The sequence below is a fragment of the Onychostoma macrolepis genome, chromosome 03, assembly GCF_012432095.1.
Source record: "Onychostoma macrolepis isolate SWU-2019 chromosome 03, ASM1243209v1, whole genome shotgun sequence".
Taxonomy (NCBI): Eukaryota; Metazoa; Chordata; class Actinopteri; order Cypriniformes; family Cyprinidae; genus Onychostoma; species Onychostoma macrolepis.
This window is the reverse complement of record NC_081157.1, coordinates 12,334,627-12,406,715: the sequence shown is the minus strand read 5'-3', so window position 1 is coordinate 12,406,715 and position 72,089 is coordinate 12,334,627. Positions and strand designations below refer to the sequence as shown.

The 72,089-nt window shown below is 37.4% G+C and overlaps 1 long non-coding RNA gene and 1 pseudogene across 1 annotated transcript; one reads left to right on the top strand and one right to left on the bottom strand.

Annotated features, from left to right (window-relative positions):
• The first annotated feature begins 27,598 nt into the window (after positions 1-27,598).
• LOC131534518 (uncharacterized) lies at positions 27,599-52,126 on the top strand (annotated as a pseudogene).
• Positions 52,127-61,768: 9,642 nt separating this feature from the next.
• LOC131537278 (uncharacterized) lies at positions 61,769-67,817 on the bottom strand. Its single transcript, XR_009270239.1, has 3 exons — positions 65,104-67,817; positions 62,483-62,797; positions 61,769-62,393 (listed from the first exon to the last, which is right to left on the bottom strand). It is a non-coding gene; the product is annotated as an uncharacterized LOC131537278 (long non-coding RNA).
• Positions 67,818-72,089: the final 4,272 nt, after the last annotated feature.

Genomic DNA, 72,089 nt, shown 5'->3' with positions numbered 1-72,089 from the left:
CAATTTCAATCATCCCATCAATCCAATCTTTCAAATCAGGGGTTTTGGGGCATTTCCAATTGCGCAAGATCATCCTGGCAGCTGTGATACAACCTATCTTAATAAGGGTAAAAGCATTTTTTGCTATATTAGGTACAACTGATTTATCTCCAAGGAGGCAAAATTGATTTGTAACACATAGAAGCAGTTTGAGTTTCACACGGTAACTTAAGATAGGCATACACAGGGTTATCACTTGCATTGAATTTGTTCTTAATACAGTGTCTGATCTGCAGATATTTCCAAAATTTTCCTTGGCCCACAATATTATATTTTTCCACCAGTTCCACCAGAAATATTCCATTCTCATATAGATCGCCAATTACGGTTACCCCTTTAAGATGCCATTGTTTCCAAAACACCCGTTTTGCTTATACAAATTTCAGGATTCTTCCACAATGAAGTGTATGACTGTTTATGATGTGATGTCTTGCACAGTTTATGAATTTTGCTCCAGACATGTCTTGAGTGTGTTATTACTGGATTCGAGTCCCATTTAGCTCCAGAGCTTTGCGAGAGAATACTAATGGGATGAAATGGTGAGGCCAGTTTCTGTTCTATTTTGATCCAGTCCAACTCAGGGTCTGTCCCACTCCAATGCTTAGCCAGTTTGGCCATTTCAAAAGAGAAATTATACATCCGGCAATCCAAGGCCCCCCGTGTCCCTTGGAGAAATCAATTTACTCATTTTAATCTGAGGTCTTTTTCCTTCCAACAGAAAATCCTTGACAATTTTATCATATCTTTTAAAGATGGGGTCTGGAATGTTCACAGGTATCATCATGGATATATAATTGAACTGTGGAGCAATAACCATCTTGACAACATTCACTTTACCCCATAGAGAAAGTTTCAGCTGTTCCCATTTGTCCACATTATTCTTTATCTTTGACAGCAGTGGGTCATAATTCAACATCATTATATCTTCCAAATTCTGAGTTAGTTTAACCCCAAGGTCCCCTAGATATTGGCATAGCCTCAGATTTCTCCCAGTTTAAAGATTTGAGAGGGTCGCGAGATAACAATAAAATATCATCCGCATATAGCATTAATTTGTGTTCCATCTCCTCCCCTACCCCCCTTACTCCCATAATGTTTGGGTCTGCCCTAATCATAATGGCCAAAGGCTCTAAAACCATTGTGAATAATAAAGGGGACAATGGGCATCCCTGACGTGTGCCCCTTGAAACAGTAAAAAATGTGGAAGTCATGCCATTTGTCATCACTGCTGCTCTAGGATTTTTATATAATAAACTAACCCATGTCCTAAAAATATGACCAAACCTGAAATTCAACAGGACTGCGGTCAAAAAGCCCCACTCCACCCTGTCAAAAGCCTTTTCGGCATCTAAGGATACAGCTGTAATCGGGGTGTTCTCTGAAGCGTTTAGCCACATCAGATGAATTAACCTTCTCACATTATCGGCTGATGACCTTCCCTTGATGAAGCCCACTTGGTCCTTGTGAATTATACCTGGTAGAACCTTCTCCAGCCGTGTAGCCAAAATTTTTGCTAACACCTTACAGTCCACATTAATAAGGCTTACTGGTCTAAAATTAGCAGGATCAGATAAATACAGCCGACAAAAAAGCCTGCCGTGGAACAGAGCGCCATTCACATAGTTTTCTATTAAATTACATTTATATTTGTCCCAAATCATCGTGAATGTACATAATGACTTCACCCTAGGCTATAAATTATGTATTTAGCATTTTTCAGTAAAATGTTTGTGCTCCTGTGGCTCTAATGAAGTCTATGCTTCATATAGAGAGCTGTAGATCGCGTGTTCTCTTTCCTCTTGCTCTGTTTTTTTAAACACTGAACTTCAAACTCATTTATGCCACATTGTTCATTCTTGAAGCAAAGTTATGTCTGTTTGGTGATTAAATAAATTGTTTTAGACCACCACTTGATTTGAACGCAAAGCGTCTGGTGTGTGTGTGATACCTCTGAGTTCTCCTAGACGCAGCGCTGCGCTTTTGCCCGGTGTGTGACTTAACGTTTTTTTTTTTTTTTTTTGGATTAGATAATTACCAAGTGTTAAAAAATAAAAGCAAATAAAGTGTGAGTACACATACAATATCCATATGTATGTAATTTTAATGCTATGGCCTTGTGTAGATATTTAAAGATGACCATCTTTAAGCATGACTGTTGAAATTAAATGGTAATGCTTAACAATAAGAGTCCATTCGTAGCATTAATGAAAACTGTAGCAGATTTGTTCCTTGTTAGAGTGTGTTCAACATTCACTGTCAACATTCACTGTCAACATTCACTGTTAGCTACTAATAGGCTACATTTTTACATTTTAAAAGTTTCTTCTTTTAACATTAGCAAACTATGAAATAACTTCAATGATCAATATAGTAAATAATATTAATATTTGATTTTTATTAATTTACAAAGTATGGTTCAGTACTGTTACTGCTTTAAAAAAAATAAATAGTAAAGCACTAGCTTTCTTTCAGTATCCATTTTGAAAACTATCGGTTGATTAATCGGTATCAGCCAGTGTGGTCCAACCTAGCTATCAGTATCGGTAAAATCCACTATCGGTCGATCTCTAGTCCTTTACTGTCCTTACCAATGCCTGAATTCATGTAAACAATATACTGCTTGGGAGCTAGGGAACTGAGATGTACCCAGCGTGTCAAAAAAGAGAATTCTTGTTCATCTCAATCAGCTCCCTAGCTCATTCACAAGCGACTTCAATACTGGTTTTGTTGCAAGTTTTTGTAAATGTGAAAATGTGCTTATCCCTAATATCCATACCCACTGTCTTTCATGGATTTGTTTTTGTTTTTTGTTTTGTTTTTTTTTTCCCTCCAGGAAATAATGGTTAGATCCCAGCAGGAAGCTAGAAGGCCAGGTGGTGGCAATGATGGTAAGAAAATTCCTTTAAAAAATATCACAGAAAGGAACTAAGTATTTTAAAATGTTCCAGGCAGAATAATAATGTGCATTTTTGCAATCTTTATTTTTTTTTTTTATTTGGACTTGTTTTTAGAAGTCAGAATCTACCAAATAAGGCTGTCACAATATTACATTTTTCATATCACCGTTATTGTGGCCAAAAGAGGGGGGATGGGGGGGAGATATCAGTCAAATTATTTTTAACTTTGTTTGAGTTTTTCTTTTTCACCCAACGAACATAAGTATACTGATAAACGCAGGGCACAAGACTCTGGCTTTCACTGTCTTCTTTGAAGCTACTATGAAATAACAAGAGATAAAATACTGTCAAGTTCAGTATGATGAATCCTATACTGGTCTGGCAACCAGCCCAGAGAGGACAGAATAGGGGAAATATGATCCCACTTGCGAGTCTCCGTCAAAAGCCTAAAGTATCAGCGTATCATTCTTTTTTTTATTATTAATATTGAAAGTAGAAAAATTAGAAAACGGCTTTTTTTTTCGTTGTTGTTTTTTCCCCCCAAGAAACGAAAAACACAAATTCAGCTTAAATTTTAGTTTTTCGTTCAGGGGTAGAAAATTAATAAACAGCTTGAATATTCAATTTCTACAGTTGGGCGGGAATTAAACGCCCCGATATGGTAGGTGTAATATCAGTTCCTAATTCATCTGATATGCGATTCCCTGATCAATCCTCTAGCAGACACGTGAAGAAGAGGTCAGATAAAATAGAAGTTGATTTTGATGATTTTTTAGTTCAAGGAATACAAACTCTCCTCAACCACCACCAGTGTGCAGGATGATGTGGATGATGCGATGGCAGCCACAGGACAACGGCGCCAGTGCGCTCACCACACACCAGCTACAGGTGGAGAGGAGAGAGAGATAGAGCCAATCAAATGGATGGGGATTATTAGGATGCCATGATAGACAGGGCCCAGTGGAGAGAATTGGGCCAGGACACCGGGGTTACACCCCTACTCTTTACGATGAGTGTCATGGGATTTTTAATGACCACAGAGAGTCAGGACCTCGGTTTAACGTCTCATCCGAAAGACGGTGCTCTTTTGACAGTATAGTGTCCCCTTCACTATACTGGGGTGTTAGGACCCACACAGACCACAGGCTGAGCACCCCCTGCTGGTCTCACTAACACCTCTACCAACAGCTACCTAGTTTTCCCAGGAGGTCTCCAATCCAGGTACTGACCAGGCTCAGCCCTGCTTAGCTTCCATGGGCAACCGGTCTTGGGCTGCAGGGTTATCACTTTGAGAACCGCTGGTCTACACAGAAGAAAGCCCTGTCTAGACTCTGCCCTGGTACGAGTTGTGTCGAGCTATACATTAGTCTGTTTGTTTGATGAAAAAAGATGAAATGTAGTTAAGTAGTACAATAAACACGTTAAGATTCCATACACGTGCAGCAGCAGAGGACTATTATTCTGCTGCGTGAAACTGCGGAAGAACTGGTGACGGCACAGTTCGATTTTCAGCTGAGTAATTAGCAGAAAGGGGCGTTTAATTCCCGCCTAATTGTAGAAATCAAATATTCAAGCTGTTTATTAATTTTTCTACCTCTGAACAAAAACTGTCATCTCTAGACATGACCGGTCTGCAGTCTTGATATCGACCTTATACCTCTCGCAAATGAATAACAACTGAGTAAGACGATGACACCAACATGTGTGTATTACTCATTACCACAATCTTACCACAATTGTTTTCTCTTTCATTATAATGTTTAATCTATTGAAAAAGAGAGAGGAAGGAAGAGGAAGAGGGGAGAGAGACATCTAGAGGTAAAAATCAACTGAACCAATTAAAACAGTTGTGTTCTGTCTTGCTTTAAAGGGGTCATGATGCTGTTTTAAAAGTTCATTATTATGTTTATTGGGTGTAACAGAATAGGTTAAAATTCTTTAATGTTCACATATTGTTTATTATTGTAACGTTCCTATTCACAGTATGGCCAGCTGACCAAGTGCATTTTGATTGCCTGAACACCTCAAGTGTGTCAGAAATGTAATGCCCCTTAAGCCAGGCATGCTCTGTGTAATTTTTGTCTGGTTTTGAGTCAATTTCTGATTCATCACTAAAATCATTAAATTGTGCTAGCAGCATGCAAGTCTTTTTGATGTACAGGTGCTGGTCATATAATTAGAATATCATCAAAAAGTTTATTTATTTCACTAATTCCATTCAAAAAGTGAAACTTGTATATTATTTTCATTCATTACACACAGACTGATATATTTCAAATGTTTTTTTTTTTTTTTAATTTTGATGATTAGAGCTTACAGCTCATGAAAGTCAAAAATCAGTATCTCAAAATATTAGAATATTACTTAAGACCAATACAAAGAAAGGATTTTTAGAAATCTTGGCCAACTGAAAAGTATGAAAATGAAAAGTATGAGCATGTACAGCACTCAATACTTAGTTGGGGCTCCTTTTGCCTGAATTACTGCAGCAATGCGGCGTGGCATGGAGTCGATCAGTCTGTGGCACTGCTCAGGTGTTATGAGAGCCCAGGTTGCTCTGATAGTGGCCTTCAGCTCATCTGCATTGTTGGGTCTGGTCTCTCATCTTCCTCTTGACAATACCCCATAGATTCTCTGTGGGGTTCAGGTCAGCGAGTTTGCTGGCCAATCAAGCACAGTAACACTATGGTCATTGAACCAGCTTTTGGTACCTTTGGCAGTGTGGGCAGGTGCCAAGTCCTGCTGGAAAATGAAATCAGCATCTCCATAAAGCTTGTCAACAGAAGGAAGCATGAAGTGCTCTAAAATTTCCTGGTAGATGGCTGCGTTGACTGTGGACATCAGAAAACACAGTGGACCAACACCAGCAGATGACATGGCAGCCCAAATCATCACTGACTGTGGAAACTTCACACTGGACTTCAAGCAACATGGATTCTGTGCCTCCACTCTTCCTTCAGACTCTGGGACCTTGATTTCCAAATGAAATGTAAATTTTACTTTCATCTGAAAAGAGGACTTTGGACCACTGAGCAACAGTCCAGTTCTTTTTCTCCACAGCCCAGGTAAGATGCTTCTGGCGTTGTCTCTGGTTCAGAAGTGGCTTGGTAGCCCTTTTCCTGAAGGCGTCTGAGCGTGGTGACTCTTGATGCACTGACTCCAGCTTCAGTTCTCTCCTTGTGAAGCTCTCCCAAGTGTTTGAATCGGCTTTGCTTGACTGTATTCTCAAGCTTGCTGTCATCCCTGTTGCTTGTGCACCTTTTCCTACCCAAATTCTTCCTTCCAGTCAACTTTGCATTTAATATGCTTTGATACAGCACTCTGTAAACAGCCACACCTTTCAGTAATGACCTTCTGTGACTTACCCTCTTTGTGGAGGGTGTCAGTGTTCGTATTCTGGATCATTGCCAAGTCAGCAGTCTTCCCCATTATTGTGGTTTCAAAGAACAAGAGATACCCAGAATTTATACTGTAGGGATGGTCATTTATTCAAACTCAAATGTAAATATTCTAATATTTTGAGATACTGATTTTTGACTTTCATGAGCTGTAAGCTCTAATCATCAAAATTAAAAGAAATAAACATTTGAAATATATCAGTCTGTGTGTAATGAATGAATATAATATACAAGTTTCACTTTTTGAATGGAATTAGTGAAATAAATCAACGTTTTGATGATATTCTAATTATATGACCAGCACCTGCAGGGCTCGACATTAACGCTTGTCCGGGACAAGTGAATGTTTTGGACGGGCAAGTGAAAGAGAAATTTACTTGCCTAATCGGACAATTAACTTGAAAAAGTCAATACCCAAAACAATAATAACTGCCTTTATTTGTGATATAGCCTTTGTTATAGGGGTGTGCGATTATATATCGTTTGCGATAATTTCGTAATTGTTGTTTTAACAAGTATATTGCAAGAATCAAACACAGAGTGCACGCATAATTACGTAAAGTCGTCTAGGTTAGACTAGCTCACGTGCATTCTTTCACTGCATGATTCAGTATTACAATTACAATGCATGAATAATGATCAGAAAATTCAAGACATGGGGGAAGAAAATGTATGCATTTATATCATTTCATATAGTTAATATCACACGAAGATCGAACGCGGTTTTTATTTATTTTTTGCTTCAAAAATCATGATTACAAATGTGATAACAGTTCAATAAACAAGAAGTTAACATTAAGAGACTTACGTTTTAGAGACCATATTGCCTGTTTTTGGTCTATTCACCAACAAAAATAACTCCAAACACAGCCACAGCGCTGTTTTGCGTCTCTGAGCAACGTGATGGTGTTTTGTGCCTGAATGAATCAACCGTTTAAATGATTCGGTTCAGTCGCGATGACTCACTTATTAACAGTGACTTGATGCCACCTACTGGTGTTTTTAATTTCACATTTACAGTATTTAAAAAATAATAATAATAATAATAATTTCAAATATCAGTATTCAATGTTTTATGTATCAAAACATTATTTATTCATTTGTAACTGCAGGTTAAAACATTCCATGTCCCTCAGAGCTGCATTAAACAGTGGGTAAATATATCCCACTTCAGATGCAGCTTCTGTTTCTTCTGCATTGCAAAGATGAATTTTGTTGATACTGATTTCATTTGTTTGGTAACAGCCCAAATGTCTTATTATACTAATTGACTGATTAAATTTAACTAATTAAAACTTTTTAAATTTAAGTTTGAAAATGATGAAAATTATATACATATAATTTGTAAATATTAGCATTTTATTTTTAAGTTTACTATAAAATAATTGTATTTGTATTTAATTCTAACTTTTATTTTCAAATATAATAGTATTATCACACTTTATTATTTTGTTCATTATTTCATTTAAAAGAAAAATCTAAATAAACTAAATGTGTTTTGTATAACTACAATAAATAATTATATTTATAACTCAATTTAACTTAATTTTTTCTCTCCGGCAAGTAACTTTTATACTCAGACAAGTAAATGACAAATTTACTTGTCCAAAGGACAACCACATGAGAATGCTTAATGTCAAGCCCTGACCTGTATATCCTAAAATAAACCTAACATAGGCTTTAAACTAGTCATTAGGGGTGTGGCAAGATCTCATGCCATGAAATCTTTAGGAAGGTATGAATGAATGTCCTCTGTTATATTGAATAAATATATTTGTGGGAGACTATAAGCTTTTATAACTTTGCAGATGACATACAGGTGCATCTCAATTAATTATAATGTCGTGGAAAAGTTAATTTATTTCAGTAATTCAACTCAAATTGTGAAACTCGTGTATTAAATAAATTCAATGCACACAGACTGAAGTAGTTTAAGTCTTTGGTTCTTTTAATTGTGAAGATTTAGGCTCACATTTAAAAAAAAAAAATCTCAACAAATTAGAATACTTCATAAGACCAATAAAAAAACATTTTTAGTGAATTGTTGGCCTTCTGGAAAGTATGTTCATTTACTGTATATGTACTCAATACTTGGTAGGGGCTCCTTTTCCTTTAATTACTGCCTCAATTCGGCGTGGCATGGAGGTGATCAGTTTGTGGTACTGCTGTGGTGGTATGGAAGCCCAGGTTTCTTTGACAGTGGCCTTCAGCACATCTGCATTGTTGGGTCTGGTGTCTCTCATCTTCCTCTTGACAATACCCCATAGATTCTCTGTGGGGTTCAGGTCAGGCGAGTTTGCTGGCCAATCAAGCACAGTAACACTATGGTCATTGAACCAGCTTTTGGTACCTTTGGAAGTGTGGGCAGGTGCCAAGTCCTGCTGGAAAATGAAGTCAGCATCTCCATAAAGCTTGTCAACAGAAGGAAGCATGAAGTGCTCTAAAATTTCCTGGTAGATGGCTGCATTGACTGTGGACATCAGAAAACACAGTGGACCAACACCAGCAGATGACATGGCAGCCCAAATCATCACTGACTGTGGAAACTTCACACTGGACTTCAAGCAACATGGATTCTGTGCCTCTCCACTCTTCCTTCAGACTCTGGGACCTTGATTTCCAAATGAAATGTAAAATTTACTTTCATCTGAAAAGAGGACTTTGGACCACTGAGCAACAGTCCAGTTCTTTTCTCCACAGCCCAGGTAAGATGCTTCTGACGTTGTCTCTGGTTCAGAAGTGGCTTGGTAGCCCTTTTCCTGAAGACGTCTGAGCGTGGTGACTCTTGATGCACTGACTCCAGCTTCAGTTCTCTCCTTGTGAAGCTCTCCCAAGTGTTTGAATCGGCTTTGCTTGACTGTATTCTCAAGCTTGCGGTCATCCCTGTTGCTTGTGCACCTTTTCCTACCCAAATTCTTCCTTCCAGTCAACTTTGCATTTAATATGCTTTGATACAGCACTCTGTAAACAGCCACACCTTTCAGTAATGACCCTCTGTGACTTATCCTCTTTGTGAAGGGCATCAATGTTCGTCTTCTGGATAATTGCCAAGTCAGCAGCACAATAAGTCCATTATTGTGGTTTCAAAGAACAAGAGATACCCGGAATTTTTACTATAGGGATGGTCATTAATTGAAACTCAAATGTAAATATTCTAATATTTTGAAATACTGATTTTTGACTTTTATAAGCTCTAATCATCAAAATTAAAACCAAAAAACTTTTGAAATGTTTTACTTTACATGCAATGAATCTAAAATATATGCAAGTTTCACTTTTTGAAATAACTTACAAGAAAAAAAATTTTTCATGACATTCTAATGTATTGATATGCACCTGTACATGCACAAACAACTATAGTACACACTGAAGTAAAAGAAAGACATGAAAAGCATCATATGTCCTCTTTACCATTAAAGGGTTAATCGTAGTCCACATGGTATTAGACTCAGCATGCCCCTACTGCATTGCAGTATTTCCATTGAATAGTTTCTATAGTTGCTATAAAGTATAATTATAATATTATCGAAAAAGGGTTCCAGCTAGCCTCCCAAAGTCAGCCTACATTTATCTTTCTCATAAATTGAGAAGTATGTAATTGGCAGTGTTTTGAGTGGCGTTAATGCTTCGATATTCATTTGTTAAAACTCATGCCCAAACAAATCTAGCTATGGTTGTATTATTGTAGCAATTATTTGTAAGTGTAGAGTTATGAATCTGTAAATCAATCCATGTGTCCATATTAAGATATGTGAATGTGTAAAAGATCTTAGATTTGTGAACATTTGCATATTCCTGTAAACATTAAGAATCTGTGTGTATAATCGATTTAAAATCTCAAATTTTATCATTCAAATTTGCTATTATTTTGATATCTGCAAATGTGAAGCCCAGAGTATCCTTCACTTTTCCACATTCCGATCAGTGTGTGCAAGCCTTTCTAAGTATTATTCTTGGCAGTGAGTGTTCACACTAGTGGACCTTTTGTTTTGTGCTGAAATAGTTTGTCATTTTCATCTTATTGGTTGTTTATTGGCAAATAAAGAAATGTGAACATTTTATTTTAAATTAGATTTCAGATTAATTCAATGTGCATTTTCTTAAGGTTGTAAGATGCATCAAATTAGTAAAGAGGAGATGACTTCGCTTGAGAAATGTTCAGTTTGCTACGGATCTTTTTCACCACTGAAGTGGTTGGGGCTGAGATGTAAAGGTTAGTATAAAAATTATCATGAGATTCAGTGAATATATTTAATGTTGTGCCATATACTGTGTGGTGCGGCAAATTTTTTTTCCTATTTTTGTGACTTTGTTTTGGCTAGTAGATGTTCTGAATGGCCGGTAACCTAAAATTTTGAAGCCAAATTGGTTTGAATTTCAAACCCTGGTAACCACGTTTTACTTAAGTTGCATTATAAATGCTTTGATTAATCAGTATGTTTACATTTTAATACGATTAATACAATACTCTGATTAAGAGTCTACCATGTAAACAGAGATTTTTGATTACCTTAATCCAGCTAAAGTAATAATCGAAGTAAACACAAATCAAATTAAGACATGTGGAGTACTCCTATTTTAGTCGCATTATTGAAGTGCAGTACAGACATGTAAACACCTTAATTACACTATAACCGTCGTGTAGGACGTTTCGCCACATTTTGCGACAGGATACACACACGGTAGTGATCAACCGTTTGACAGCAAATAAAAGAGCTTCAACACCGCCGTTGTCTGTTTGCACGTACAAATAATTAACTGCACTTGACGCGTTCATAAAATTAAAAATGAAACACCCAAAACTGTATATGGCATCATCACGAAGACTGTATATGTTTATACGTGAAATTCTGGAGGAGACGTTGGATGACGTCACGTGGTGACGCATGCCATTAATCGATCTATGTACTCTAACATGTAAAATGGGAACATGAAAGGATTATTCTAAAAGCTACTCTTGTAAACACCTTAATCATAATGTTGTCTTATTCAGGATAAGGTAAATAATTGGATTACTGATGTAAACGTAGTCAATGTTAGAAATGTATTGTCTAGACTCTAGACATATTACAAAGATAGTCTGGCAAGTGAACTAAAAAATCATGTGACTTACCCTTTTAATGGAGAGTGTCAATGATTGTCTTCTGGACCATTGCCAAGTCATCAGTCTTCCCCATTATAGTGGTTTCAAAGAACGAGATACCCGGAATTTATACTGTAGGGATGGTCATTTAATGAAACTCAAATAGAAATATTTCAGCTCATGAAAAATGGGGGCAAAAACAAAAGTGTTGAGTTTATAATTTTGTTCAGTGTGTGTATATGTATGTATATATATGTATGTGTTTATATTTGTAGTGTTTTAAAACTGATTTTAGTGTTACCGAAGTAAATAGATCTACAAATACAGTTCTGGGTTACCCAGCAGAGCACAGATCAACTAAATCATGTATTTTGCCAGCATTTGGGCTAATTTTTTGGCCAGTTATTACACAAATACAATATTGTACCAATTATTATTCATTATTATGTTACTGTTTTTTTATTTAAATGGCTGTGTGGAGAATTGTGAATTTTTCTCATCACAATTTATTTATTTTTTTAACAGTGTGCAGTACTGCATGGCACATGTACTGTTTCCATACAGAAGATAAAAAACAAAAGAGTTGGGTAAGTGTTATATTTTTGCAATATACTGGAAGGGGAGATAAATGTGTGTATATGTATGTATAGATGTTTTTTATGCTCATCAAGGCTGTGTTTATTTGATAAAAAATGCAGTACTATTGTGAAATATTATTACAATTTAAATAATGATTTTCTATTTTAATTTACTTTTAAAATATAATTTTCATTAGCCATTATTCCAGTCTTTTGTTATATGATCCTTCACAAGTTATTCTGAGATTCTGAGTTTTTGTGCTTTTGCCTTTATACACCACTACAATGGATTTGAAATAAAACAATCAAGATGTGATTGAAGTGCAGACTTTTAGCTTTATTTTAAGAGGTTCCATTTAAAATGACATTTACCATTTAGGAGTTACAGCCATTTTAAGCAAAGTACCTCCATTTTCAGGGGCTCAGTACTATTTGGACAAAGTGACATAATTGTAAATATAATTGGCAATTCCGCAATGATAAGCCATGTTTTACAGCAAAACTCAGACATCTTCGTCAGGCCAAAGAGGATGCCTACAGAAATGGGGACAGAGTCTTGTACAATCAGGCCGTTAACACACTGAATAAGGAGATTAGAGTGGCTAAAAGGAATTATGCTAAAAAGCTGGAAGATTAGTTCACTTCTAATGACTCGGCTTTAGTGTGGAAAGGTCTGAAAGCATCACTAACTACAAGACACCATCCCCCAGCACTGAGGCGAATCAACAACTCGCTGAAGACCTGAATGAATTTTATTGTAGATTTGAAACCCCCCCCCCCCCCCCCGTTCTGACCATCTCTTTACACAACCATCAACCCTCTGGGGTCTGAGGTCATTTTGGGGCCCTTGAGATGTTTTGACGTGCTTATTTCAGCTACTTAAAACATACTATTGACCAACATGTAATTTTTTTTGTATTCAGCACAAACTGTGCTACAATAATATGTGACCAAGATGGATGTACATGTTTGCATTTTTTAGAAAAAAAATATTATGCGTGGTTTGTAAGTTTTGGGGGAAAAAATGTAGCTGAAATAAGGCCATAAAACCCACACTAAATAGTCCTGAACAAGACTTCTGAGTAATCAGTCTTGTAGGCTAGAATATTTACTTCAAAATTATGTGAAAATCATTCTGCTTATTCATTCACAGAAAACAATATATTGATTTAAAATTTTCAAGACATGTTTTGTGATCGAGGGTCTATATGCGAGGGAGTGGCAATGGCCATGAATATTAAGTGAGTCTCACCTGAGAGACAAAGGGCCCTCCCCTATGGGCCCCTAATGGCCCATCAGTGTGACTGTGACTGTGAGGCAGGTAAGAGAGAATGTGAGGAGATTGAAAAAAGGTTTTTAAATTATTTGTATTTTATTTACAACACAGTATAATCAAAACATACATAATGAAGGTCAAAGACACATTATTGTGCACACTGATCTAACCACAGAGATGTGAACAGACTTTGAGTCATTCCTGCAACAAATTCTGTTCAACAAGTGAAACAAGTAAATTATACCTGATATTTACGTGTGTTATTTAAGTGATTCTACTTCTTTCCATGGATTCAAGAAGAAAAAAAACATAATCAGTAGAAAAGGAGCTTGTTTTGACATAGAATATCAGTGTAGTTAAACATCTGATGTTGGTGTAGCGTTCTCAGAGGAAAACAGTTTGAAGAGACATCAGGATACATCTGGTGCTGGTATCTGATTCAATAAAATACAAACAAAAAAACATTTGTGAGCATGTTAATATCAGGAACATCTGTATATATATCATAAATATCATATATATCACTATCATAAAAAAGAGAAAGAAATCTTATATCTGAGAAACGAATTATTATTGTTTAGCACGTTATTAAAATCTATTTCTGAACAGAGTAGGCTATTAATAAACGTACTAAACATACTTAGACTCGTAGCATTCATCATGTTACAGTGTACACTTATATTACTTTTATTGTTTTATATAGAGCATGAAAACATCATAGCGCTGTAAGAAATTTAAATACAATGAATTGCCTATCATATTCAAAATGTTTTACACGATTTCAAACATTGTAGTCAGGAATTATAGTTTGGGAAAAACCCAACTATGATTTTGTAGTCATATAGTCTAGTATGTATGATTTTATAGTAGCCTATGATATGATTCTGTAGCCACAGACTCAAGCATGCTTTGTACTATAAAAAATGATATTTTATATCTCAGAAACTAATTATTATTGTTTAGCACGCTATTAAAATCTATTTGTGAACAGTATTAATAATAAACATGGTCTAAACATTCTTAGACCCTAGCATTCATCATGTTGTCGTTTGGGGGAAAACCCAGCTAACTGTTAGTAAATCTGTTCAAGTTTACGTCACAATAAAACGGTAACTAATGCAAAAAAGAAACATTACTTACTCATCTCCTCTGCTGGATGAAATCGTGTTCTTCTTTGGAGGGAAATCCTGCTTTTACTCAGCGCGTCTTCCAGAAACGAACAGAAGCCGCAATCAGGATCTCCTCTTTGTTTGTGTTGTTGGGCGTTTGCACGCGCGCACTTACCACGCGGCTATTTACATATGAACAGCGCGAGCCACGCGAGGGCGGGGTCACATTAGAGATAATGAGTCAGACGGGAAAGATTGAACATCGTGTTGGTTTCATACGGATTACTTCATCACAGAATGTTTGTTTGTCGATAAGACAAAGTAGACACTTCAAGCTTTCTATAGATATATGTCTCATGTCTCTGTGTGAAGTATTTGCTGAGTTACAGTTCATTTTAGTGACGCGTTTCTAAAAACAGTTTGCGGAGACGGAGAAGACAGAGAGCACACCCTGTTTGTTTTCTTTATTCTTCAGAAGCACAAAGTTTAGTTGTTATTATGAGTGTATACAAATAAAAGTAGACCCCTTACAGATTCGAATGGTGTATTGCTCTTATCTGTACGATCAAAAATGGCAGAGTAATTCAAGCTTATTTCGGCCTTATCAGGAAAATCTGCCTCAAAACGCGTATACGCGTTTGTCGACCCCAGAGGGTTAACACCTCCTGCAACCCCCTTCACCTCCCCCTCCTGCACTTCAGATCAGTGAAGATGATGTGTGCCAGTTCTTCAGAAAGAACAATAGAAGAAAAGCATAAGGCCCAGATGGTGTGATACCAGCCTGTCTGAAACCCTGTGCTGTCAAGCTGGCCCCCATCTTTTCACAGATCTTCAATAGATCTCTGGAGTTGTGTGGAGTCCCTTCCTACTTCAAATGCTCCACCATCATCCCCGTTCCAAAGAAACCCAAGATAATAGGACTTAACAACTACAGACCTGTGGTTCTAACGTCTGTCGTCATGAAGTAATTCGATAAACTTGACTGTGCAGCTGTATACATAAGAGGTGCACGACTTTATATATGCACAGCTCGCAAATTTATAGAGAAAACATGCTGGACTTAATATCTGTGCAGCCTTCGTTTGTGAAGACGCACGTGACTTAATATCTGCGCAGTACACGTATATACAAAAGAGTCTGACATTGTAACTGCGCGCGCTACCCAATATCATCGACCATCATGATGTTTCACTGTAGACATCGTCCGATGCCAGTTTTGGTACACATCACCCAACCCTATCCAAAATGCTTGTTTATCATGCCATTATAGATTATCAGTGGGATAAATTGCTGACTCAAGAGTTTCCAAAGGAAATTTTGTACATTGCAATGCTTCAATATGGTGTCATTGTCATTGTAATGTTATATGTATGTGTTATGTATGCCTTACTATTTGTTTTGTTATCTTTGAATCCGAATTAGAATGCAACTGAAACAAGCGAAGAGGGCATATCAGATAATGATCCAGAATATGTTCCAGATTCAGAAACCGATTCAGAAGAACCACCAAGCAACTTGGCAAAATCTACATTTGTGGCAGACAAAGAATCATCAATGATGGATATAAGTCACATCAGTGGAATAACTGAAAATGAAACATCCGGAACACAACAGATTCAACATCTATAGCAAAGAAGGGGTTAAACGTTTGCTTTGTTTGCAAAAAAGCTCATTTTAAAATAGCTCAACATTTTAAAGTTCATGTTAAGGAAAATGCAGACATCGCCAAAGCTCTGAGTTTCCCTGCAGGCTCAAAAAGTAGAAAGGAGTGGCTAGAGAAACTTCGAAACAAAGGAAACTTCATGCATAACTGTGAGGTGCTAAAAGACGGACCTGGTTCGCTTAAAGTCAAAAGAACAGCCAAGGGTGACTATAAAAAATATGAATATTGTTTCCATTGTAAGGGCATGTTTTTGAGAGCAGAGCTGTGGAGACACATGAGAAGGTGCCCTTCCAAACCGACAGACCATGACCACCAAGGCAGGAAGAGAGTTTTTTGGCTTAGCAGCAGTGGTCAAATCAACATGTTCAAGTGCTGTTGAAGAAGGGGTGCATAAGATGTTAAGCCGTTGTGGCGGGAGGAAGAATCACATGACAGAGTGAATCAATGAGTGCCCCGAAGGGTGCGTTTATTGAGAGTGATTGTCGTGCCCAAGTGCTCTGGTGAGATTTCCTCGTGCTCCAGGATCCGCTTGTGCTCTTCCTCTCCCGTGAGTGCGCAAGTCGTGGGGTAGTGTCTCGGAGCTGGCCGGGGCTGGCCGGTCAAACGCTGCTTTCTGTGGGCAGATAAGAGGAAGGTTAGCGGTTGCATCTAGCCGAGTCGTCTCTCACCAGTCTGTGCGTGTTGGCTGTTTATGTATGTGGTTGGTGATTGGCATCAGGTGTGGCCGGCCAGCCCGCGGTGATGAGGTGCAGGTGTTTCTCCTCTGTTTCCAGGGCGACGCTGATGAGGCCTCGGGACACGCGTCACACTGTATGCACGATGATGAAATTGCAAGTGTCGTTCGCAATGACTTTTGTCTTTTAAGATTTGCGGAGTCCCTTTACAGTAAACACGGACATGACCCCTCAAAACATGACTACATTCGGCAAAAAATCCGCCAGCTTGGCAGATTTCTACAGACCATGCGCAAGAGGTCTCCAGTCCTAACTTTAGAGGATGCGGTAAAACCATCAAATTTCCTGAATGTGATTGAGGCTGTAAAAGAGACTGCAGGGTTTGATAAGAATCAGAACAGCTACAAGACTCCAAGTCTTGCATTAAAAATTGGCCACTCACTGTTGAAAGTAAGTGACATTATTCATTGCCATGCCCTCATGGCTGGAGATGAAAACCTAATTAAGTCCTCAGATGCTTTCCAGAAGCTTTATCGAGCCAAGTGGTCTGAGTACATTTCTCACAGTGCCTTAAACACCATCAGTGATTTAAAATATAACAAGCCAACTAAACTACCACTCACCGAAGACATCATGAAGCTTAACAAGCATCTTGATGAAACAGCAAAGTCAGCAACTGCAGCACTGGAGGAGGCGGCAACACCACAGAACTATTCCAGTGTTGCAAGAACAACACTGACCAAGATTGTGCTTTTCAATAGAAGACGTGTTGGAGAAGTTTAAAAAATGAAACTGAAAAATTTCCTGGAACGAGATTGTTCATTCACACAAAAAGAAATGAATTTGTCGGAGTATGAACAGAAATTGTGCATGTATTTTGAGCGGGTTGAGCTCAAAGGAAAAAGGGGAAGAAAAGTGGCAGTACTGCTAACTCCTGAAATGACAAAGTCCCTAAATCTGATGATTATGAAGAGAGAGGAGTGTGGTGTGCCAAACAAGAATGAGTATTTATTTGCTGTTCCTCACTGCATCACTTACTACAGGGGACATCAGTCTCTCAGGAAGTTTGCAGATGAATGTGATGCCAAAAAAACAGATTTTTTACGATCTACTCAGCTGCGGAAAGAAATGGCAACAACTTCTCAAATGTTGGATTTAAAGAACAACGAAATGGATCAGCTTGCTGACTTTTTGGGTCACGACATAACAGTGCACAGACAGTTTTACCGTCTTTCTGAGGCCACCATACAGAGTGCAAAAATTTCCAAGCTGCTTCTTGCCCTTGAAAAGGGAAAGCTGCATGAGCTACGAGGAAAAACGCTTGATGAAATTGGAGGTATGTAAGTTTGATAAGATTTTACAGTAAGGATCCATCTCTTAACATGAGTTAACATCCACATTTCATCCACTTAACATCCACAATTAGCTAACATGAAAAAAATGTATTTGTATTAACTAACAAAAAATTAACAAAAGCTGTAAAAATAAATTGCTTATTGTTAAGATTGCAATTCCATTGATTTAGTTTTAGCAGCGCTGTACTAGCGTCCTCAGCAAGCCTCATTTTCTCCAGTACCTCCTGAATCTGCTCCATTAGTCATTGTTATCCTCGCCAGCTCTCCCTAAGCCATACTAGCTCTGTAATATCTCCTGGTCCACCAGTGTTCCTTTTAGCCCTACCAAATGGCTCCTTCAAGGTCCCTTGTTTTGTCAGCCTATCTTGGGTCTTTAACTGTAAACACTTTAACCGTGTTTACACTGATTTTTCTTTCTAGGACTTCTGCCCTTTTCAAATGTAACTTCTCTCGGGCTAGCACTTTTGGGGTCTCTCTCTTTACTGGCTCTGGCTAAACCCCAAGTTAAAGTTATTAGGCTATCCTGTAGTCATCTGCTTCACTGCGGTGATCTCCTTATACACTAACTCTGCTGTAAATGGTCTCCTGCTTTGTGGAGGTCATCACCAAGGTTGATCGGTCCCGATATTCCATGGTTGTAGTCCTCCACTCCCCTGGTTTCATCATGGTTTCCAGTTCCTTCAACTCAACCAAGACCAACCACTGTAACCCCTGCCTCATATTGGGTCTTTTGTTCCCTTTGTAGTCCCTTTGTTCCCCCTGGCTCCCTCACTTTTTGACTCTTATCATTGTGTGGAGTTTCTTACCTATATTTGTGTTTTATCTTTGTATTCTGTTCCCTATTCTCTTTTTTGTTGTTTTCCTGTGGTTCACCTCCAGGCTACCCTGCAACAAATCACACTTTTACCTGCAAGTTCCTGCTACATGGACTTTCTGTTGATTTCTTTTGGCAGCTGGGTTCATTTTTGGTCTGGACATCACACTCATGCCTCTCTCTCATTGTAAGGTCTTGTTGTTGCTAAGCTCAATTTCATGACTCTGTTTGATTCTTTGTTACCTGTGCATGAACTTACCCGTTACCCTTTGGATTATACTTACCTGTGCATGTACTTGCCTGTTATCCATTTCCCTTTGGAATACACTTACCCGTTACCCATTTCCCTTTGGATTATACTTACCTGTGCATGTACTTGCCTGTTATCCATTTCCCTTTGAAATACACTTACCCGTTACCCATTTCCCTTTGGATTATACTTACCTGTGCATGTACTTGCCTGTTATCCATTTCCCTTTGGATTATACTTACCTGTGCATGAACTTACCCGTTACCCGTTTCCCTTTGGATTATACTTACCTGTGCATGTACTTGCCTGTTACCCGTTTCCCTTTGGAATACACTTGCCTGTTACCCGTTTCCCTTTGGAATACACTTGCCTGTTACCCGTTTCCCTTTGGAATACACTTACCTGTTGCCTGTTTCCCTTTGGAAGATTGAAGAATGAATTGGTACTTTTCCATTGATTGTCCAGATTTTACAGATGATGACGATGATGATGAGAGTGAGGAAGACGCAACCCTGGACACAGATACTGCAGATGAAATTAATGGTATGTATTTTAAATGCCAACAAAATGCTTCAGCATACTAGAGTGAAGATTTCCTTAATATTTGTGTACTAACATGGTCGGCAATAGGGGATTTTTTTATAGGGGAGCACCTCTCTTCTCCCACACCAACAACCAGTGCACACACCCATAGCTAGTCGAGTTTTTATTTTATAACTGTGGTTAAAAAGTCAGTGTCCTGCTATACTTTCACTCAGTGTAAGCATGTGGACATGCACTTAATTTCAGTACGTTACATATGATGGTTTAAACCCTGGGTATTCAATTGACAGACCGCAGCCCAGATCCAGAATTGCATCTGTTCTGTTTTTACATATTTTTCAGGCAATAATTTGGACATAGGTGAACAACCTATGGCTGACATATGTATTCCTGGACACATTGGTATGGTTAAGTTTAAATTTACATTTAATTTGTATTTAGTGGAAAATATATTTTAACAAAATTGAATCTCAATTTCTAGTTGTCACTACTATGAATCAGATTTAATGAAGTTTCATTAAACAATTAAAAAACAAAGCAGAGAGAATGAAAGAAAGCTGCACATTGGCTTTTTGATAAGAAACATGATACTCTATCCCAAGGTGTACTGCAAGGCACAAAACATACAACTGTAGTTAGGGATTTTAACAAACATTTGTGTAGCATATTTGCTTTATGAGATGAACATAATTAATCATAACGGGTTATCATTTATATATCCATCTTCAGGAATTAGCTGTAGTATTAATAGTACAATAAAATGATTAGTTCGTCCTCAGTACGGACCCTTTAATTGAGACTAAGGAAAATTATTCCTCTGGTCACGACAAATAATTTCCTTACTGAAGCATTGCTCCGAGCATTGTAGCAAGACCGGACGTTAAAGTGACTTCGTTCTGAGAGCAGCAGACACAGACAACCAAGTGTGAATACATATGGATGTTTATTAAACTACACTACAGGGGAACATGTAACATAGAACTAGACACAGACATACACACATTAAACATGGATGCCAACGCAAGGAAGGCATGGAGAGAGAGAGAGAGAAGGAGCGTCACAAGAAGAGAGAGTATGGCAGGATTTTAACATCAGCTGACTACAACCTGTTATGAACCATCAGATAATCACATCACCTTAATTAAAAGGGGTCAAGCCTAGAAGCGCATATAGATAGTTAACAAGCGGTTACTTGCATGGGTTTTGTGGGTGCTGAGTAAAGCATCCTGGTGCGTAGATTCCTGATGAATTCCTTTAGGAGTGAAAGCTTCGTCATTCCAGTCATGGGTGATTAGTCCGAAGTGAGTTGACAAAGTTACTGAGTTTAAAACTTCCAGAAGATCGGACTCCCCCGGAAGGGGAGCCGTGAGGTTTCCAAGGTGATAAGTGTGTCTCCGGGGCACCGACAGTTAAGAGAAAAAAAAGCGTTGGCTTTTGGTGTGGGAGAAGTTTTATCTGTTTCCCTGTAACACCCATTTTGGTTAGTTTGACCAATAACAAGGCTCATAGTTTCAGCGGAAAATGTTTCTTTGTCCCACTTGACACCTCGTTTGCATGTTTTACGACTGATCTGGAGACTGTGTAATTTTCCCCACAGTACAGTAAAAATAGTGTGATGCATTTCATGATCACATAGTGTACATCATTGTGTGAGGAATAAAGAGCAGATCATTTTGATATCAAGAAAGAGACATCTGAAAGGTATTAAACCAGAGATACCTTCATACCTCTAAATATGAGTGTTTAGAGCTTACTAATACGAATAACGAGTGGTAACTAGGCTAATACAATAAGGAAACATACAAACAACACATGCATACACCAGATACATTTATAACTGCTTAATTATGGCCTAAATAGAGAAAATGTCTTTAGGTGTGTGATGTGTATTTGAAATCGTGGAGACAGACTAGTCTGGTCCGGGGGGTCACCCCCCCTTCTGTGGAATGTGTTTGAAGCTTGATAAGGACACTTAGTCGATCCCTTTGCATCCTTTTGATAGTGATAAAGACCATCTGCAATTTAGTACCCATATAAATGTAAACGCTGAGGCCAGGACAGTAATTTATATGCAAAAGTCAAAAGGCTAAAAGGGTCCCTTAAGACATAAAGTCCCAACGACCATCAAGGATCATAAGCAGATGTTACATTTGTATTGTCTTGTTTGTTTTTAGTCGCTGGTAAACAGAAGCCAAACAGAACTGCAAGGCGACCGTGGTCGAATGCAGAGGCCAGTGCGGTAATGAAGCACTTTAAACCTCACATTGCCAAAGGTCATCTGGCATCCTTAAGAGAGTGTGAGCTGTGCAAGAAGTGCGAGCTGTGCAAGAAGTGCGAGCCAGTTCTACAAAACAGGACATCCCAAAACATCCGTGATTTTGTCCGTAACAGAGGGCTAACCCTGAAGCGCAAAAAGACAGTAACTCTTAAATGATTTGACTCTTATTTACTCGGTAACACTTTATAATAACGTTCAGTTGTAAGTCATTTTTAAGTAATTAGTTTGATGAACTAATCATTTACAAAACATTCATAACCGATTAATAAGTGATATGCTAACAATGTGTATGTTTTGTTAATTCATTTACAAGTAATTAGCTAATGATGAACTAATCATTTACAAAATATGACTATATATTCACAAATGATTAAGTAATATGCTAACGATTTACAAATCTGTCATAAATTATCTTTAAAAAAATAGCATCATGAAATAATCAAACAGATCCTTAATGGTTAATAGTTAATATATTATTAATCACTTATAAATCATTGAAATGTCAACATTGTACTATTATCTCAATAAACATTATAAATCATTTACAAAGCTTTCTGCATCCCCTAATCTAAAGTGTAAGCTACTCATCAGTTGTAAATGTTTTACAAACTTTATGGTTTCCAGTCATGTGTGCGTAAATATATATACAAACACACAAACAACCTGTAACCGGAAGGTTTGTAAAACATTTGCAACTGAGTAGTTTACACTTTAGTTTAGGGGATGCAGAAAGTGTTGTAAATGCCTTGTATACACCTACAGATTATTTGTAACAGGAAAGATCTACAAATGATGTGTAACACATTTACAACTGATGAGTGATTAATAATATATTAACTAGTAACTATTAACCATTAAGGATCTGTTTGATTATTTCATGATGCTATTTTTTTTAAAGATAACTTATGACAGATTTTTAAATCGTTAGCATATTACTTAATCATTTGTGAATGTATAGTCATATTTTGTAAATGATTAGTTCATCATTAGTTAATTACTTGTAAATGAATTAACAAAACATACACATTGTTAGCATATCACTTATTAATCGGTTATGAATGTTTTGTAAATGATTAGTTCATCATTAACTAATCACTTATAACTGAACGTTATTATAAAGTGTTACCATTTACTCTGTTCACTGATTGTAATTCTTAAAGTTGTTTTTTATTTTCATGAATTGACAGTGTTATCATTATAACATATAGCGGTTTGTGTAATATAATTGAAATAGTTGCAATAGTTTTTCACGTTTCACCCAAAATGGTTTACCCAAAAATGTAATCCATAATTTTTTTTAATCCTCATGGCAATTTTAAATAATATCCTGGAACTTTATAGCATTGTAGCAACTTTGAGCCTCAAAAAAATGCATCCATTAATCCTAAAGGGTTAGTTCACCCCAAAATGAAAATTCTGTCATTAATTACTCACCCTCATGTCGTTCCAAACCCGTAAGACCTTCGTTCATCTTCAGAACACCGATTAAGATATTTATGATGATATTTTTGGAGAGTATCACAACGTATATGCATGCTTTTTAATACGCAGATTTCATTCATGTGCACGCTCCCCACCCGAACGTAAATGATGCTGATTATGTCAAATATGCTCTTAGGTACTCTCCAAAATGGCGGAAGGCGTAACTCGGGGGAGAAGAATGGTTGAGTAAATTGTTATTTTTGTTTTCTTTGCGCAAAAAAAAGTATTCTCATAGCTTCACAAAACTGAAGTTGAGCCACTAATGTCACATGGACTGTTTTACCGATGTATTTACTACGTTTCTGGACCTGGGAACACGCTTCAGTTGAATTTTTGTCTATGGAGGATCAGATAGCTCTCCGAATAACTCAAAAATATCTTAATCTGTTTTCCGAAGATGAATGAAGGTCTTAGGGGTTTGGAACGACATGAGGGTGAGTAATTAATGACAGAATTTTCATTTTGGGGTGAACTAACCCTTTAAAAGTAAACCACATGACTTCAGGGGGTTATTACATGTCTTATGAAGCGAAATGAAATGTTTGGAACAATATCTTGAGCTTATTTAGTAACATTTGAATGTAAACATAACACATCACTGGACACAAACAAAATGGCTGAGCTATGTTCAGCTGAGGAGAGGAAGACATCTTCGATATCACTATGGATTATTTTAGGTGAATGTTGTGTTTGAAGTAATTATTTTATAGATTGACATGCTCATGCTTAATATGTTTGAAATAAATATTTTATACACTTCATATATTGGAAATGGTACTTTTTGGGATCACAAGGTTGATGAATTGGATCCTGGCTCCTTTTGAGTTCATGTTGTTATTAAGTAAATTAACTTATCACTGGTTAGTGCAAAATGTTTCACACGGATCTGAAATATACCAGCACAAAAATGGTCTATTACACAGATAATCTGTTACCTTTTAAACTATTTTCTGTTAATGTCACAATTCATATAGCCAACCCTACTGTTGCAAAAAACCAAAGGTGAATTAGTGGAGAAACAACCTTGGGAGAACCCAGACTCCACTGCGGCTCCAGTTTTCCTCTAGCTACTCTATAAAATTTGCAACAGACATTGTTATAGAGTATTCTGTAATGTTTTTAGCTATTAACCTAGCTGCAAAATTGTTACCTAATGTAGGGCTAAGTCTGTCTGAATTGGATCTCTGTCTGTCATTCTCTGGTATCTTTAGGTACCCAAAGATGAAACTTGGAATCAAACAGGCTACTTTTACCGCAGAAGCTGTTCGCATGTTATATAGGGTTATATATTGTCGCTGTCCTTCCAAAACCTTGTATGTCCAAATTAGCAGGTTTTTAGAAAATGGGGAAAAAAACACTGCAACACTTTTTAACACTTTTTATTCGTTAGGTATTTTCAAAACCCAGTGATAAGCATGAAGTATGACTAATAGTAATGATTTATGGCTAAAAATAAAGCTCATGAAATATGGAGATACATGGTTTCAGAAGAACAGCAGCGTTATGACAGGTGAGCTGAATAAGGGAGCCTAATCAAAAACATCAGGGAAATGCTTTGTTAAAGAGATGAGCCTTACTTTTAATCAAAAGTTAAACAGTGTGTCTGAATCCCAAACAATAGAAAAAAAAAAAGGTTGTAAATAGAAATCTTTGACTTCAGAGTGCAAATACACCTTGAGCTGTTTGAAGCAGCCATCTCTCTGGTACCCTAGTCTATACAGCTGAAACTGAAGAAGGTGCTGGTATTGTTTTATTTGAACACTTTGGGGTGGTTTCTCATACAGAGCCTAAAACTAGTTCTAGACTAAAATAAATGTTAGAGCTGTCTAAACTGAAAACAGGTTGTGCTGACATCTTAAAATGAATCGGTGCTATCGTTTTGTCTCAAAATTAACACAAGTAGGCCCAATGCTTTTTGTAAGACATGTTTGTAATGCTACTTAAATGTCCTAATTTAACTGAGGTCTAGTCCTGGATTAATCTAATCCCTGGCCAGGAAACCGCCCCTTTAAATAATAGCTGGTTACTGAAGCACTAATATTTAGGACAATGCTACTGTCAGCATCTTCTAACGTAAAACCAGACATTGTCTCTCTTGTTTTTTTTTTTCTGCAGCATATGTGCAAATGTCAGTACAAACTTGCAATCACAGAACAAACAGGTAGTGGAGAAGTAGAGCAATGACATATTGTTCAGAAGTTAATTGATTGCAGATATATAATTGTTTCATCTTCCATCTTATACATATATGTATAAAAGGTAATGACTTTGTAATTTTTGTGTGTTCCCGTATACAAGTAGTTAACCCTAAACCCTGTCGTCCCCGTAAACCATCAAGTAGCTAGTTCTGTGTGTTGTATGAATAGAGACCTCATAAACCCTGTCGTCACCGTAAACCACAATGTGGTTATGTCCCCATAACCCTGTAAAAAGTCACATATTTAATATATGTATGTTGTGAAAGTGAAATTAATTTTTTGAAGTGAGATTTGTCTTCTGTAGACCAAATGAAAATTTTTGACATAACTTTTACCTTGATTGGATGGTGGGAAAGGTGGGTCCCCATAAACCACTGAAAAAACACAGTGGCCTCATAAACCACATATGCCTGTATGTATATATATATATATAATTTATTTTTTTTATTTTTATTTTTTTGGATAAGGTGTGTCTCCGTGTGTTCACCTAAAAGGAATTATATAAAGCTACAATGAGCCACAATGCGTTACTATTTTGTTACAGACAACCATAGACCTCAAATAAAAAATGGACAAAAGTATAATAATAAAGGTATTAGTGATGAAACAATACAAAATGTCTTCACAAATAGATGGTACAATAATCATACACTATACAGGGAACTCTGTCATTTAATACGTTACTTTAGCATTAAAGTGAGAATGCGTTAATGCATTATTGTCATGTTAACTTCAACAGCTCTAAATTTTACAAAAAAAAAAAAAAAAACGCACACACTTTGAGCTGCAGACTAATGTTTTCCCATGCTGTTTTGATTCACATGAGACGGTCCCTGATCATCAGCTGTTTTTAAACAATTGGCTGATTTCCGATGTCATTGTGCAGATACCACTTAACTTATTGCTTAGCTTATGTTTGTCCAAGCTCATTCAAACATGCACATTGTAACAACTATACCTTTATCTTTTGTGTAAGTGTCACATGAAATGAGGGACCAAACCGACCAATTGTACTCATGAGTCAAGTGTATTAAATATAATTACCCAGAACATTCAACATGACATAACAATTGAGAATTCAACAGTTAGAACAAGAGCATAAAAACCAGTCCAGTATTCTAAACATAGTCCTTGGCTTGTAATCACTTCCACCCATATACCTTGCTCAGTCTTTGTTGGAACATGAAGAGCAAAAATAACAGTACTTGAATACCAAGATGGTTTCGAAGCAAAGTCCACCAGAAAAGAGATGTTTGACGTCCAGCGTTGATTCTAAGCAGTAGAAGTCCGTTCTTCTAGTTCCAGACTTTTCAGATGTTTAAGAGACCAAATAATCCATACATGCTCCAAACATAAACCCTCTGTAGACAAAGAATCATAAAACACGGGACGTGATGGTAAACTGTCCATTGTGCCAATAGATGGTATGCACATGAGGTTTGCCTTGATGTTGAGAGTGGCGTGAGAGCTGTATCTCAGACGTGGGGAAGCTGTAAGTTTCGGGACACATCATCAGTAGTGTACCTTTGAATCAGGGGGTGTTTCGGCCTTTCAACACTAGACACCCTCATCAAAGGTGGCCAGCTACAGGGTGATCAAACCTGAGCTTGTGTCCCATGCCCAATCATGAGAATTGCCAATCGTGTTTAAATGGCGCAGCCCACGGGACTATGCAAGGCAGGGGGCGTCCTCTTCCATGAGTCAAACCTAAAGTTGACCGCATACCTTGTTCACCCTCCTCCTGAAGGGTTATGACCTGGGTTCTCAAGTGGGATATGGGGTGGGGGGGATTAATGAGCGGGTCATGTTGATGCTCTATGTGCCCAGCAAATGTCCTTCCGCTTAATCCATATCCACTGGCTGCTAAACATTTAAACAAACAAACCATAACTAAGTGCTACAAACCCATCATTACCAAAACAAAATATCATGAACAGTTACTTACAAATGAGCTTAGAACTATGAAGTTCCTCAAACAGGGCACAAAGGCACCAACCACCATGAGGTAAGCTTCTCCAAAGAAGATAGAGAATGAACTTCCTGCCATTTCTCCTTCTTTGCTATCTTAAATAGGTAAGTTCCATGCATTACTTAACAGAGCGCCCTCTAATGCTCAAGTCAGTAATAACAGCGCGGCTTTAAGAGGACTTCCGGTACATAAGTAACAGAGAAACTGTTACACAAAAAGGAGATATTATGCAGGAAGTTGCTCTTTTCCATAAAACTAGTCCACACAACTTAAGGGCTTTATTGGAACAGCTGTTCAGGGGTCAAACATGGAGCCTCCTTTTCTCCAATCACCTGTTTTGAGGGTGATCTTTAAAGTGAAATACACATTCTCAGGTCTACAATCTCAAACATGTCTCGCAGTCAACCTGATAACTGTCATGTTCTGTCTGTTCTCTGTGCTCGTGTAATCTGTTAGTTTGTACTTGGCTGTTCTGTTCCTGCTTCCTGTTTTCCTACCCCATCTTTCTTCATTAAATCTACATAAAAAAAGAAAGAAATAGAAAGAAAGAGCTCTCCAAGACATCATATGTTCAGCCAACAGTCTGTGGGCGTGACATCTAAGGCTGAGACTAATTGAAACACGTCTGGCCATTGCGGAACCAGTTTCTCAGCTCTCACACTCGTGTACGTGGCATCAGAGTAAAGATGTCTTTACAAGGGGGTGGGGATGTTCACATTTTTGATCAAGAGTAGATGGTTACACTTTATTTTGATAGTCCACTTTAGACATTCTACTAACTATAAGAAACTTTGTAACTACATGTCAACTAATTCTCATTAATTTGCAACTACTGTACATGTCTACTAACTCTCAGAGTAGACTGTTTGGGTAAGTTAAGGTGTAGTAGAGTAAGTTGACATATACTTGCAAAGTTTCTCATAGTCAGTATGTTGTATGTTGTGGACCCATCAAAATAAAGTGTTAGAAGATATTGAACAGACAGTCTACTAATACTCTAATGACTGCTAGTTGACATGTAGTTGCAGAGTTACTTACTGTTAGTAGAATGTCTAAAGTGGACTATCCAAATAAAGTGTTACTGAGTAGATTATTTAAAATGATAATAATAATAATCATCATAATTATTATTATTATGTTGTTGTTGTTCACGGATCATTCAATAAACACTTTCAACATTCCACAAAAATATAATAATTGTCAATTTTGATTTCATGGTGACTTAAAAGTAAATGTAAAAGGCACATATTGTGCAGATCATCATGACAAGTTCAGTTCAACTGACAACATCTGTAGCCTTAATGCAGTTTTACAGTTTGTTTGTTGTAGCTGTAATGTTGTTGTCTTGTCTTTTTCAGGTGCAGGAATTCGAGTAATGTTGTTCCTGTGGGTGAAATTTGTTCCACGTCATCAGTGCTTTATGATTAGTTACACCCTATCTCAACTTATCAATGCTCTCTTTGTTTTGTATAAAATGTGTCCCAAAAACCGGTATACCTTCCTTTTATATAGACAAACTCTTTTCCATCATCTGTTATTTTAGTTCTATTATAGTAGTTACAGGTAGCATATTTTCAGAAAATTGTGTCAGATTTTACAATATTTGTATCCGCTTCACAAACTGCATTTGATTAATCTTTATTTGATTAATATTTATGTCATCAGTTTATCTCTAAAACATTACATTTCCTTTACATACAATAAGTACAATAATTTTTTTGCTTTCACTTAACTTTTGAAAATTTAAGTGAGATTTCAAATTTTAAATAAAATTGAAACAGTAACCCAAACATTAACTTTTAATAGTTTTATGAGTTATTTGTTATGTCTAAGCTGAAAGTAGATCATTAATTTAACTGGTTTGCATGCTACTTGGTATACCCTTGAGATAGAAAAGGCAGTGTCATTTATTTGCATTGCAAATGTATACATCCTGTACAACACACCCAACAGCCATTGTTGTTAATACTATAAAAGGAGAAAAGACGTCCTGATATTCATTTAAAAAAATTTACTTCATCAGTTTTCCAGAGGTTAATGAATTATGTTCCAGTTTGAATAACTTCATCAGCATCCTGCTGAGATTTTTGGGCCATTAAAGGTGAGCAATCTAAAGAATTACTTTTTAAAACATGAGCTTTGAAGAAAATGAAGGATAAAAAGTAGTATCAGAATAGAGATGGCAACTGTTGAATTTTTCACTGGCCAGAATAATGTATTAATTTATATTTAAAAACTTCCCACTTAACTTTCTGTATAGTGTATTCTGTATAGTGCTGATATGAACAGTTTATTGTGAATGTTTGATGTGATAAATTGTAATTATCAGTAGGGCTGCAACAACGAATCGATTAAATCGATAAAAATCGATTACTAAAAGCGTTGGCAACGAATTTCATAATCGATTCGTTGTGTCGCGCGACGCAGAGACGTTTGATTATTAAAAAAAAAAAAAACTTTAGTTGAGCGCGAGCGGAGTGAACACACTCGGTCTCTCTCGCGCACGGATGCTAGCAGAGTTTGGCGCCTCATAAATAAAAACAAAAAGTAAAAAAAAAAAAAAAAAAAACGAGCGGAGGTAGAGGAAAGATACATGGCGGAGGCAGAGAAATCCGTGCGACCCAAGTCATCCAAGGTGTGGGAGCAGGGGCGGCGTTTGCGTATGGCAGAGTATGGCAGTTGCCATACCCTAGCCCAGTCAGGTGCTGTGAAAAATTATCCAAACTTGAGTCGCTTATAATTCGTTTTATTATTTTAAATCAGAGAGTTTTAAAAATAGTAAACCAATGATAAGCATTAAAATAACTTGTCAGTAAAACGCCATTGGATCATCGAGCTCTCAGCGAGACCTCGTAACTTCACCCCGCCTCCGTTCAGATTGACGCGCCGCGCACAGCCTGGAGAAGATGAGATCTCTGCTTTTTCGCAATGCAAGGGTGAATAAATAATTGGTGTTTGAATAGTACAGCGTTTTCTTTACTCAAACACTATGTCAGTAAAGGATAATGTTTTTGTGTGTTTGAAGAGTGGAGAAGAATTAGTTATTTGCTGTCTATATACGTTTTAAATATCCTGTGCATTATGTGCATAAGCGCTTAATTTGAGATTTTGGCCAAGTGTATTAAACAACAAGAAAAACTAAGCGCCCATATAGCTACAATCAAAGTTATATAACCTGTAAAAGTTGATGAAAGCATAATGCACTTAATGCACTTATGCACTGCATAACAGTTACAGCCGTTCTAACGACAGACAAAACACTCCATCTCCGTCATTCTCTGGTCAAAAACATTATTAACTCCATTTGAGCTTGATTTTCATATAATGTTAAGTGCAGGTGTCTGATACAATACCAACGCTAACGACGCAGTGTTGTTAAATTATTTAATTTTTGCCCTCCCTAAAGATTTTAGTTCTGTTTTTGAATAAAGGGTTGGAAATTAATGTTTTTTTTGTTTTTTAATCCGATTCATCGATTAATCGAAAAAATAATCGACAGATTAATCGATTATTAAAATAATCGTTAGTTGCAGCCCTAATTATCAGTGTGTTTTAAAGATCGTCATTTAAAAACAATGACTGTAGTGATCATAAAACTGCTAAAAACCTTCAGAATTTTCACAAATCACAAATACAAAAGATTATAATCATACTTACTAAACTATAACCATTTCTGTCAGGATCACAATCGTCAAAATTATTGACACATAGCATACAGTTTGGTTTGGCGGTATGGTCCTGTTCTGGGCTAAAACTCCCTGCCCAACCATGCAGCCTGTCATGAATGAGCTGGGAGAGCAACAATAACCCCCTTAGGGTAAACAGAACAGAACACAGCAGATATCATTGATGTTCTTAATGATATTTAAGTAAAACAATTTTCAAGATAAAATGAGTCAGATTCAACAAGGAATATCGGAAAGCCAAGTCCTGACTGTGGCAAAAGGACTGTGTCTCCCTAATTACTTGGCATCTAAGGGTTATAGGAGATAACACATGAAAAATTAAATGCAATGGTTTTTAAGCTAAAATACTTTACTCTTTTAAGGAAATGTGATGCGTGAGGTTAAGAAACGGACAAAGCCAAAAACTGAATTAGAACTTGCTTGTAAATAAAATAATTCAATATAACAAAAACACCCCAACAATACAATAAACAGTGAACCAAATATACATCCAAACAAATAAATAGCTATTTACAAATTATATACAAACGTAAAGGATTAAAGACAACAAAGTGAAAGATGAGAGTGGCGCTAAAGAAAAGAAAGAAATAAAACAAACCCACTAAATAACAAACAAAAGAAAACCAGGAAAAGCAACATTTTCAGTGTAGAACGCCACTATCTACACTGTCTAATAAACATAAATACATATGTTGGCACCCGCTCGTAACCTGTGCTTAAACAATTTGGTAACACTTTACAATAAGGGTACATGAATAATCATGTACTAATGCCTAAATTAATACTTAATTCAACACATACTAATGATTATTACGGGAGTTAACTAATTATGAACTATCCTTAACTACAACTGGAGTCATACGGATTCATGCATGAATAACGGCAGCCTTAACTACATGTTAGTACATGTTTGATAGTTAAAGCATTAATTGACATTTATGGGTCCCAGCCTCTTTAAGAAGGAATAAGAAATACTCTGACTTTGAAATGAATTTAAATAATTTAATACTATCATAATTTGACATCTTCAGCTTTGTCATAAAAATTATTGGGTGGCAAAGTATTAGTTGATCCTCCTCATCAAGTGTAGAAAGTACTAAATACACTAATGACTGATCTTGTCTGTTTTATGTTCATCTCTTTCCCTTTAAACTCACTCTATTGTGACTTATACACAGATTAATAAAAATAAATAAAAACCCACAAAGAACATTTGTAGAACAATTCCTAAAGAAAAGCTCAAACTGGAAAGAGTTCACTCTCCATCCAGACCCAGCAGTAATGATTCTGTACCTCCTGTAGCAGATGACATTTATTAGATTAAAATATCGACTTTACCGTAACAACAAACTTGTTAGCGCCTAGAGTTCGCCACTAATGAGCGTCCCATCAGAAACAAACTACATGAGATTCTCTATATCATCAACTCGCCTGATGAACTTCTCTTCTGGAAAGCGTTTCTTCTCTTTTGTCACACTTGTGAATGGTCTCGGAGTGTAATGTTGTTATGTCTTTGTTCATATGTGAACTATCACAATTAAAGCACAATGTTGTCAAACCAAAACATATTTTATACTTTTATATCCATCCTGCAGTAGACACTACGGAAAAGACGCCGTTACAAGTAATCAGCTGCTCGCGAGACTTGTTGTCAGGACAACGACCTTTGGCGCGAAGAAAGATCACACGTGCGGACTATTCATCTATGCGGGTGAAATATTCCATAGGCAATTTTTTTTTTTTCTTGTATAAAAATATTTTTGTACGAATATTTAATAGGAAGTCTACATTACAAAAAATAAAATTAAAAATAAATAAATAAAAAGACACTTGCCAGTTGTCTACTGTAACCACAGCACATGTTGCACAAATTAATACAGTATAACTGCAGCCTATACATGAAGACTTTAATGGCAATGAAAAGAACCTCATTGACATTAAAGTTTAATTATTGAATCTAACCGTAGGAGCGTTTTTAAAAAATGCTCATAAAAATAAATAAAATAAATTTAATCAGACAGACTTAGACGTTTTAGCATCTGAAATCTTCACCTGCATTTCAGCGTATCACTGAACTGCAGTTATATTGTATCTTTATTTCATTTTACTGCAAATCTACAGTTGCACTTCACTGTACTGTGGTTTTACTGCTGCTGAACTTTAATGAACTGCAGTTATATACTTCTTTATACTGCAAATCTCCAGTTGTACTTCATTGTACTGCAGTTGTACTTTTACACAGAGAAAAGGCGAAAAAACACACTGCATTGTCCAGTTTTCTCTCAGAACGATGATCGGAGTTACTTTTGCAATTCTCGATGCAGCATGAATGACAAACAATGGTGACATTTTCCACAATCACCACAGAAAATCAAAATACTGCCCTGAACTCAATAGCGGCAAGGCAGCGCGATCCTCTCAAAATGGCGGATAAACAAAGCACTTTCCCAGAACTATACGCACTACCGGCACATCCGGGAACTTAACTGTCAATTTCGTTACCGACCCTTTTTGGGGGAAAACAAACTAGACTTCCCATAGGCTTCAATACAAAATAGCGGCACAAAACAATGTCCGTACACAGCCGACAGACGTGAATAACTTAAGTAATCACTAAGATTAATCATGTCAAGTAATTATATGTCCACCCTGCCTGCCATACAGCGTGAAAGATACATCCATAAACTTAATTTGGTCAATTTAAAAACTCATTATCCCAGCGTCTAATTGGTGTAACAACCCCACCCAGTGGCCAGAGGTGCCTTACCCGGACATTTACTCGTACCTAATCTAATCACCAGGTAAGCCAGTGAATGCCTTTCGATAGCATCATCCGTAATTCATAATATTTCCATAACAGCAAGATATGGATGATGATGGCAGGTAGCCAGGGCTAAATTTGGGTTTTTACAAACATTATTGGTGCACCCAACCACACAACAACTCTTTGGCATGTTGTAAGGTTAGTCCACTTCCTCGATCCGATGCTGTGTGGCGGTTTGTTTTCCCCTAAAAGTGGGCGTGAACCTATTCAGAGACATTCTATGACGTTGCGCCGGTTGTGAGTATACACGGCATGACGTCACCTTCACATTCTCTATGGAGCTATTCACACCAGGCGCGATCATTCATCATGTTAGGTCTTTCGTATTAAAAAAATAGAGTGAAACATTTTTCTACACATGAAATATGAAAGTAAATAGACATGATTATGACACTATATTTTCTGTATGTGTTTTGTATGCAGCTCATAACAAAGGATGTTTATGACTATAAGCTGTGTAGCGTTATTAAACATACAAAGAGTGCCTATTATAGAATCAAAATCAACTATAGATCACAATCAGAAGTTATTACAAGCACTCGATGATGGTTTAAGGTGGGTTTTAGGCAAAAACATTAATAATCACATACATTTTCAAATGTGGCTCGATGCCAATTGTACTTCTATTTATATTTCAAGATGTTTTCTTATAAAGCATTATAGATAGTTTGTGTTTCTGGCGTAGAACCAAACTTTATTTAGCTATATTAGTTTAATGCTGTATATTGAGCAGCAGACGATGTTAAATCCATATATGAGATACATACTGTATCTGAGGGAAAATGCATTGTTGGTCGACGCCACCTAGCGTGCAGGTGTGAATTAGCAGAAGGCGAACAATCGTTTCGCTCTCGGTGTGAAAGCACCGTTTGTCTGCGATTCGCCTCGCTTTTCCGCATCGCGTCCAGTGTGAAACGGACTTAAGACTGCCAAAGGTTGCAAGAGATTTCAATACAGTTCTAAAACAGATGATGACAGAAAGTAGCACTAAGAGCGCCTGTTTAGATCACATGAAGTTTCATACAGCTTTAGGTTTTAGCTTTCATTCTATGTTTTCAGGTATCTCACGTTTGTATATTTTTTGTGTTACGCTGGACATTCAGTGCTTTTTTCCACACACTCAGAATTTCTCTGATATATTTTAAAGTATATCATTCAAAATTGGTATATGACAGTTTTTTCTTGTTTGTTTTGTTTTTGTTTTTCAGATTGATTCCATCTAGAAACTATGACCAGATCTTTGAAATTGATCACATGGAATACTTGTGGGATTAGAAAAAAAAGAACCATGATACTTAAAACACTGACGAAACTACAAGCATCTGTTGCATTTCTTCAAGAGACACATATAGGGGTCAAAAATACTAGTCATATTAAAAATATTCCTGGTTGGAAATCATTTTACAGTGTTCATCATCCACGTAGCAAAGGTGTTGCAATACTGATAAAAAATGATTTGCCTTTTAAGGATATAAAACAAGATATAGACCCCACAGGCAGCTACATTGTTCTTATTTGCACATTATATGATAAATGCTTCACTCTAGTGAATGTATATAACCATGCAAAAGAACACAAGGTCTTGCAATGTCTTTCTGAGTATCTTTGTCAGACTGCCAAAGGTGTCTTGATAGTTGCAGGGGATTTCAATACGGTTCTAAGCACAGATCTTGACCGGGAGTATCCAACTGGACATACTGAGCCCCTTAGACCTTATCTTGAGGAATTCATCTCATCTTTAATGCTTATAGATGTCTGGGGACGTAACAATCCTTTCAAAAGAGATTCATTTACTCGTTTTCCATGGAAACCATCCAAGCAACCAAACCAAACAACAATAGGTCAGAAAAAAAAGAAAAAGAGGGGTGCATCAAGACTAGACATGGTCTTTATGCCACGGAATGCTTTGTGGCTTCTGAAAAGTTGTGAAATTAAATATCAAAAGAGCATTTCAGATCACCACCCCATAATTCTACATCTAAAAGTACCGAAGGCAGAAGAACAGTCAGTATGTTCTACTGGCACAAATATGGCAGAGATAAAAGCAGGTGAAATTTGTGAGGCTGAGGTCCTGAAAGCTATATCTTCTCTCATAGAGTGTGAAAACACAACTGGGGAGAGCCTGGAGGACATAACGAGGAACAAAGAGCAAAAAGCAGGAAAGCTTAAAAAGAATTTCAATCAAATGATCATAAATGAAAAGATTCCAATAGATTTCACTGACCATGTAAAAAAAAATGGATGGTACTTTTTTAATGCAAAGTACATGATACTTGCCACAATACTTGTTAGGCGCATGGAGGCATTCCTTCAGCCCTCATTCAAAACCAAAAATATAAAAACGAATTATCTTTACATTGGTGTTGTTGGTTTTGGTACCACCCCCAAAAAGATTAAGAGTGACTTTTTAACAAAAGCTTTGTCATCACTGAAGCGCATTCACCCATCACCCCCAAGAGGCTTCAGGATTGTGGACAAGCTTCTTCCAAAGACTGGCAGTTATTTACAGCTCAGAAAGGGATGCCCACTTACTCCAACTCTTTTGACATTGTCTTTGAAATATCTAGCCACTCTCTTAAAGAATGATTCGGATGAATCTGTTGTTGATGTTTGTCATCATAGAAAGTGTATTACTATCTACATGGACTATAATCAGTCTGCTCTACAACAGAAAATTCACCCATTGGAAATTTATTCTGGCCTTTCCCTTTCATGCATCATCCATGAACAGAAAAAAGAAGAAATAGATCTCTGGGGGGGTGTTTTTAATTTACCCACACTTTAAATGTCATTGGATCTATGTGTGTCACATTCACTAAAATAATACAGAAATGAAGCAATAAGCACTGAAACTGTGAGCCTTGAGCTTTAAACATTGAGAACTTCAAAGGTAATTAAAGTATATATGAATACAAATGACTGACTAAACATTCTTCTAAAACTGGACTCGAAGGAAGACGTCATCACACAATTTAGCATTTTCACTCCACAATATACTAGGTCTTTATGCCAATGTTTTTCTTCTTCTTCTTCTTCTTTTGTCTGCTTAATTATAGAATTTTGTGTGTAATATTTTCAAGATTTGCCTAACAATTCTCAAATTAGTTTTTAATCAGGAACTTTCAATGTTTTAAAGCCTTAAACACATTTGCAACAATAATAAGTCACATTTTTATTAATAGTTTTACTTACTAATAGGCTTAATATACTTAAATCTGAGTTTTCAGTGAGATATATTGTACAGAATTGTGAATTATATACAAACGTAATCCACTAACTTTGATACTTATAAATAATAGGTGACCGGGGCTGTTAAATGCAATTATAGATTCATTTGTTAAATTGTAATTCCACTTCACAAGAGATCTCTGTCAATATATATATATATATATATATATATATATATATATATATATATATATATAGTTGTGTAATATGCATAAGAATACAATTACCCTGCCTCATTGTTTTATGCATTTAGTTAATATAATATGTCTAATAGTGTATTATTTTGTTTATTTCCTGGAAAAGCCTCATATGGGCAATTATGTAACTGCTACGTTATTGTATTCATTGTAATAAGAAAGTGGTTTATTAACAAAGACACCACACATGTTATTGTTTTAAGCCTTTATTGAGAAAATGTTTGTAATGTATATCTAGAGATGAAACATGTATTAGCAAGAGCGTTGAGGAAAAAAGGTGGACAGTACCTCAGCTGTTGTGTTTCAGATGAAGAGTAGAAGACAGCAGAGCGAAGAATCCCGAAGAAGAAAAATGAGAAGATGCAAGGCTTTTATAAACAACTTCTGAGGGGATTTCCAGTATGATGACACAAGACATTGGGATCCACCTGCTGTCTATAAAAAACTGAAGTGCAATGATGAAATGAAGAGCTCTCCGGCACCAGAACCATCGCTGCTATTGCCTTGAGAAAAGAACTTTTTCATACTCATACTTTATTTAATACTCATATACAGTAGTTGTAGAATATTTGTATTACTTATTAATTGTAATAATAAACTGACTTGTATTTATATAACACAAGTCTGCCTCCCTGGCATTGATTTATAGCTAAGCCAGAACAGACCACGGAGAAGTCATCTGTGACCTGTTTTGTAAGCATGAACTTAGACGCTTATGAGATACGACAGATTTGACTTACTTTACCTAACCTGAGAATAAATAAAATAAGGTAGAAGGTGTAGTAATTTAGCACCATTAAACAATATATATATATACACTGCCCTCCAAAAGTTTGGAAACACCCTAGACAATATTGGCATGAATCCTTTTTAATTTGTGATAATTTTGCACTGATGAGGGACAACACAAACTACGAAAACATATTTTATTACATGGACACTGGATACATGGAAACTCTCTATAAAATGGGTCAAACAAGTAATTTGATTGGCAAGAGCTATTTGGAAACTATCTGACCTAATTGGTGTATTATATTCTAAACTTAATTGGCAATCAATTGTTGAAGCTATTAAGGTGTGCTGACCCAAAAATCTTTTAAAAACCTGGGCCAAGTTTAAACCAGTAACCAGGCATCACAGCTGGCAAAGGGGCATGTCTAATCAAAATGAAAATTATTATTGCTGGTCTTCAATTATAATGTCAAGTTACTTTAATGTATTTGCATCAAAAAAATGATAAGGATTTATGCTGATATTGTCCAAAACCCCACTTTTCTACGCCGTTTCCAAACTTTTGGATGGCAGTATATATATATATATATATATATATATATATATATATATATATATATACATACATATGTGTGTAAATGTCACAGAATTTTGTGATGTATGGATTACGTTCTTGTGTAATATGTACAAAGATCTGTATTGTGTAAAATAAATGTGTTAATACTGACTGTAAATATTTGAATTACTTTTTCCTCGTTTCCACTGAGTGGTACGGTACAGTACAGTTCAGTACAGTACAATTCGGCACGGGTAACCCTGATCAGGCTTGCGTTTCCACTGCCAACAGTACCCTTTACTTGATAGGCGTGGTGTTTGCCTTATTGTCGATCGAAAGTAGCGATCGACAATAAAGCGCGACAATAAGCACAACTCTGCCTCTTTTATGTCAGTTTTAATGAACAATAATAGCCATTATAAAAGTATAAGTACAAAGCATAAGAGGCTTATATAAGAGGAAATAAAGACAAAAGCAAACAAATCACAGTCAAACGTTTGCTATAAAGTCAGCGCTGTAAGTTACTAATTAAAAGTTCAAAATAAATATAAAATTAAACTTCAGTCAAAATGATATGACCAGGAACAAATAATAGATTCATGAGACCACGAATGCCTGTTAAATATATACAAAACAAATTGATTCTCGTTTAATCACTGCAGAGACATCAGAGCCAGCAGCAAATGTCGGAATGACTAGCCGAGCATAAGGCTGATACATGAGGAGTACCTGGTGAATTTCATTCATTCTCTACTGTGGGAGAGGAAGAATTGTATAAACTTGTTAAATCATCTAAACCAACAACATGTATGTTAGACCCGATTCCATCTAAACTACTAAAAGAGCTGCTTCCAGAAGTCATAGATCCTCTTTTGGCTATTATTAATTCATCATTGTCATTAGGATATGTCCCCAAAACCTTCAAATTGGCTGTTATTAAGCCTCTCATTAAAAAAACACAACTTGACCCCAAAGATCTAGTTAATTACAAACCGATCTCAAATCTCCCTTTTCTGTCAAAGATACTAGAAAAGGTAGTATCCTCACAATTATATTCCATCCTAGAGAAAAATGATATCTATGAGGAATTCCAGTCAGGATTTAGATCGTATCATAGTACTGAGACTGCTCTCATTAGAGTTACAAATGACCTGCTTCTATCATCTGATCGCGGTTGTACCTCTTTATTAGTTTTACTGGATCTTAGTGCTGCGTTCGACACCATCGACCACAACATTCTTTTGAATAGACTACAAAACTTTGTTGGCATTAGTGGAAGTGCCTTAGCATGGTTCAAATCGTACTTATCTGACCGCCATCAGTTCGTAGCAGTGAATGAAGAGGTATCATATCGATCACAAGTGCAGTATGGAGTACCTCAAGGCTCAGTACTAGGGCCGTTACTTTTCACGCTTTATATGTTACCCTTGGGAGATATTATCAGGAGACATGGTGTTAGCTTTCACTGTTATGCTGATGATACTCAGCTCTATATTTCTTCGCGCCCAGTGAAACACACCAAATTGAGAAACTAACGGAATGCATAGTCGATATAAAAACTGGATGACGAGTAATTTTTACTGCTAAATTCTGAAAAAACAGAGGTGTTAATTATCGGACCTAAAACCCCACATGTAATAACCTAGAACATTATCTAACACTTGACGGCTGCTCTGTCAATTCTTCTTCATCAGTCAGGAACCTAGGTGTGCTGTTCGATAGCAATCTGTCATTTGAAAGCCATGTTTCTAGCATCTGTAAACTGCATTTTTCATCTCAAAAGCATATCTAAATTGCGATCAATGCTCTCAATGTCAAATGCAGAAATGTTAATTCATGCGTTTATGACCTCAAGGTTAGACTATTGTAATGCTTTATTGGGTGGTTGTTCTGCACGCTTGATCAACAAACTACAGTTAGTCCAAAATGCAGCAGCTAGAGTCCTTACTAGAACCAGGAAATATGACCATATTAGCCCGGATCTGTCAACACTGCACTGGCTCCCTATCAAGCATCGGATAGATTTTAAAATCTTGTTAATTACTTATAAAGCCCTGAATGGCTGAGCTCCTCAGTACTTGAGCGAGCTCTTATCGCATTATAGTCCTCCACGTCCGCCATGCGTTCTCAAAACTCCGGCCGTTTGATAATACCTAGAATATCAAAATCGACTGTGGGCGGCAGATCCTATTCCTATTTAGCACCCAAACTCTGGAACAATCTACCTAACACTGTTCGGGAGGCAGACACACTCTGTCAGTTTAAATCTAGATTAAAGACCCATCTCTTTAGCCTGGCTTACACATAACACACTAATACGCTTCTATTATTCAAATCCGTTGGTTGAAGGATTGTTAGGCTGCATTAATTAGATCAACCGGAACCGGGAACACTCCCCATAACACACGATGTACTCGTTACATCGTAAGTTGAATGGCATCTACGCTAATATTTGTCTGTTTCTTTCCTATTCTGTTTCTCAGTCCGTATCCGATCAGATGGTGGATCAGCACCAAGAGATGATGTCTACAGCCCTGATCGTCAGCGGAGACCAGGACACCCAGATGACCCCCAGAGACATATCCCCAGCGAAAACCTCGATTGAATACAATAAAACTAAAACAAAATAACTAAATAACTAAAATATAATAAAATACCTAACTACATAATACTACTATTGTTAGAAATTGCAACAAAATTAAAATAGAAATATAAACTTTTGAACTGTGGGTTTCGTCTGGTCAGAGGAGAACTGGCCCCCCGACTGAGCCTGGTTTCTCCCAAGGTTTTTTTTTCTCCATTCTGTCACAGAGGGAGTTTTGGTTCCTTGCCGCTGTCGCCTCTGGCTTGCTCAGTTGGGGACACTTAATTTCTAGCGATTATCGCCGATTTGATTGCACAGATACTATTTAAACTAAACTGAGCTAGACAATGACATCTCTGAATTCAATAATGAAATGCCTTTAACTGAAAATTGAGTGTTTAATCTTATCATTATACATTACTGACACTCTATCCTCCAATTTGATACTGTTAAGTGCTTTGACACAATCTGTATTGTAAAAGCGCTATATAAATAAAGGTGACTTGAGTTGACTTGATCGCCTGGAGCTTCGAAATCAGCATTGCAAATTTTCAAATAAGTGCTATATCTTTATAAATAAACGGCAGATTTGAGTTTTAAATAACTACATTCTCGCCTGAAAAACTTTTAAAACTACATTTCATGACAGAATAACAGTAATAATTTGAAAATTACGCAGGTTTTTGGGCAATGACGTTTCACAAGTCCACAAGAACAGACAAGAACACATATTGAGAAACAGTTATTATCTGTGTGAAAATATAAAAGTATAAAAATACACTGTTATATTTTTTTTGTGTGTTTGCGCATTCTGATGTAATAAGCCGTACACAGCAGAGTGGAACGAGTGAAGGAGAAACTTTATCCCCTTGTATCTTGCACAAGTGACGATTCTAGTCAACCAATCAACGTCCTGCAGTGAGTTTAGCTCCACCCTTTTGGTACCCTTTGCTGTGCTAGGTACCCCAACGGAAAGGTACCAAAAAAGTGGTACAGTATGGTTCGCTATTTTGGTACCATTCACAACTTCTGACAATGGAAACGGACATAATTGCATACCGTTCCATACTGTACGGAACCGCACCGCTCAGTGGAAACGAGCCATTTGTTTAATATGTATCCCTGAAAGGATGCGGACAATCAGCCAAAGTGATATCAAGCTCACAAAATATAAAAAATTAATTAATTTTCAGAAATGAATGCTATATTTAATTGTCTGTATATTTTAACTTGTAAAAGAAGAAGAATAATTAGTGTTTGACTGACTCTCAGTACTGCACCTTTTCCCTACCTCTCTGAATGCCCATGAAAAGGCATATGAAGCAGGATTAAAGAGTGAGGAAAAGTTGCCATCTACAGGAAAAAACCGACTCACATTCAAGGTCACATTTGCAGCTGTATAAAAAAAAAACTATTTTTATCTTCTGTTATCCATACGTTTCTTTAGGGCAACACCTTTCAATAATCTGTTTTGTTGGTCTATTGCAAATTGTATATGCACCATCAAAACAAAAACAGCAACAACAAAAAACTCAGACACAAAAATTAGAAAAATGTAAACATTTATTTCTATATAAAAATGTCTAAGAGTTCTTCATAGAATATGCTGACCACTTGACAAAAATGTGAAACACTCAAATTACAAAAAACTACATTATACAGTATATGAAGTGAACAATTTTTATTTTCTGTTTTGGCAACCATCTGAAAATCTGAAATTCACAGAAAAAACAAACTAGAGAAACAGAATTCTGAGACCTAAAAGGGGTAAAATGACTTCACTATTATTAAAATTGAATAGAATTAAATAAATTAATTTAAAATAATTATTTTAAAACATACTAATACTACTACTAGTAATAATAACAATAAAATTAAAATATTTAAAATCATTTTTAGTTTTTCTTTCTTTTTCGTTTTTTCGTTTCTTATCCTGGATATAAGCATCTAAACAATATTATTTTCCCCCTGCTAATAATAATAAATTATAGTTCAAATGAAGAAACAAGAAATATTGTTTTCTCTATGATCAATGCATAATTTCAGACTAACTAAAGGGGGTGGGGGGTTGTATGAAAATATTTAGCATATTCTCTCATTAAGGTAAACAAAATTAAATCTTTCATTCCATATAATTCATGTACCCTCAAATGATTATGTCAGAAAACAAACAGGAAGAAGGAAAATGATAATGTTGTATAAAATGTGATTAATTTACTGATTAAACTGCGTTTATGCTTTACAGAGAGAAAAGAAACACGCAGACCAATCTTTGATCTTTGGATATGCTAATGATCACATGTATGAATGGTCACCCGGTCCCTGATCTTTCACGCACAACAGCAGGAGTGGGAGCTTCATCCTCCTCATCTTTGGCTCAGTTTGTTGTACAGTAGGACAGAGAGGGGAGCAGGGGCTTGTAAAGGAAAGTCTGACTCTTAAGGACAGATGGATTTTAAAAAAATGAACAGTACGCTATTTGAAAGTAGTTTTGTGTTGCTCCGTTACAGAGTGAACTTTTATCAGAGCAGACAGGAGTAAGGACCCACTTAGACTGCCAGAAAGGAAATGGAAGGATGGAGATTTATAGCATGACAAAAATGACAGAGCGAAGGAGTACGAAAAAGAGAGAGAATCTGTCTGTGTGTGTAACCCACAAAAGTAGAACAAGCATTTACTGTAACACAATTGGTTATGGAGGAATATCTGCTACAACAGAGCACTTGTTTTTATGTTTTATATTTTAAGAAGAGATATTAGAGAATATAAGGCAACAAGAGGAAGATGAGCAGGGGAGAAAGCTGTCTGACTGTCACCGGATGGACAGCACTGCTGTGTGATGGTCTCTTTCATAAAAAGTGAAAACCAGACAAAAAAATACATATGATGTAAAAACACGTATGCAGAAAAACACACAAATATTTGGGATGCACACTATATTGGCACCCAAGATTTTGTAAAACTATCTGTATTGGCCCCGTGTGGGATATTTAAAGGGTCATGAAACCCCAGACTACTTTTTCTGAAATTTTAGCAGAGGTGTTTGTGTTGCACATCATAGAAGACAATGTTAGCATCCGTTAATTTTAATTGTTGGAGAAAACTGGTTAATTTTAAGCTTTTTTGCGCTATTTTAATCTTCCGGATGTAAAATCTACATTGTGTTGACGTCACAATTTGTGATGTGGCAAAGAACTATAGCACATCACTGACTGCGTTTACATGCGCACGAATATTGCGATTATTTCCAATAATCAGAGTAAGGACTTAATCGCATTTTGATGTTTACATGTCAAGAGCAAAGCTCTTACTCCCGTTTACATGCAATTTCCATTATTCTTATTATTCGCTAAGAATTGTGATTAATTTTTTCACTGCCATTATTCACATACCCCACTGGACAGCACAAATGATGGACTCAGAAAGAGCAGTATTACTGGTCGCTGTTTTAATCTATTTACGTCTAATGCATAATGATTTTGTATCGCTGTATTCCACGCTTTTTCGGCGCCATGATAGAAATATGATTTGTTTGCCTATACGCTACCATCGCGTTCTGTTCGTCCTTTCTGGATGAGGGTAAGGAACAGAGCAACCTGATCTCACAGAATTCCGTGTAATGTTCACGGACTTAATTAACCCCGAATCTGTGGTGGCATCACAGAATCGCCGAAAATTCAGTGATGGGCTCACAGAAGGCATCAGCCGTGGTCCATGCATGGATTCACTGGTTTCCGTGCGTGGAGCACGGCTGATGCCTGTCACTGACTTACATTGTTATCACTTCTGTGAGCCCATCACGGAATTTTTTCTGTGAGTCCATCACGGAATTTTCGGCGATTCCGTGATGCCACCACAGATTCGGAGGTTAATTAAGTCCGTGAACATTACACGGAATTCTGTGAGATCATGTTGCACAGAGACTGCTGGCAGCTTGTTGTGTTTTCCTCAGAATGCGATGCTTTCTTCCCTATTAATCGGAATATAGATGCCTGTATATTCCGATTAAAATCGGCGTACGCCACCTATGTTAATACGATTATGCTTGCTGCGATTATGAGCTTAATCGCATTATTTAGATCGAAGTATTGCGTTTACATGAGGTAAAGCATAATCGCAATATCGCCAAAATCTCATTATAATCGCATTAAGAGGGTCCATGTAAACGCACTCACTGACGCGTTGGTGTCTATTAAATTATTCATGAGACTATGTGCTGTTATCCAATGAGAAGACACTTCGCTTAATTATTCACCGTCATTATTCAACAGCATGTGTTGATTTGCTATGACAGACGCTTCAGACTGTGAGATCGTGTACATTAACTGAGATAAATGTTCATGGATCGAAAGAGTGTTTTTTTTTTTTTTGCTTTGTAATAAGAGTTTGGCACAAATGTGATTCATTCACTTAGTGAGTGTATCCGTTTTTACAGCACCTTAACACAACCCGTCAAAAGGCTTATATACAGTCATGGCCAAAAATATTCGGCACCTGTGAAAATTAATCTGCATTGTTAATCCTTTTGATCTTTTATTTAAAAAAAAAAAATCACAAAAATCTAAACTTCACTGGATAACCAGAATTTAAAATGGGGGGGGAGGAATATCATTATGAAATAAATGTTTTTCTCTATTACACATCGGCCGCAATTAACCCTCTGGGGTCTAAGGGTGTTTTGGGGGTCTAAGGGTGTTTTGGGGGCCTGGAGAAGTTTTGACATGCCCTTACATTTGTGCTTTTTTCAGTTGCATATAAACATATAAATGGCTAAAGTCTTATATCACTGTAAACAGCACAAACTGGGCTACAATAATATGTGAGCAGCATTTATGTACATGATTTTGTTTTTGAGAAAGAAATGTTTATGCGTGGTTAGTGAAAAACTAAAATTTTGAAGTCACTGAAATAAGGCCATAAAACACATACAGAACATTTGTTCACAAGACTTTTGAGAACTGGATCTTGTAGCCTAGAATTTTTGCTTCAAAGTGATATGTAAATCATCTTGTTTACTTGCTCACAGAAAACAATATATTGATTTAAAGATTCTAAGTCACTTTTTGAGTGGAAAGGCTCTATGCGAGAGGGCGTGACTCACACCTGAGAAGACAAAGGCCTGCATAATGAGCTCCATAATGAGCCATTGAGTCAGGTGTGTGACTGAGAGAGAAGAGTTACAAGAAAGAATCTGAGGAAAAAAGAAATGTGTATACGTATAACTATCACATAAAATAACCTGAGATTCACTTGTGAGTGCAGTTACACAGTTTATTAGGAACAAACAAACAAATAAACAACAGAAGAGTCAAGACATCGTGGGTGCAATATCCAAAATATCCAAAACAGTGGCAGGAAACTGGAACCCAGGAAAACGGGAGACAGCAGAAACTGCATGAGAAAACACAAAACAGACGTGAGCAACACAATGAACGGACAAAGACAAAGCAAACATGGTGACAATACATACACTACCAGTCAAATTATTTAAACAGTAAGATTTGTGTAGAACAGTAACAGTAAGAAGTGTCTTCAGCTCACCAAGGCTGCATTTATTTGATCCAAAGTACAGCAAAAACAGTACATTATATTTATTATAATATATAGGCCTACATATTTTTACTATTCAAAATAAATAAAGCATAGAACATATAACTATCCTCACGTCGTGCAACATTTAAATGCAATGAAAGGTTCATCATATTTCAAAATGTTGCACTCGATTTCACACATTTTATTCTGGAGTTATAGTTTGGGAAAAGTTCACCAGTAAATGCGTTCAACTTTGTCACAACAACACATTATCGAATGCCAATAAGAAACATTACTTACTCGGTATAAAGTATCTCCTCCTCCGCTGGCTCCAGCTGCGCTCGCGCTCTGTTTGTGAAGTAAACAAAGCTTTTCCTCTCAGCGCGTCTTCTGGGTGTAAATACAATGCTTTTTCCTCTCAGCGCGTTTCTGAGGTAAATATAAGGCTTATTCCTCACAGCGTGTTCTTCTAAAACTGAAAAGTATCCGAGATGAACGCGTTACTGCTTTGTTTATGGTGGTGTGGGCGTTTACAAGCCGCGTGGCTCGCGCGGAGGTTTGTAATAACAATAGCGCGTGGGCTAGGGTTGGGTACCGTTCACATTTGAACCGGTACGGTACCGGTACCGGTATCTGAAATTCGGTACCGGTACCCAACGGTACCTTTTTTCGGTACTTTACTCTCTGTGTAATAACAAAAACATTTATTTCAGTGAAAAATAAGTCCAAAACTCTCAATTTCAACATTTTGAACAATTGTACCCAACAATTGTTTTTCTTTTTTTTCTTCCAGAAATTCTTGTGTTTTATTTTTTTTCTGATAATCAAATGAAGGCATGAAACATTTATTTATTTCTAATCAAATCAAAATGAAACCCTTTTATTTTTTTGGCAAACAAACAGAGGTTTACTGTTAAAATTAATACATGGTAGAAAAATTATGTGAATATACCTTTAAAAAGTTATAATAATAATTGTATTTTTTTCTACAATTAAGTCGTTAATGTGGTTGTAATAATTATTTTTATAATTTAATTGTTTTATTTAAATTTGTCAGTAAATGGAATATATAAAGACGTACATTATACTGTACAAAAGTAATACAAGAGTAATATATTTCTGTTACATGTTAAACCGCACTTTTATTTTGACAGGTTGCGTGAAGTTTCTGTGTGTATACAGTATGATATGATGCTAGTTTTCTCAAATGAAACGGTAAAATTCTCATGAAGTGACTCACAGCCTGTAAGTTCATGTGTTCATGTAGTGCAGAGGCCGAAAATCACCGCGAGTTCACGTGTGCTTCAGTATTTGTTTATTAAACAAAACCGCGTCTCCGCCATTCATATATACCGAGGCTAACGGAACATGCAGGATTCATATTTAAACCGTCTTTTGCGTTTTAATATTCACATACACTAGTTCATATCGCGATTCGAATTAAGTGACAGACATTCTTTTATTCATCCAAAACTTGCCGAATTCCGTGGCATTCCGCGTTATAGAGTAAATTCCGCTTTATATGAATGGACTCCGCCATCCTGTCCGCGTCATGGAAACCATATGACCCTAGAAATGTAAGCACACTTCAGAACATTTCGGTTTGCCCTCTGTGTTGTGTTTTAAAGAGTTGCAGGGTGACAAGTCACAGGGTCTCTCTCTCTCTCTGTCTCTCGTATGCGCCCAAATGCGTTCTCAGGTACCAAATTTGGTACCGAATGATTTCATGTGAATCGATACCGGTAGTACCGACGCAATTCGGTCCGTACCCTTAAAAGTACCGAGTTCGGTACCCAACCCTAGCGTGGGCGTGACCTAATTAGAGATAATGAGACCTGACGGAAAACTGGACATGTCCTTGGTTTCATACGGATTACTTTATAACAGAATATTTGTTTTCGGTAAGACTTGCTTCATTTAACAGTAGACATGTCAAGCTTTCTATAGATATATTTCTCATGTCTCTGTGTGAAGTATTTGCTGAGTTACAGTTCATTTAATGACGTGTTTCAAAAAGCAGTTCGCGGAGACGGAGAAGACAGAGAGCGCACCCTGTTTGTTTTCTTTATTCTTCAAAAGCACAAAGTTTAGTTTTTATTGTGAGTGTATACAAATAAAAGTAGACCCCTTACAGATTCGAATGGTGTATTGCTCTTATCTGTACGATCAAAAATGGCAGAGTAATTCAAGCTCATTTGGGCCTTATCAGGAAAATCTGCCTCAAAACGCATATATGCGTTTGTCGAACCCAGAGGGTTAAAGAACCAAGTAAAGTCACAGTTGTTCGTCATCAATCGAGTCACGTCTCAGCTGCTCGTCCAGAGTCACAGCAGCACGTCTCCGCTGACCTTCCAGAGTCTCGCCAGGCCTTTGCTGACCGTCCAGAGTCTTGCCAGGCCTTTCGCTGACCGTCCAGAGCCACAGCCCGTCACGGCTGATCGTCCAGAGTCACAGCCCGTCACGGCTAACACACCCAGATCATCAAGGTCAGTCTTCCATTATCCCGGTTTGATGTCTAGTTTGAGGGATGTACCGCTGGTGTCTGCACGCGCAGCTGGTATCCCCAAACCCACTCACTCTAACCCTCCTGTTCTTTTGCATATTCCCCTGTCCGAAGCGCTTCCCCTGATGGGAATCGCTTTATGTTGTGTTTGGGCTGCATACACCACCGCAGAACTGCCCGAGGTGGCGACAAACGCTGCAGAACCTCCAGAAGCGGCGGGGCTCGCCTCAGACCCTTGTATGGTGCTGGCACCCTGCAATGTTCTCTCGGTCTGTTGAGTTGCGGTCGAGGAGACTGTTACCGCTGTAGAACTTCCAGAGGTGGCGTCAACCGCTGCAGAACCTCCGGAGTTGTCAGTGGAATCCACTCACCAACTCTCGTCTGGCTCTGCCTCGGCCACGGAGGCCGTCCTTGATTCCTCGTCCTATCCTGTTTCGGCCAAGGAGGCCGTCTGCGAATCCTTGTCCTGTCCTGTATATCAGTAGCTACTGTTATGTCTAAAATTCTTGCTACATATTCTGAGAAACATTTACCTTTATATTTTACAGACAGCAACATCTATCTTTCATCATTCAGAACAACACTGATTCATCGAAGTCCTCCAAAAAGACTCCGTTTACATACAGAGAAGAAAGTGATCGATGATAATGGGAGAGTCAGAAAATGGACTTATGGGAAAAAAGACTCCAGTAAACAAAACAAGATTGTTCTGCTGGTGGGAGAGACTGGTGTCGGTAAGACCACCATCATCAACACCATGGTCAACTATTTACTGGGTGTGAAGTTTGAAAATGAAATATGGTATGAAATCACAGAAGAAGCAGCTGGAGATCAATCAGAATCACAAACCTCTGAAATCACAATGTATGAGGTCTTTCCTGAAGAGAGTCCCATTTCGCTCACCATCATTGATACTCCAGGCTACGGAGACACTAGAGGAATGGACAAAGATCTGGAAGTTGCTGGGAATTTAGCCATGCTGTTTCAGAACAATGATGGAGTTCGTGAAGTCGATGCTGTTTGTTTTGTGACTCAAGCGTCTAAGAATCGTCTCTCAGACAGACAGCATTACATTATCGGTTCAATTCTGTCTTTGTTCGGGAAAGACATTGTGAACAACATTGTATTTTTAATCACACACTCTGATGGTCTGCCACCCAAAAATGTCCTCGGTGCCATTAAAAAAGCTAAAATCCCCTGCAGACGAGACAAAAGCGGCCAACCTGTTTATTTCTTATTCAACAATTGTCATGCTGAAGCCCGTCACAATGAGAAGCGTTACATTCGTACTCAAAGAAACGCCTGGGAAAACTGCACTGAAGAGATGGAGAAATTTCTTCAGTCTCTGGATGAAAAGGAAAGAAGAAGTTTGGAGCTGACTTCAAATGTCCTGACTGAGCGCATTCAGCTTGAAGCGCTTATCTGCAACGTACAGCTGCGAATTCAAGAGAAAGAGCTGAAAAAGGCTGAAAAACTTCAGATTCAGGAGGCAATGAGACAAAACAAGGAAAAGATTGAACAGTGTAAAAACTTCATCATTGAGGTCAAAAAGACTGTCAAAATGATGGCTCCCATTGAAAGCAAGTCATGGAAACACAGGAATGCGACGACCTGCACTGTCTGTGAGGAAAACTGCCATGAGTTTAACTGCTGGTGGGTTTCTGATCCAAGCAAATGTAAAGTCATGAAAAACGGTTACTGTACCATCTGCACAGGGAAGTGTCACCACAGCAAACATGTCAAAGGAAGCAAGAAATACATCATCAGCACCTCAAGCGTTATAATTGTGTTTGAAACCGATGATTTGAAATGATTTGAAAACGATGTATGAAGAAGCTCACGAACGAACAAAGTTGTTTTCAGTTATAATGGATCATCTTGACAAAGATCTGCAGGCGACTGAGGACCAAAAGTTAGTTCTTTTGTCCAATGTATACAAGACCATCAAACATCTGCCTCAAATCGCATTAAAACCAGACTCTGCCTTCACTCTTCAGCATCTGGACTTCTTCATCCCCAGAGTGAGGGAGGCTGGGAAAGAAGACTGGGTGCGAGAGCTGGAGGAGATGAAGAGAATCGCTGAAGCTGAAGAAGCGAATAAAGATGCTGTGAGTTATCTGAAAGCTGGTCTGGCAAAAGTTAATCTGTAACGATTCTTTGGTGGGAAATAAACAAATACATAAAGGACAATTGACGAATCGATGAAAATGAAGAAGATAATGTAAAATCAATGTCTGTAGATCTGAAAATAATACGAGATTTCATTTAATCATTGTATCAAGCTAATGTGTTTTAATGATTATTTAAAAGGCAAGCCAGTTCAATCAGTTAGTTTATAAACTAATAATAAATGAGTGTCTAACATTTTGGGTTACTGGATGATAGTTGTGAGAGAAAATGTTGCATCTGTGAATGTTGATGTGTTTATTCTTGTGTTAATCCTGGTTAAACTCTTCTACATTTTATCTTCATCAGTAGCTGAAATCTTTTTATCTCTTTGCCTTTTATTGTTATTTCCCTCAGAGTGTCTGGCTTTCTTTACATCAAAAATCTTGATAAAGTGCCCCTATTATGCCATTTCCAATATTGCCTTTCATGCAGTGTGTAATGCAGCTGTATGTGAATGTAAATTATCTGCAAAGTTGTAAATCCGAAAGTGCACGATAAATAAAGTTATTGTCTCCCAAAATAAAGAATCGACCTTGACCCTGCCCGCAAACACGTCATTTTACTGACGACTGCTTCTCTAATCTTGGGGAGTTCAGCGCGGGATACACAAAACGCTTGCTCTTGAAAGATGGTTCGATATTGTAATGTAATTGTAAAATGTAAGGGAAACAGGTCAATTTAGCTCAAAGAATCATTTATGATTTTTTAGGGAATTTGGACAGAATCACTGTTTCACAGCTGATCACTGAGTCGGCAGCGATTCACTGAACAAGTCGTATAACATCAACTCTGCACTGGATATTAAAATCCAAAATATAGTGAAAACACTATTTAATAGCACAGTAACAAGATCGGCAGTTTAAGACATTAACTTGTAAGCACAAAACACAAGATACTTCTCTTTTCAATATAAATAAGACTTTATTTATATAAACCTAAGACATAAACTAATCTAACACATGAACACACACATTCACACGTTGCAGGAAGAAAGAAAGTGAGGACAGGATGAGTTTAAGAGAATGAAAATGTGAAATCCCAAGTTTACAGCAATATGTGCAATTGCATAGAGCCGAACAACCATCAATCACTTATTTAACACTCGCGTTGAGTTTCTCAATGAGGCTAAAATTTATATTAAATGCACCAGCTCAGCAAAAATCTGGGGTTTACTTGCTTGCGTTGCCTTTGTGTTAAGGGATTCCCTTTGTTGTCATCATTGCACGAAAGGGGGTTTCCCGAGTTTGCTGATTGGCTGACAGTTCAGGGGTCGTTGGTAGTGAAGTCTTGGGCGTTGGCTGAAGATGGTTTCAGAGTCCGTTGCTAGTTGAAGTTTGAAGTGGGTGCTGGACCTTGCGGCAAAATTAACTTTTGAACACGAAACTCAAAGGAAAGAAAAGAAACTAAAGTAAAAGTATAAAATGATGTAACGAGACTAGGTGGTTTTTCTTCTCATTGTGGTAGCAGCTGGCGTGCAGGCCGAAGCACGCTGGAACGACGCTCAAAGAACGCAGAAAGTGATGACAAAAGCCATGGCTAAAAAGTTAGAAGAGAAGAGAGAGGGTTTTATGATATCCTGAAGTTTTAAACTCGGCTTTTGGACCCGTCCCAATGGGTGTCTTGACCAATCAGATATGATCTTAGCTCTTTTCTCCTCCCCATCCATAAAATCAGCATGTTATCTGATCAGTCACATGTCCGAACTTTACACACTCTTGCAAAGTATACTTTTGGATGTGATTTCTATAACCAGAATATAGAATACATTTGACAAAGAATTAATTGAAAGAAACGTTTCAAGCAAGAAAATTAAAACTCGTATATACTAAACATGAATATGACCCTTTAAGCTATTCAATAGTTATTAAAAAGACATACTGTCACAAATCTGGTTCGTGGCCTTCCGTCCGACTGCCACAAGAGGTCGCCTCGCCATCATATTGACTCTCACACCACACATCACACGGGACTGCATTTCCCATCATCCATTGCACTGATCACACAGCTGTCACAAATCACAGGCTCACCTAAAGGCTATTACACCCACTATAAAACACACACTCAGATCCTGATATAGTTGCCGAGTATTGTCTAGCGTTTAGCACTCTCCTAGTATTAGCTACTGAACCAAGCCATTCCGTGTTTGTTTTCTGTCTAATCTCTAGTATTGTTCTGCGTTTATCATCTCTCCAAGTGATAGCTGCTTTACGGAGCCCTTTCCTGTCCTAGTTTCTAGTTTCTAGTTCTAGGCTGCATCCGAAAACTGAAAAATGCTGCCTTCGGAGGACACATTCCAAGGCAGGAAGGCATCAAGGCACGTCCGAATCCAAAGTTAGCTTCACTTCCCATCTCATGAGATGCCTTCATCTGATCGATTTTTGAAGGCAGTATAGATGTATCCTTCGCTGCCTTTGATATCCCATAATCCTGTGCGTTCCAATCCGTGACAGTTGAGCTAAAAAATAAAGATGGCGTCTGAAAGTTGCATTTGGTAGTTAGTTTGTGTGTAAACGCGTATTTCTGATTAACTTTTTGCAATTTAATGTAATTTCTAGCGAGAAATTGGTGTTAAAGTAATTAAATATTTGTTCAGTTATCACCAAAACGTGTTCTCTTTTGTTGTAGATCATTAAACCGTTACGCTGCCTCAGAAGCCTGTCCGAAATCGGTTTCATGAGGTGCCTTCGTGCAAAAATGCTGCCTGCAAAGTCATTGCCTCACGACGCAGCAAGTCAGCTGCCTAAGTTTTCGGATGCAGCCCTAGTCTTAGTCTTGCAAAATTGATTGAGATTAAGTGACATGAGCATCTTTATTTCACGTTATAACCGATTGTAACTAGTAGAAAAGAAAATTAAAGAGAAGGGATGATCGCATTCACGTGCTCTCCACATGCAGCTGTCTGTTATGCCACATCAAAGAGCATCAAAACGGCAAATTTATGGATTTAAATAGACATAATTTTAAAGATGAGACTTTGTTTCTTATTGAAAAGAACAAAACACAAACCTTGCGATTACAGGATGTAATGTATAGCCTAGTAATAATGTATAGTGAGGATTTATTCACGAATATGAACTGAAACAGATTAAGTTCCACACGTGTAGTGATTAAAATGACACTGTATTTGTTCGGTACTGTTTTCTGTACGAATAAGTATACCATTTAAAATACCAAAACTGCACTTACATGAATATGTGTCTGGGCAAAGGCTGTTGTTGTAAATGGGGAGCTTTTTCATCACCTTCTTCTTCTTTTTTAACGGTGGCTGAAAGAGGAAGAGTGGGAAATAACGGATACATTTTCAAAATTTCAGTAATCCACCAATAGGAATAAGGGAAGACACAAAGCAACCAATAGCATTGTTGAATGGGCTGAGATGTGGACTGCCACTAACCTACCACACATGACTATAGCAGTTTATGTGTTTTTCCAAATAAAAGCCAAATGTTAACCATATGTTAACACATTCCATGGTGTGCCATAACCAAGCCATACATGGCTCTCATTTGTGTGCTGTCATCTGGATCATATACCTCAAAACATATTGTCATCCAAAAGAAAATCCCCTCCAATTATAAAGCTATGGCAAAACATATATAGGGAAAGTTTGGCCCATATGTGCTCAGCCATGCCATACCTAGGCCAAATGTGACAGCTATCAGCCACATATGGCCCAAATGTTCTTGCTATCTGGGTTTATTGAAGGTAGCAGTGTAGCAAATCTTCAGCAACGATGTTAGCAGGTCATCCTTCAAACAATCTTAACCCTTCTAAGGGTCCTAGCTTCTTTCTAGTTTCTTCCAAAGTTCTCCATAGCTTCTCCCAGAGTTCTGCCTGTGAGACAGAACTTTATACCAAAAGGCAAATGGCTAGAAACAACAGATACTGTCAGGACCTCCCACTGGAGACCCTGCAATCTGCAATAAGTTCTCGAGGAGTACTGTTCTTATTACGTAATTTTTGAAACTCAGTCATGCACTTATATTCCTCTTTGGTCACTGGTACTATTGCATGACCAAATGTTTTGCATGTTTTGTGGTTTTTCACCTGCAAAGTAAAATAATTATGAATAAGTATATGACTATATATATTTAAACAAACAAATGTGAAAAAAAACAAAAACAATAACTACTAAAACACTTACAAAAATGGCATAGCCATCCTGCCCCTCTTTACAGTTTTCGAATTCTTCTGTGGTGAGGTTGAGGATGACACCTGGCCTGTGGCGTCAACCAACAACCCCCCCAAGAAGACCAAAGAAATGGTCCAGACCACTGCTGTCACTGCTTTCCTTGAGGTTTTCTAAAACACAATAAAAAGAAATCAGCCCACACAATGAAAAACATTAACTATGAAAGCAAACTCTTACTCCACTTATGCATTTTGTTGTCTGGAATCTTCAAAAAGCTTTGTAACTTACGCAGGGCTTTGGGCAGTTCATTGCTTGCACATGCAATAAATTGTGTATGCACACTGGGATCCAAAAGGTTCTCTGATAATAAAAATAATGGCAGTTAGATTAAGCACACTAAATCAGCAGCAAAAATGTGCATATGTTCATACTACTTTATACTTATTTGTCTATTATCCCTAAAGTCCTCAATAAAGGTAATACATGCATCAAACGAGTTATCTTTAAAAATCCCACTAACTTCTGACCCCGTTTACAGTGCAGTACAAAAAGTGTTAAATTTAGTCATTTTGCAGATGCTTTTATCCAAAGCGACTCACAATTGGGGAATACATAAAGCGATTCTTCTTAAAGAGGCAGACACATGAAGTGCACATATCGTGCCACCCCTATAAATTTCACTTTCAGTTTTGATCATACAGATAAGAGCAATACATCATTCAAATCTGTAAAGGGTCTACTTTTATTTGTATACACGCATGATAAAAAAACAAAACTGTGAATTTATAAAATAAAGAAAACAAACGGGGTGCGCTGTCTGCCGCCTTGGTCAGCGTGATCTTCATTTAGAAACGCGCCATTAAAACTCAGCAAATACTCCACAAAGAGACATGAGAGATATATCTATAGAAACTCAGCAAGTCTTTTCGAAAACAAATATTCTGTGATTAAAGTAATCCATATGAAACCAACACGATGTCCAGTCTTTCTTTCGTCTCTTTTCATTATATCTAATGCAACCACGCCAATGCACTGAGCATGCTATAGATATTATAATCATCCATGTGAAGCACGTGCCAAGTAAACGCCCACATCACAGCAGAGCAAGCAGCGAGACTTTACCTCAAGTTCATCTCGGCTACTGTTCGCTTTGTGCTATGAGGAGTAAGACCAAATTCAACTTGGAAAAAGACTCACTGTAACAAAGACAGAATTTCAAGAAGCTTTGGATTACCTCAGAAAAGAAGAATGCAGCGGCTTGAGCAGCAGAGATCATAAACATGAGTAAGTCTTTTTTTTTATTAACCTACTTGTATTAGTTTTCACATAACTACACATTTTACTAGTTAGACATTTTCCAAACTACAATTCCTGACTAAATGTATAATCAAGTGAAACATTATGAAGTTTCATTCACAGCATCTAAATATCTCACGATGCCAGTATGTTTTTTTTAATGTTCTATAAAATAGACAGCAATGCAATATAAAAGTAATTTGAGTTATAATGTTACTAGCCTAATGTCAGTAAGAATGATTATACAAAACTTTACTACCTGGTCTCATGGCATTATGTACCTGGGTGCACTTTTTAGCGAGACACGAAATACGTACCAATAACTACATATTAATGCAGTTTCCAAAAGAAACAAACACTAGAGGCAGTAAAACTCTTGACACATTTTACTAATTTTCACACAAATTTACAGAGTTTTGATTAATAAAGCGCAATTTTCGCACAATTACTTGAAGAATATCATGTTTAGCGCTGTTGTCTTTCCTTCCTTCCTTACATGTAGCTCTGCTACAGACCGATCTCGAGTCCCACCGTAGAAATTAGTGAGGATGCTTGTCTTCATCTATTCTGACATATCATATTTTGTCCAGTCCATAGTTATGATTATCACAATGTCATTGCGATTTCGAGAGAATATGCGGATGTCACTGCCGAAAGTATGTTGCAAGTAAGCCACATTGAAAAACAAAACTTTTATTCAAATTCTGAATGGAGAATAGGCTATACAGCAAAGAAAGCGTGCAAAGTGCGCTTCCTTAAAGAGCTGTCACTCATTTCAGTATATCGCAATCTCTAATTCCGCTATAATCAATGAATCTGTCAACACAGCACAATTAATCTCTTGTTTATATCACACTTTGTTCATTATAATCAGAGGATTCGCGTCGCGAGCTTCCAGAACTCTGGACTGAACAAGAATACTCGCGCTCTGAGCAGTGAGTAGATTCTGACTCACTAAATCTCTTCTGATTGCCTGTTTTATCGGACAGAATTAAGTCCATCCTAGTCACTGTCTGACCACATTCGTATATGTATTGTCTCTTGGATATATTGCTTTTAATAGCAGCAGTCTTTTCCGTCTCTGTGTGACTAGAGTGTCTTTGTTGTCCGAGCACCAGAGACGGCATCGTCTTGGAATGCAACTTGGAAAAGGGGGTTTGCTCTGAGGTCACCAGGATGTCTGTGCTGTAGGTTTGTTCAAGTCTGGTTAACATATATCTGTCTTTCCTTGTTGATACCATCATTGAATTACGGTCAAAAGCAGTCAGAGAATTTAGGGAGGGTCTGGGCATGGAGCATATCCAGATTCCCCGTGCTTTGTACTGTCTGTTTATTCGACTTTATTTATGGTAAACTGGTCAAGACCAACATTGAAAATCCTGTGCTTCAAAGAATGGCCAGATGTTCTCCTCCTAGCTTCATGAGATAAGGAGAACCGACAGGAAGCTTAGTCAGATACTGTGAGCGTTGGATTGGTCATTTGTAACTTTTACGAGTTGATGACTGAAGCTCAGTTCCAGTGGAATGTTTTTAAGTTAAATATGTGTGTGCGTTCTTTTCGACCAGGTTCTACAGTGGGATATAATAGGCATCAAGTGAACATTTTGTTGATATGTTAGAAGCAGGTAAAATGGGCAAGTGTAAGGATTTGAGCGAGTTTGACAAGGGCCAAATTGTGATGGCTTGAAATCTACACAGATGTTTGGATATTGGATTCTGGAAAACCATGGAACTTTTATTGGAACATGGAATCATGGAACATTAATTACATTAATGAATTATGGACCCAGAGGACGGGCTGTCATTGAACGTCAAAATTTGATTGGCTGATGATTCTGTCAGTAATGCTCGTAAAAAATCAGAAGTGATGTCTTTCAACAAAATGAAATGATACCTAAATAATCAATAAGAACATTTTTCACAGGGCCAGCACTGCTTACAGGTGGTGATGGATATAAGTGTAGGCTTAAACCAAATGTAGTACCATCAAATTTTCCCACAAGAAGTCTAAATGCACCCAGATGTCGAATGAAATACGTGCTGAGAAACTCCTTCAGTGGCTGCGGCATAATGATGAGCATCAGCATGTTTACATCCTGCCAGGATGGCATCTCACATTTCTTGTCTCAGCCGTTTGTAAGCTCTTTCAGTAGCTGTGGTCTACTAAAAGCCTCGAAGGCATCAGGGTTAAAGTGGAGAGAACAAAGACACGACTCTTTTGGAAGCTTTATTCGTCCACAGGCATCTTCCCATTCTTTTCTTCTCTTATCACTAGGAAAGCAGTGGAGACTTACATTGCTTCTATTGTGGCCTTTGACTGAAAATTACAACCAAAAGACGCTTAATGTGTCATTGTATCAGTATTTTATTTGGAAAGTTGTGTTGTGGTAAGAATAGAAACAGGTAACACCTATAGCTCACCGAGAGAAACAATTTGACGTCATCGAAATAATGGTGACCCCCATATTCCAAAATATGTATAAAATATGTATAAAACGATGTGGATTTTTTAAAATAACGTAACTCTTTCATGGGTTTTCTACTACATATTTCAATAACAGACATCATTTACTTTATATTAAGCCATGCAAGTCTTAATGCCCGGGGTTCCCTTTAAAGGTAGAGGCTCTGTTCTTTATTTTGATGTATTGCATGTTAAGATATTCATGCATCAAAATATGCTGAGAGCAATGAAAACTGAGTAAAAATGACCAAAAATACTGGTGGGGAAATAGTTAAAGAATTTTTAACCTGATCATCTTCATTTTGTGCTCTCTGCAACCGAGTGTGACTGTTCCATCCACAAAAGACACATGAAAATCTCAGAATAAGCATTTGAATAAGGTTTATTTGTTTTGTTTTTCATAACACAAATATGAGTCAGAGATTAACTTGTTGAGGTGGAGACAGAGTACTCTTGATAAATGCAGTGGTTTTTGCTTTCCATTTCATCAGAAACCTGAAAGTGGAGAAACAGCATTCGGATCACAGAGCAGAACAGAAGGATGAAGGTCAACACCTCTTTGAGTGCTGCTGGAGTCATACTTCTCCACATAGCAGGTAAGATCTTACAAAAAGCCTACAACATGACAAAATTAGATGTAAATGTAATAATGTTTGCTTCAATTGTTAAATAACTTACAAGCCATTTAATTCCTAAGAACCTTTGTAAACACATTTAATTCATGTTTTTCTTGACTGTAAAATCCTTTTGGATCTGAAAACTTAGTTGAAATTGGTTTTGTAGATAAACACATTCTGCATACACATGAATTTCTCTACAAATGCATAATTTATTCATTTTATGTATGAGGTTTTTGGTCACTTCATAAATACTATACTTTTATTCATGTTATTTATAGATTTGATTACTTTAATATTACTTTTAAAAAGTGATGATAATAAAGAATTTATTGCACCCAAATTTTTATGAAGCAATGTAAAATATGTACTACTCACATATTGCTTGAAAAAGTTCACAAAGACAGTCTCACTTATTTTATATTCAATAACTCTCAAATACAGATTAAGATGCTTTAATATAGCTACGATTTGGGGTTTGGCTGTTCCATACATCTTTTCTCCAAATCGCTGAAACTAGTAATGATTTATTGTGTAGCAGACACACAGTCAGTGTGAAAACACAATGTAAGCCTGCTGCTAATTCATTTACGAGTGGTTGTGGGCCACGCAAACTAGTTCTGTTTGGAGGATTGTCTACTTACTTTGTATTTGTCTGTCTACACAGATTCCCTCTGCCAGTTATATGGATAAGTTGTCATAATTTATTATCATTATTATTATTATTATTATTATAATAATGTGACACAGAATGTGTCCTCTGTGTCTATCTGAGGCATTTTAAGAAGGAAATGTCACATCTTGCTTTCTCTCATCAGTATGTGGTCGAGCCCCTCTTAAAGACAGGGACAGGATTGTTGGAGGGGAGGATACGATGGTAGGGGATTAGCCATGGCAGGTCAGCATTTGTGTCGTTGGCTTTGGCCAACACTGTGGCGGGACTCTCATCACTAAAGACTGGGTTTTATCTGCAGCTCACTGCTTCGAGGAGTATGAAGTTTCAGGCTTAAAGGTGAGGTAAGCGATTTCTGGAAGCCAATGTTGATATTTGAAATCACCACAACAAACACACCCCTATAGAGTCTGGGAATTTGTTGTCATAGCGGCAATGCATTCTGGGAATTTAGGTCACAGGAGCTACAGCGGAGACTGAGTGTTAGTGAATGTAGACGTTTTATATTATTTAATGTTTATATGTGTGGTTAAGGCTTACTGTATCATCAATTGCCATGTCCCTTTGCACGACCGGTGTGAAAAACGTGCTTTCTTCTGAAAGTCCATAATTTGTCCATTTCTTTATATGTTTGATAGTTCGTGGGACCTGCGCACCGACCCCCCGGAATTTTTACCAGACGCGCCGCTGGCGTCTGCCGGACCACCGGCCGGTGGGACAACCCTGAAATGTCCGGGGGCCAGGTTTAATAGGTTGGTGGACAATCATCCCACTAATCAACTATAGCCATTCAATTGAATACATTGCAGGTGGGATATGTGTCCACTTGCACTTTATTAAATAGCCATTCAATTGAATGCATTGCAAGTGGGATATGTGTCCACTTTCAGTTTATTGTATGGTTCCGGTTTAATGGGTTTTACAGAATTATATTTATGTATCTTTTTAATATAAATGTTATAAATAATTTTCATATATTTGGTATTTATTTCTTTGTTTTAATTTTAATACATTTATGAATTATTTATTTCTTTAATTCTATCATATTTTTGTGGTAGTTATTTTATAATTATTATATAACAACAATATATTGCAATTAATAATAATAAATAAATAATAATAATATAATTTTTAAATTGAATTCATGTTGCAGCAAGAAAGGCAAGACGAAAGTAAGTTTTAAGTCTTTACTGGAAAATTTAACAACAAATTACACAAAAAAAACTCAGAAATATGAACATAAAAAAGAAGAAAAAACAAAATCAAAAGAAACAATTTAAAGACCAAAACACACTATTTACAGGGGTCTTTACTGGCAATATGCAAACCCAATTACACAAAATCAGAAATATGAAAAAGAAGAAAACCAAACATCAAACTCACCAATTTAAAAAGAAAACATTTAAAGAGCACTATTTATAGAAAAAAACAACAAAAACACACTATTTACATCGGGGCTCTTTTGAAGCTCTTCAGAGTTTTTTTTAGCTTTTTCGAGCAGCCTTTTGGACACTATCTTTTGTGGTGATTTAAAGGGGGAAAGCTGCACCACCAGTCTGTGTCTGAGACACCTCCTTTTTGACGGGGTTCCTTCCTAGTGGAAATCATGACAAAGGCAAAGAGTTAGTGAACATGCTTGCTTGTCACAAACAGTTAAACCAATCCATGGGAAATTGGACTTACTGAAGCAGATTCCCTCGACTCCTGGCCTTCTTCAGCATGGGGAGGGCTGTCGGAGGACGATGGGCTAGTGGAGGGGGACCTTTTTTTGGCTGGCAGCTTGCAAGGTTTTTTCATTTTTCGTTTTGAGGCACCGTGCTGCTGTGGACTTTCAGGCACAGCTTCCTCACCCGCCACAGCTGAATCAAAGAGGCGATGGTGTTCTGCCGCTTGCTTTGCATCAAGGTTGAGGGCATAAAACCTATCAGCTGTGGTGGTGTCGTGGCACATGAACTGTGCCACTTTGTGCCTGTCCTCCGGGCAGTGGGGGTTCTTCGCCTGTTCGGAGAGAGAAAAGCATAGGCAGGCTTAACACTTAAAAAAAAAAACTTACAAAGCAGGAACATGGAATGCTTACATGGGTGGCAATAGCGGTCCTCACATCGGTAAATGTCGGTGTGCCTGCTAATCCCATGCTCGCCCATGCCTCCTGAAAATACTGATTGAGGTTTTTGCAGGAGCTGGGCTTTGATGTATAGAAAAAATATTTGGCATCACTGCCCCCCACCAAGGTGGACCGGAGAGAAAGGAATTCTTCCAGCCACCCATACTCCTCCGGGATCTTTTCTTTGGCTGATTCCCGGCAAGCTCGCAGCGTGGCTTTAGGGATCAGGTGGGCCTCCTTAGACTTTTTTACAGCCAGCTCGAGAACAGCCACGCTGCGCCTTACTGGGCGGATCAAGTTCTGGATCTCCCTTCTAAGTCTAACCAACGCCACGCGGGAGAGCCGGCATGTGTGCGGCGGGGTCTCGTTAAGATATTGCAAGAACTGTGCCACGTTTTTTAAATAATGGTGCACAGTTGGCTGTGAAATTTTGCACTGCCTTAAAAAAGACAGCCAGGACTGGACCTTGGCTCTGTTGTCTAAAAATGTCAAGCTGGCCAGCTGACATAAAACCAAGGAATTTTTTTATTCTAAAAATTTTGGAGGACACATTGTTGATCAGTTTTATCGCATTCCTCCTCCAGGGCCGTAGGAACGTCCCAGACGTCCTGGGCCTCGTCGAGGTCCAGGGTTGAGACCATTGGCTCCTCTGGGTTGGAGGCCCTCAAGCTTGCCAGATCTTCAATTTTTTTTTTTCTTTTGCAGGCCTGCAGAGCGTCACGCTGAGCCACCTTGGTCAGCTTGGTGTGGCTTCTCAGGTGCCGGTCCAGGCGACTGGTGCTCTTCTTGCACCCTGCAACAGGTGCCTTTCCTCACATTAATTCTCGCGGAGGAAATGGCGAGGAGAAGCTTGCGCTCCTTCGAGTTTAGCACCTTGTGCATGACGCGCAGGTGTTGGCTAACCTGATGGTAGCCACGATTGCACAAGGGGCAGTCCAAAGGCATCTCTGCTGCTAAAGTACTGGTTGTCAAGAGGATGAATGTCAGGGACACTGCCCGTGCAGGGGTTACATATCACTTTTTGGTTCCTATTTGCAGTCTGTTTCTTCGCACTTTGCAGTCTATTTCTCATTCTACTTCTAGTCTAATAAATTAGAAATGGGTCTGTTTGCTAGGTTCACTCTCAAATTTGTGCAATATTGTTGATGAAAACACCTCTACTGTACTCAGCACGCTCAGTGGAACCCATTCATGTCAGTTTCATGCCATAATACTGTATAATTTGCATAAAAATGAATCTCCACGGCCCGCTGAATAAATTGGAAATGGACATTTCTTTATATTAAAACGTCCAAATAAAAATTTTTTTTAAATGTAAATGCAAATGCTTTTTGTGTCTTGGGCACAAACGCTCAATAAAACTGCTTATTTCTTCAAGGTACTACTATAATATAAATGCTTACATATATGTCATACAATTTCTATTTGGGGCTTTAAAGGGTTAGTTCACTCAAACATGTAAATTCAGTCATTATTTACTCGCCTCAACGCTGTTCAATCCTTGTGTGTGTGTGTGTGTGTGTTTTGTTTTTGTTTTTCCAAAAACAAAAGGTGATTTTGGTCAAGTTTGTCCTGCTGGTTTGTGTTCATACAATATCAGTCAGTGGAGCCTGACTTTCAGATTCTTCATGAAATTATTTGATGATGCTTTTGAACTCTGAACTGTTCAACTTGGGTTTCATTGACTGATGTTGTATGAACACAAACCAGCAGAATAAACGAACAAAATCACATCCTCCATGTCATTCGGTCTTTCTCTAGATGCTCTTGCTGGCTCTGGTTTCACTGATGATGAAGAGACCACAACAACATCCGGCCCAGAAGGGGGCAGATGGAATGATGGAGCATCTCATCCATTGCACTGGACCATTTCTAGGATGCTGCTGTGGACTCTCCATCCTCACTGCTCACAGCAGCCTGCAGACATTTCAGATCATACAACGATGCACATATATAATACACAAGCAGTCATTTTAACAGCACAATGTCATTTGATTTTTTTACTTTTTTTTACTTTATATTTTTGTTTCAGGTTTTCCTCTCTTTTTTTTTTCACAAATGCCGCTGTCACCTGCTCCACCACAAAAGCTCTGCATCAAATGTACAGCAATCAAGAATCAGAAAAGTGCTGTAATAGCTCTGTTTGAAATTACAATAAGACATTTAAAAGATGTTTTATTCATTTCTATAGTGTACTTACTCAAAGCCTTTGATGGCAGCATCCCTCCATCAGTCACTCTTCACCGGATAAACACTCGTGTGTCTCTGTAACATCCAGACAAGATTCAGTCACCTCTGTGATTTATCTGCTCAATACTATATTTACATGTTGAGGTGGTTGCTGATGTGTTAACTCACTTTTTATCCACCACAAATGTTCCTCAATTTATCGACAATACAAATGGACAAATGAAATAGATAACTTATGTTTAGTTACTCCATGTAGATTTGTTTATTTACATTACTTAAATTCATCTAAAGCAGTGCTGACAACAGTGAATTCTACATAACACATACATCACTCAGATGTCTGTTCATGTTGTGATGCGCTCATCTGCAATTCTTTTAGAATGTTTTCCTGTCTCATTTTAATTAGACATTTAGTAATCATCTTTAAGATGCACTTTGGAGACATGCGTGTGTTTACTGTAGCTCTCCTGTTCGCTATAGGCTACATAATAAAACGTGTTTTTACAGCAAAATCATAAATATACTGTAACGTTACTGTCTAGCATCTTTACACCTTAAGCAAATCAACAGTTTACTACACAGTAGCTCAGCAAATATAATTTTAACACATGTAACCGTGTTTTTGATTTATAATACTCATATTCGTAAACACCCTCGTCATGTTCGATGATGACCTATCCTCTCCCGTAGCCTCCTGGGATTGAAAAGTGTCCATCAGATGAACACTCAAGAATCTGGGCTGAAGCAGTAGTATATCCGGGGATTTCTCGCCTAGTCTTTTACGAATACTGAGGTTTCGAACAAATGAGGAATTGCTGTTTCTGTTAAATACTGACGTGTCGGTATCGCGTAACGTGGCACACACTTGTGAAGCAATTGTCTGAAGCCGTTATTTTCGACAACGCTGAACTATTTCCACACCCATGATTCATGCGCACTTACAATTGAATTTATTTTAACTAAAAAAGACAAGTAAATAGTAAATAATAAAATAAGAACAAATTAATAAAATGAATTACTATAATTAATTAATTAAATTAATAAACAAATAAATTAATAACAATCAATAGCACAAACAAAAACAATAAGATACAAATTAAATAAAAAAAATTCAGTTAGATCTAACTATAATCTATTCAACTGTAAAATAACACTGGATAATCTTCACTGTATAATGAAAGACAGCAGGAAGTTTATTTAGGCTGCTGTCTCTTTAAGACCTCATGCACAGATCTAATATGTTACATTAAAAGTGACTTACAGGGGTATTTATGGGCCAAGCCCAGAATGGGCTGTAGCCTCTATTGTATCTGTATGTTTTATTATTAGGGGCCAAACCCAAAGGGTTGTAGCCCTTGTTGTAATTGTATGTTTTATTATTATTATTTTCTTCCCATGGAAGTCTATGGCAGCCCTATGAAGGGAACATAGGAAAATGATGAAATTTGGCACACTTGTAGTGATGGCCATGATTAGTGATCTGACCAACTTTGGGGTCTCTAGAACCAACTCTATAGCGCCACCACCAGTTGGATGTCAATTTTACCAGGATTGGCTGAACCACATGTCCACCATTTTGAAATTTGTCATAAATTGCGATATCTTTTGAACCATTTGACATATCTGCACAAAAATCTGTAAATTTCTTTTTTATTAATCTTTGTTCAAAAGTTATGATGTTGTGAACTTAACGAGGTCGACCCAAAATTGGTTCAGAGGCTGTATCTCGGCCAAACTTTGATCAAGCGAAACGAAACTTGGTACGCTTTATCAACACCATGATCTGAGGGTCCATGCCAAAGTTGGGAATAGCGCCACCTATTGGTCGTCAGATAGCTAAATGAACATATTTGCTTATAACTTTCGAACAGGTAGTCAGAAAATTATAATCTTTGTGTCTATCGATTCCTTGGGTCATGCCGAATTTTGGATCTTGTTTCTGTCTAATTTCTTCTTCTTGGCCTATGGGAGTCTATGGCTGCCAATGAAGGGAACGTAGGAAAATGATGAAAATTGGCACACTTGTAGTGATGGCCATGATCAGTGATCTGACCAATTTTGGGGTCTCTAGGACCAACTCTATAGCGCCACCAGCAGTTAAAAAATTCTCATTCTCACACCTTAACCTCTCCACAGTAGGCTCAATTTATCAGACATGCGTCAACTGAGTGGCGCACTCTGCTAAACTGCTGACCTCGAACCTTTCAAGTCATGGGTTCGAATCCAGGGTGGCACATGCCCAGACCCCAAGAGGTGCTGTGGCAAGAAATCATGCAGGAGTTGCTTCTGTTGCAGGCATTATGCCCTTCCAAGTATGATCTCATCGCAATCTATTAAAAATACGACAGTGCATTTAAGTACAAATTCATTACTTTGATTTGATTCTCAGTTCAACTTCTGAACTTCAGCATCTGTGTGCACACTCATCTCCCCAGAGGTACAACAGGATTGGTGACAGGTGCGTGACCAGGAGGTTGTGGATTTGAATCCTGTGTGGTACAACTTTATAAAATTGTGTGTAATGTTGTGCTGTTTTGATTCACTTGTTATCCAGACCAGCATTGTACAAATCTTTATTGCTCCTGGATTAGAAATAAATGCTTTAATCCGTGCTGGGTTCATTTTTATTTGAACTTCTGTTTATTCTGGGTTCGTTTCCCACATATAATTCTGCAACTACACTTCATTAACATTTTTAGCTAGCATGCAAGTTAGTGCTTGCTCCTCTGGGTTCCTTTTTATATTAAAACATATCTTCAACATTACAGTGATCGGGTGCCCTATGTGGCACAGTGTTATAAGAATTGTGCTCTCACAGATGAGGTCACAGGTTTGATTCTTGTGTAAGGTGACATTATAGTAAAACGTGTAAAGTGTCTTCATCTGTGCAGCAATACAGCAAATTGTAGAACCTGGTCGAAAGGAACGCATACACGTTTAACTTAAGAACATTCCACTGGAACTGAGCTTCAGTCATCAGCTTGTAAAAGTTACAAATGACCAAGCCAACGCTCACAGTATCTGACTAAGCTTCCTGTCTGTTCTCCTTATCATCTCATGAAGCTGGGAGGGGAACATCTGGCCATCCCTTGAAGAACCAATCTTCAATGTTATTCCTGACCAGTTTACCATAAATAAAGTCGAATAAACAGACAGTACAAAGCACGGGGAATCTGGACATGCTCCAGCACAGACCCTCCCTAAATTCCCTGACTGCTTTTGACCGTAATTCAATGATGGTATCAACAAGGAAAGACAGATATACGTGACCAGACCTCAACAAACCTACAGCCTCATGACCTCATAACAAAACCCCCTTTTTCTTCACTGCATTCCAAAAGGAATGCGCCTTTTTCCTCTTCTTCTCCAAAAAAGGAAAAGAACACCCAACATTGTATGGACAAAGGATCTTCCAGAAAGGACTTCTGCTATTAAAAAGCAATATACTCAAGAGACGATATTTGTATATGAATGTGGTATTTTGTTTCATATATCTGACTGTAGTTATCAGAACTTAGGATATTTTAATCTGTGACTTAAACCATTTAGTAGGTAAAATTATAGGTATTCCGATAAAACAGACACCCCAACTTTGAACAGTGCTCAGAACAAAGAACGGGGTGAAACAACTGGTGAAACTGCAAGAAACGTGGCTGAAAGTCTGGGCGTTGCCCCCCCGATCGTGCTGCGAAACATCTGGCTGATCATCAAAAGACTTCGACAACCTGGCCACGTCTGACCAAAGAAAAACTTGCAAAGCTGCTGCGTAAGAACTTCAAACTCGCTATTCGCGCGCTACCAGAGTCATCAAATCCAAAGGAGGAATCCCGAGTGACGTCACGCGACAACAAAACGTCAGCAGGAAAGGTCCTGGGTTTCCCTTCAGCAACCCCTAAGTACAGCCTTCAACTTCCACTCACGATAAGTAAACAAACAAATCTCTTATTCGCTAAAACTGGTTGAGTTGAATGAATCGTTAAAAGATAACAATAACTGAGTCTTCCGTTTGTGACGTCCCCAAGGTCGTCCGTATTTCTCAAGAAAAGAGAATAGTTACCTTCCTTCAAACTGCTTTGATCTTGCCATAATATGTGTGTGTGTATGTGTTTTGGTTATTTGTGTTGTATCCTAGAATAGTAAATAAACGCTCGATTCATTTTTAATGAATAGTCTGGTGCCTTGATTTTCAAATCTTAAATTATTTGCCATAGATCGTGTTACCTGTTGCTCAGGCAAATTTCCCAATCAATTCTGTATTCTTATCAACAATAAGAAGCATTGCTGAATTATACCATATTAATACTCGCGGGACGAGTTGTTAAAAAGGTATAAATTATACAATTTTGATTAATATCAATTAATCAGATCAAAACCGAATTTCTACGATTTGGTTCCCTAAAGCTAAAATTCATAAATGAAGGATAAAACCTTACAAATATTACAAAATGCTTTGTGATTTTTGTTGTTAAATTGACAGTTTTAAACAAACATACCAATGTGTATTCAGTTGGTCAGCTACTACCATTGTACACTTTAGCAAACCATTTCATTTTTGTCTGTTCCATGTACCAGTATCACTGGAATAAAAATATTTCAAAACTGCTTTTAGTTGAACTTTCAATTTCACACAAGAGACTCAAGTAGGATCACCATTTAAGTCACACAGAATGTTTTATTTCTGTTGTGTACACTAAATATATTTTAACCATTTCCCCTCAATTCCAGGTTTAATGGTACAATCAATAAATAAACTGAAAGCAAAATATAAAAATGTAAATTTAGATTTTGAATAATAATATGTTAAATGAATAACTTTTAAATGATTTGTCCATTATCATGTATCTATGTGGCACAGTGTGATAAGAATTGTGCTCTCACAGATGAGGTCTTTTTTTTTTTTTTTTATCCAAATTATTGGTTGGGTAACAAAACTAAACGTAGTTACAACGTAGCCTAGTTGCGACGTAAAAAGACACTAAGTTACAACTTACGCACTACTAAATATTTTGGCGTTGCACCAGTAAACTTAGTTTAAACGTAACTCTACGTTCCAACTAAATATTTACGGAAGCCTCTACCCATGAATAACGGTCAAAAAGAGATGGCAGCCAGATTAGATCACATCGATGAACTCGTGATCGATAATGAAGAACCGCATGTTCGTAGACGAATTTTACGAGACAGACATCATCCTTTGGATATTTATGATGATGTGGATATATATGCTCGTTTGCGCTTTAAAAGAGAGGGAATACTGCGCATAACAGACTTGATAGCGTCTGATATTCAACACGACACAGACCGAAACGGCGCTCTCTCCCCCAGCCTACAAGTGTGCGTCGCTTTACGCTATTACGCAACAGGATCAATGCAGAATTTAGTAGGCGACAGCATCCAGATTCATAAATCTACAGTGTGTAGAGTGATCCGCAGGGTGTCACTTGCCCTGTGTCGCCATATGAGAACCTACATATGCATGCCAAGCATTAACGGACAAAATACAAACAGGCAAAAATTCCATGCCATTGCCGGTTTCCTCATTGGGAAATTGGCTGCATTGATGGTACACAGATAAAAATAAAAGCACCCACAGTTGATGAGAATGCTTTTATTAATAGGAAGGGCTTTCATTCTCTAAACACCCAAGTCATCTGTGACCCAAATTTATGTTTTTTAAACTGTGTCGTTAGATGGCCTGGTTCAAAGCACAACAGCTTTATCCTGAGGAGATCAAACATCCATGACAAATTTGATTCTGGCCAGTATAGTGGCATTCTTCTGGGTGATTCTGCATACCCACTTAAAAAGTGGCTGATGACACCATACTTACATCCGTCCACGCAAGCAGAGGAAAAATACAATTCTGCACATACCAAGACACGAGTAACAGTTGAAAGAAGTATTGGTGTTCTAAAAAGGAGGTGGTCATGTCTTCACAGGGGTAGGCCTGTGTTACAGCAGATTTATTTTTCTTTGATTATTTGTTTATCTGTTTAGACAGGATAATATGTCAAACGAAGTACAAGTTTTGAATCAACTGTCCTCATTAGGAATTGCAATGGAGCCAGAGAGAGCAGCAAAGGTTGTTTTGAGACAGGAGCATGCGTTGTTTTGCATAATTTGGCCATGCTGTGGAAGATGCCAGTTGATGATCTGGGAGGTGAAGAGATTGAGGAAGTCCCACAGGAAGAGCAATATAGACAGTTCCAAGACCCAGAAATGCAGGAGGGTGCAACTGCCAGGTGTTTCATTACACAGAACCATTTCACTTAAACTGCACAAAACACATAGGCTAATTGTCCTTTTTATATAAATGTCAATATTTGCCAATAGGCCAATACATAAAAGTTATTTACAGTAATTAATCTTTTTTAAAAAACTGCATTATTCTTCATAGATTATTTTAATTAAACTTTTTTAATTATTTAAAAAAAAATTAAAACTATTTAAATTATAGGTGAACTTTGTATTACTAATTTAACTTGTAAATATTCTATACTACTACTATCTCCTATAGTTGTGCATTCAATTACTTACATTTTTTCTATTTATGAATATGGGGGGGCGGGGAGGAGGATCTGTTCTGTTGAAAGTAAAAATGTTTTTTTTTCTTTTTACTTTTCTTGTCAAATTTATTGTGTGGTGTCTGCATACCAAATAAATACAGTAATCATACAAAAAACTATATTAAACTAAGAATAATAAATATGTTTAAAAATGTTACGAACAGCAATTACATTTAATAATGAACAGTAGGTCTCAAAAATTACATACTTTAACAATACTTTAATACTGGCCTTTAACAAAGAATTGAATCTGTCAATATGACACTACATTTCAACAACGTTGAAGGTGTAGCCATGAGGCTTTAATTCCTCTTGTAATTTAATGATCTCCAGGTTTATTTTCACATTTTCTAGGTCTATTTTTTTGCGTTCACTTTTTATTTTCAGGATCTCCTCTTCTACTTTTGCGCATTCAAGCTTGAGAAGCTTG